The 72,089-nt window shown below is 36.1% G+C and overlaps 1 protein-coding gene across 1 annotated transcript; it reads right to left on the bottom strand.

Annotated features, from left to right (window-relative positions):
* Window positions 1–12,949: 12,949 nt before the first annotated feature.
* On the bottom strand, window positions 12,950–58,075 carry LOC138818355 (E3 ubiquitin-protein ligase TRIM48-like). The gene is made up of 3 exons (XM_070009353.1): window positions 57,566–58,075; window positions 56,914–57,415; window positions 12,950–13,068 (listed from the first exon to the last, which is right to left on the bottom strand). Exons 1-3 carry the CDS (start codon window positions 58,073–58,075, stop codon window positions 12,950–12,952), a joined length of 1,131 nt encoding a protein of 376 aa, XP_069865454.1.
* Window positions 58,076–72,089: the final 14,014 nt, after the last annotated feature.

Here is a 72,089-nt window from a genome sequence, read left to right as displayed (position 1 = left end):
TGTTTTTCACGCTCCGTGTGTTACAGAACTTTCTTTTGTGGCTTATGGTGTTGCGTTCTAATTTTATTTCCTTGTGGTCTGAGAGAATACAAGGCATAACTTCAATGTTTCTGAATTTGGACGTTTGCTTTGTGACCTAAAATGTGGTCTATTTCGGAAAATGTTCTGTGTGCTGCTGAGAAAAACGTGTATTCAGATGCTGCTGGTTGAAATATTCAGTAGGTGTCTGTTGATCTATGCAGTTGTTTAGATCTGCGGTTTCTCTGTTGAGTTTTTGCTGAGTTGATCTATGTAGTGGGGATAGTGGTGTGTGAAATTTCACAACAACTAATGTCTTTGGATCTATGTGCGATTTGAAGAAAAGTAGTGTTTCTTGGATGAATGTGGGTGCTCCGTTTTTCAGTGAATAGATATTTAAAATTGTAATATCCCCCTGAAGGAGAGATCCCTGAATTAGTATGTAGCAACCTTCTTTATCACTTCTCACGAATTTTAATTTTCAGTCTATTTTATCTGACATTAGAATTGCAACTCCGGCCTGTTTATGGGGGCTGTTTGCTTGGTCGATTTTATTTCAGCCTTTCACTTTCAGAATATGTTTGTTTTTATGGGCAAGGTGTGATTCTTGAAATCAGCAGATAGAAGGATCTTGCTTTTTAATCCAACTAGACAGTTTATGTTGCTTAATTGGAGAGTTAAGTCCAGTTCCAGTCTGCTTTGAAATTTTTTTTCAAAATGCTTCAGCCTGGGTGGAACACTCAGCTAATAGTATGGAAGAGGGCACCGAGAGGCATGACTCACCTCACGACGGATCACTGCCCACTCCCAAGATCCAACTAGGGGCTTTATAACTCCAGCAACTTTAATATACACTATTGGAGCTGGAGTTACCACAGCTGCTGGCACCAGACTTGCCCTCCAATGGATCCTTATGAAAGGATTTAAAGTGGACTCATTCCAATTACAAGGACTCGAAAGAGTCTTGTAATGTTATTTTTGTCACTACTTTCCCGGGTCAGGAGTGTTAGTATATTATATGAATATAATATAACATAATATAATATAATATAATATAATATATCCCTACTTTCTATCTTGTGTCTTTTGAGAAATTATGCCCTTCTTATATAAGATTTCTAATATTTGTGGGAGTGCAATGAAGTTATATTTAAAAATCTTTCACTGAGTTTTGTATCATTTTCATCGGTGTCAAGAAATTTCAACATTGCAATTTAAAGAAATGAAATTGAAAGGTAAAACTAAATGAATAGTTGATCAAAGATCATATCTTTATTGCAGTTTACAGTTATAATTTTTTGCAAATTAAATCCATGAAAAATTAGACTTCCCTTATCAAAACATATAAACCTTATTTTTGTTGCCTACAATTTTGATGTAGCTCTATACCAACAGTGTGTACAATCGACAGAATTCCCATGCATAAATACTCGAATGCATGTGTATTTAGTATGATGTTTAGGAACAGGAAATAATCTGAACATTTTCCTTTTTATTTTTCCCAGTAAGTTTCTAAGTACCATTCACGATATGAAGAATGAAAAATTATTCAAGCATATTTTTAAAAGAAGATAGAAACAAATAAAAATATTTGATATATCTCTGTTGCTAAAGATAAATTGGAAACCAGGATCTATGCACTTGCAGGTTGGAGAGAACTGGAATACAAACACATATTTCTGTGGTGAATTTAGATAGAAAAAGACATTTCACTTTGGATACACAGAATAGACAAATATGGGGAAGCGGTTAGAATATAATGTTTCTGGAAATGTCCTTACAATTTGACTGGAAATAAAGAAAAACAACAATATTTCCAGTCAATCTATCTACTTAAAGCAATATAGTCTACCCCATTCTGAAATTCTCACTGAGATTATGTGTTTTGATCTTTTAAAAAATGTTCTTTGGCCTGTTGAGGTGGTGAACATTATCAAAGTTCCTTTCTAGCTGGGCTCCCATGGCTCACGCCTTTAATCCTAGCTACTCATGAGGCTGACGTCTGAGGATCATGGTTCCAAGCCAGCCCGGGCAGGAAAGTCCGTGAAACTCATCTCCAATAAAATCACTAGAAAACCAGAAGTGGTGCTGTGGCGCAAGAGGTAGAGCACTCATCTTGAGCTGAAGAGCACAGGGACAGCGCTCAAGCCCAGAGTTCAAGCCCCACCACTGATCAATCAATAAATAAACAAATTTCCTTTCTTTGTATGTATGCAAATGCCATGATGAAATCTCTTATGATATATAATTTAATATTTCTATTTTTATTTTATTTATTTTATTGGCATTAAATAGTTATACAATGGGTTTTCAATTTAATATATCAATTTATGAGTACAATACATTTTGACTGATGTCATCCTGTTCATGATTTTTACAACTAAGAAAATTGTGTTAGTACATTTTTGCTCACAACTCAGTTTAAATTTTATATTCACAAGGGAACTTTATTTTATTTCTTTTCTGTTTTTTCCTCCATCTGGTACCAGGATTTAAAACCAGCTTGTTACCTTACAGCTGTTGCTCTCCCACTTGAGCCATGCCTCGAACCCTGCATGTTGCTTACTATGTTGAAGATGATGTCTTTAGAACTTTTCTGCTTAGGCTAGATTTGAACCTCAGTCCTCAGTTCAGAGACTGCTAGGTAGCGAGCATTACAATTGTGAACCCATTGGTGCCTGGTGATTTCTTCACTTCTTCATCACTCTCCTGTCTCTTTCTTTCACTCTGGATTGACACCCATATTGAAGGAGAAATCTCCAGGACACATTGTGATACTTTGTGCAAGGCCTCAGTCAGTGTGTGCACTTGGTCCATTCCTTCCTAGGAGACTGCTGTCAATGACTTATTTTGTCACCATATTTGTAGACAACCTTCAGTCCTGGGCTGAAAAACCTGCACAGACCTCTAATCATAGTTTGTATTTATCAGCCGCCACTTTAGAATAGGATCTACTGGAGGTTAAGATGTTGTGGCATCCTTTCTTGTATAATAAGGAAGAGTTATACCTTCCATCATTTGACGCTACTATTTCTTTGCCTCAAGTCAAAATGGATTCTCATTTAAATTCTCCAAGACAATTGATACTGTCCTGCATCACCTGCACACTATTGAGGATATAAGAAAATCAGGTAGTTTAGTGAATGCTGCAGTCAGCTTCATGGGAAGCTCACTGTTGCTGCAAGTTAAACTTTCAGGAAGGAAGTTTTATTTTATTTCTAGGTTGGCTTCTTTGTTTTGGAGCCAGAGATGTGGTACATGGTGGGCGCGATCAGAATTGGAATATATTGGCCAAATGGAAAAAGAGAAATGGGAAGAGGTAATGATCCCATCCTCCCTTCAACTGCAATTCTCCAGTGACACTGCTCTCTCCCATTAGGTCCTCATTCCCATCTACTGTTTGGTTCCTTCTTCCCCTTCATAACTGAGAATGTGACTCCCTCTCTCTCTGAATCCACCTAAAAAGAAAGACATTTTGCTCTTCACTTCCCTAAAATATAAAAATGTCTTCTGAGAATGTCTTCCCAATTCCTAGGAGGGAATTTTTTGACAAAAAAAGAAAGCTCCTTTTATGTACAATTCATTTCTGCAATTGTTTTCATCTGGCTAGGTATAGAAAAGAATTACAACCAAGTGGCATATTTCAATTGATATTTAATGAAAGTAATTTATCACTGTTTTATAGTGTTCTACCATTGAGGTGAAATGACAGCAATAATCCTTTGTATACTTTCGAGAATTGTGTATTTGCTAGAATATCATTTTCTCTCCATTGGTATTCTGATTAGGTGCTCTAATTCCCTTCTATTACACAAAATTGTGAGATGATCAGGGGACATCTTGTTCTTTAGAGTGTGAGTGGTTACTCACTCCAGCTTACGAAATTTGAGATTTCAATGATCTATAAGGACCTTGGAGATAGTGCAGACTTGCTAATGCTTAACCATCCATTCATAGATTTATATGGCAAGTGTTTATTTTCACAGTACCTGAGTTTTATTTAGTCCTGACTCATTGAGCCTGAAATGCTTAGAGACACTTCAGAGAACTTAGCTCCCTGCTGTTCAAATGGCAAGGTTCTGTAAATGAATTCCTCAGGTAAATGACAGCACATGCTGCTGGAGTTTGCATGAGTACATTTAAAACCTGACCCTTTTTTATCACAAGATTTAAAATTACAAGTATTAGTAGATACCTGGAAGACCTAATAAATTATGGGGCCTTATGATAAATACAAATAAGATTGTTAACCCATCCAAGTTTTTATACTATGATTTTTTTGTTTATATCCCAATACTTGCATAGCAAAAAAAGCCAATTTCTTTAGAATTCACAGAAATAATTAAATTTTACAAAAAGATTAGCATAATGATAACAAGCCAGACTTCTGTAACAAAATAATCAATATTCATGTTTTATTCCAACAGAGTTTAAATGAAGATGAGCCAGGCACCAGTGGCTCATGCTAGTAATCAGGAGGCTGAGATGTGAGGATCATGGTACAAAGCCAGCCCAGAGAAGGAAAGTCCATGAGACTCTTACCTCCAATAAACCACTAAAAAACCAGAAGTGGTGCTGTGGCTCAAGCAGTAGTGCTTGCCTTGAGCTGAAGAGCATAGGGACAGCACACAAGCCCAGAGTTCAAGCCCCATGACTGACAAAAAAATTGATAAAGGTTACATAATTATAATTAACAATCAACATAAACATTCAAGAAATATTATGGTATATGCATTGAAAAATCCAATTGAAACACTCCCTCAATAAAAAATAGTAAGTTTCAGGCACATGTTTTGTTAATCTACATCATTTATTTTAATTGAAAGAAAAAGTAAGAAGAGGTTTAATAAATCTGAGGTTTTAGAAATTAGAGATTTTAAAAATTACATGAATCACCGGGTGCTCGTGGTTCATGCCTGTAAGCCTGCTACTCAGTAGGCTGAGATCTGAGGATCACTGTTCAAAGCCAGCTCCAGGCAGGAAACTCTGTGAGACTCTTATCTCCAATTAACGACAAGAAAACCAGAAGTGGTGCTCTGGCTCAAGTGGCAGAGTGCCAACCTTGAGCTGAATAGCTGGGAAACAGCACCCAGGCCCAGAGTTCAAGCCCCATAATGAAAAACAAATTACATGAATCACTGTGATTTTATTTGTTATTTTCTCAATAGATAGTATTATAAAGTATTACTGATACATAGTAATATGTATATGGTTGACTTTTACAACTTGATATTTTTGAATGTATATTTTGGAATATATCTATATATATACAAATATCTGTATGTGTCTTAATAGATAGGTATATATACATAATTAATAGATACATATATAAACATATCTCCATTTTGATAGAGATATATGTATGAACATGTATGTATGCAAAGTATACCACAGAGTATTTTTGTTTTCTATCTTTACTATGTATCCTTTCTCATGTTTTGTCTTATACTATGTATGTATTCATTCTCTCCCTCTGATCCCCAACCTAGAAAACACTCATTATTCTAATTTTTCATTTCTTATAATTCTTCTAAGTGGAATCCTACAGTATGCATTTTTTGTTCTGAATCCCATCATTCAACATAATTACAAATGTCATAGTCAAAATGTTTTTGCATTTATCTATCTCATTTATCTTAAAAATGTAGTTTTTTTGTTTCCATTTGTATTATTTCTCTAATGACTAATGATGTTAGCTACTTTGATGTTGCCTGTGAATTTAATATCTTCTTGGGTGAACCACATGCGCAAACTCTTTAGCAATTTTTAAGTTAAAGCACTTGTTTCCTTATTGATGAGAAGTGATTTATTGATTGATTTTCAATTTTTAGTTTTTGGTGCCAGTACTGGAACTTGAACTCAGGACCTAATTGCAGTCTATTAGTTTTTTCATTTAAGGTTCTTTATCATTAGAGCCACAGCTTCACTGTCAGCTTTTTTTAAATGAATAATTGGAGATAAAGTCTCATGATCTGTTCTCTGAAGACTGGTTTTAAACCATAATCCTCAGATATCAGCAACATGTCTAGCTAGGATTTGCAAGTGTGAGCCACCAGTTAAAAATCATCAGTGATTTTTAATTCTTCTTTGTATATTCTGTATTACTTTACTTCCCACAAAATTGGTATTTGTATTCCAGGGATATTTATTATCTATTATTATAGATATACATTTTGATGAAATTCAACATTTTATGTTATTGGCCTAATGTGATCTAAAGTGTTTCATTCATTGCCTGTTTTTTCTCTTCTTGGGGATATATGGTATTCCATTGTAGTAATTGGCATCCCACATCATTTTTTTCTGTAGAGAAATATTTAATTACTTCAGAATTAAACCATAGCAGACTTTAGGCTACTTAGCACTATATTAACACTACATAGTGACATTACTAAGTTCTTTTTTTTTAATTTAATTTTATTTTATTTGTGAACATACTGTACAGAGGAGTTACAATTACATGGGCAGGATAATGCGAACATTTCTTACCAAGCATTGCAGCCTCCTCCTTTGTTTACCCTTCACATCCCTTCCCAGCCTGCTCCCTCCCCCCCAATCCCAATCCTTCTCCTTCCCCCCTTCCTCCCCCCCCACACCGAAGTTGTAAAACTCATTTTGGACATGACAACTTGTACTTCTCATTGTTGCAACAGGACCACCTGTATCCTTAAACAACTGGTTTTTCCCCATCTCCTCCACAAGTTATGCTGACATCAAATATAGTGAAAGCAGGGGTTATACTGTGGGGGAGGTACATACAAAGCAACAAAGAGATAATCTTATAAATGCGTTAGAAACACATGCATGAAAGAAAAAAAAAACATTAAAATACACAGCTAAGGGTTCATTTTCCTGACATCACATTATCTGACCTTTTCCGCTTGACTCATACATATACTAGATATTACAAATAAAGGAAACCATGGGACCTATGTTTCTTTGGGCCTGGCTTACTTCACTTAATATAATTTTTTCCAAGTTTTTCCATTTCCTAACAAATGGGGCAATGTCATTCTTTCTGATGGAGGCATAGAATTCCATTGTGTATATATACCACACATTACCAAGTTCTTAATGACTGTAAGGTAATGAATAAGGGAGTTGAAACTTCTTCAGCTTTCCAAAATAGAACTCATATGTGAAGTCAATATAAAATATAGCCTAGATTTCTTAACACCATTCAAGAAACATCCATTGCCTTAATTTGTACAGATGTCTATGTTTCAAAAATATTTGTGTGTGTCCAAGGGTAAGTATGCATGAACCAAGATTCCTTAACATGTCCTTTGAAAAATACAGTAGAAAAAACACTTACTACAAGTTACTAAGGGAGCTGAAACAAGCATTTGCTTTACAAAGAGAACAAAAACTATCTGTATTCTGAAAATGCAGGTTCAATTGCGTTAGCTCAATCATTGCTTTGGTTAGAAGTTCAATATGAGGAGCCATAAATAAGAAAGATGAAGGAGATACCTGCTAGCACAAGTGGGGTGAGGGGTCTATGACATGTGTCCAACTGAGATAAGGATGAAAAAATTAAGAACTGAGTAGAATTCCAGCCCAGAGGCATTTAAATCAAACAGTGGTTGAAGGAAAAAGAATGTCAACTCAGATTGAAAGTTGAAATTAGGCACTAGAAAATAGCCAAAAAGTTAGCAGGATTCTAACTGGTCTTATTAGTGTTCATCCTGAAATACTGTAACTTATTCTGGAATATGATATTTGTTTTCCATTTTGAGTTCAATGCTTTCCTGTAGTAAGTAAAGCAGTGATGAATGTATTTCATATTTATTTTGCATAGACATCAAATTTGAAGAAGACATGAGATTTTGGACAAAAATTAAATTTGACAAAATTTTTCTCTAATGTGCCTGCATTTAATTCTCAGGTATTATCTTTTAAAAATGAAGAAATGATGCTTTAAATATGCTATTGTATTGTTACTGTATTGTTTACTGTATATTTTCATGAGTAAGACTTTATACTATATCTTCTATTACTCATATTGAATCAAAAATGCTATAAAGAAAAAAAATAAGACTCTATACTTGATAGTATATATATATATATATATATATATATATATATATATATATATATATATGTCTTAGATATAACAATAACCTGGTAATTTATTGTCATTTACATCTCTACATGTTTCAATATGTCTTCATTAATAGAATGAGATGTATTCAGATGAGACCAATCAGTGTGAATTTCACCATATGGTGATATAGTCCTTAGATTTTTCTACAATTTAACTTCTACATAGATATATCTAGGTTTAGTAACAACTATACCCAATTTGCAATGGAATCTGCAAATAATCACTGTAAATCTGTTCAGATAGCTAGCTGTATTTACTGGTTTGGGTATTACAAGTTCACTCCCCCCTAACCCCAATGGATTGCTTGTCTTAAACTATAGATAGCAACAGATTTTAACTCTATCTATTCTCTATCATATGTACCTTAAATATATAAATATATATATATATATTGTTTTAAATACATACATAGTTTTCTCTATGCATGAATACTTATAAAACATAAAATAGCCACAGTTAGTAATTAATAACCATTAAGTATTAAGAAAATAGAATAATTATGATATGCTGTAATAAAAGTTTTATAAATATTGTTACTTTTGTCATATTTTCACAAAGTGTGTGTGTGTGTGTGTGTGTGTGTGTGTGTGTGTGTGTGTGTGTGTGGCTTGAAATGAGACCTAGCTCCTTGTACATGCTAGCCAAATTCATCACCACATAAGGTAGTCCTTCAGACTTCAAAGTAACAGGTCTTCTTATGGGGATGGTGTGATACAGGAAATATGCCATCACACAGCTCTCAAGTGAGAAAAGAAGGTGAAGAGAATGACATAGGACAGAGTAGGCAGTGGTAGGCTAATATAAGGGTTATCATTCACAACAGTGGGACCTCACTACAGTTGATCAGATGCCTGAGACAGACATTCAGTACCTTATGAGTGGGTTGCATATTTACAGAAGACAAACTGGGCCCAGAAGACACAGTGAGCAAACGATGATTTACTTTCCCAGCCAGTGAGAATGGGATGGTAGGAGATTTCATTGTGCTTCTCAGAATGGCATGACATTTACAATCTATGAAGTGTTCTTTTGTTCAATATTCTATTGGATATTTGTAGACAGTAGTTTAGTGTAGGTAAATAAAGCTTGGAACATGAAATTGTAGATAAAAGGAGACTTTGTTAGGTGAATGTATTCTTTTTCATGAGATATGATAATTTAACTATTTCATTTATTTTACTCATGAGAAATAATAATTTAACTTTCCAAACCCCTTTACAATTTCTCATTTATAACCGCTATAGTTTTTCTTTGTATTGTTACACAAACATGAAAAAGATGTACAATTTCCTTAAAATTATTGTAATTAATTTGTATGTGATGTTTAATATATTGTTTCTATAAACATTTTTGTTTAGGAGCTATGAATGTGAAACTTCATTGAAATTATTAAATAATGTCACTATTGTCATTTTCTGATCCTACTGGTTTTGATCAAGATTAAATATTTTTTTCATGCCCCTCTTTGTATATAAGTGATGGTTTTGGTGTTATTGAAATTAATTACCTAATTTAGACAGTCTCTCTTTTTGTAGCGCAGACTGGCCTCAAGCTCATAATGATCCTGCCTCAGCCTCCTAATACTTTGATTTATAAAGTATTTTCCTATTCTCTACTGAGCAATAGCTTGAAATCTGTGCTTTGAACCCCATCACTTTTAATAATCCAGGCTAGTCAAGAAAGGATCACACTTTTGATGGTAAAATCTTTGGCTCTGTTATTTCTTTATAACTTTGTTTCATATGTATAGGGATATAATCTCAAAGTAGGTGGTATATTCTTTTAGGGAAAGTCTAATCTCAGCCTTCAGGAAGAAGGTTGTTTAAGCACAGGCATATTTACTTTTCATCCCTTTGCTAAACGTTACAACAGGAAAGACATAGACTGACATGTTTATTCTCCAGAACTTTACATTCAGTTTGCCCTGCTATGTAGTGATGTTATCATCTCATAACTTTCTAGATTGAGACTAATCAAGAAAACAGTTAACTATTTTTTCCTATTCAGCTACTTTCCCCATAGAATGTGTATGGAAACTATCTACACGTTTAAATTGAATGTAATGCCACCTGAGAAAATTAGTTGCTAAATATAGACAGAGTTTGCCTGCCACTGGTGGCTCACACCTCTAATCCTAGCTACTCCGGAGGCTGAGATCTGAGGATTGCAGTTCCAAGCCAGCCCAGGCAGGAAACTCCATGAGACTCATATCTCCAATAGACTACTTCAAAAATCTGGTTCTGTGGCTCAATTGTTAGAGTGCTCTTGAGGGAAAGGAAGCTACGGACAGTGGCCAGGCCCAGAGTTCAAGCCCCAGGACCAACAAAAGAAAACAAGAATGGGTAACAATGTCCAATAAGAAATGTACTCACTACCTTATGGTATATAACTGTATATAACCTTGACAAAAAATTAAATTTAAAAAATAAAATGTACTTGCGTAACTAAAAAAAAAAATGGAATCTTGCCACCACAATATTATAGTGATAAAAAAAAAATCTACAGAATTGCCTAGTCATCAATTTGTGGATACTTATTCAAAACCTTGTTTCCATCTTTATATTCATAACCCTTCTTGATGCTTACTTCCGGTAACCTCATTCTCTCGTTGTATATAAAGTTTAGCAGCACTTATTTAAACTTCTTAGCTTTTATATAATAAAATTTCATTAACTTCATATAAATGCATCTGGTTTCTGCCATTCTTACTGTCTCGATTGCCATTAGGTCTCACTCATTTCCTACATACAGAATTACCAAATTTTTACTTTCCTATAGGCTAACCCATTTTCAGACTATTATCAAGACACTAAAATTGGACTTGTAAAGATGGAAATTAAAGACTCATTCAGTGCTGGGAAGGTGGCTCCGTTGTAGAGTGCTTGCCTTGTATGCATGAGGCCCTGGGTTCGATTCCTCAGCACCACATAAGCAAAAAAGAAAAAAGCGGAAGTGGTACTGTGGCTCAAGTGGTAGAGCGCTAGCCTTGACCTGAAGAGCTAAGGGACAGTGCCAAGTCCCAGAGTTCAGGCCTCATGACCGGACCGCCAAAAACAACAAAGACTCATTCACTTCTTTTCAGTTGAAACAGTGCTCAGCCGATAAATATTGTAAACAAGTCCCTATAAAATGTATTTTTCCAGAGTAGTTGAACTGGAAACTCTATGGAGGTTCCTTAAAAGATTAAACATAGCTGGGTGCCGGTGGCTCACGCCGGTAATCCTAGCTACTGAAAGACTGAGATCTGAGAATCATGGTTCAAAGCCAGCCCAGAAGAAAAGTCCGTGAGACCCTTATCTCGAATTAACCACCAGAAAACAGGAAGTGGTGCTGTGACTCAAGTGGTAGAGAGCTCGCCTTGAGCTGAAGAGCTGAGGGATAGCGCCCAAGCCCAGAGTTCAAGCCCCATGACTGACAAAAAAAAAAAAGTTTAAACATAGAGTTTCCCTATGACCCAGCAATCCCACTCCTGGTCTTTTACCCAATAGACTACAAACCAGGCCACACTAGAGCTACCATCAAAACCATGTTCATTTCAGCATTGCTTACCATGGCCAAGATATGGAATCAACACAGATGCCCCTTAGTAAATGAATGGATCAAGAAAATGTGGTAAATATACACCATGGAATTCTATGCATCCATCAGAAATAATGATATTGCCCCATTTGTAAGAAATGGAAAGACTTGGAAAGTAAGCCAGTCGATATGCTTGAAAGAAAATAGTATCATGAATAAAATAATAATTTTCTGAATATTAGCTGGAGAATTTCTCTACATTTGTTTTGACTCTGCTAGACTTAATATGACTTAGGAACTTAGGAACTTCGAATGTATAAAGAATTTTATGGTAGAAAATCATTTATAACATATTTCTATTTTAATAATGATCAGTATTCATACAGAACTATATGACATTTAACATTGTTGTGCAGATCTACACACTAAAGTTACTGGGAATAAATTATTTTTCTTTGGTTCTTTCATGTTTCACATACAGAGAGCTAGATAGGAACAATCTTGCTCAGAATGGTCACAAATAAATTAAAGTGGCTATTAAAGAAGTGCTTGTTAAACTAGCTCAGCTTCTAAGTTTAAGGTATCAAGAAATCCCTTAGAATATTTCCTGCATTAATCTCAATATCTAAACTTAAAAGTAATCACAAATTTAATGCAAAGTTTAATTTTCTCCTTTCCTCCATAAAAAAGATGGAACAGTAGATATTGAGTTGACTGGACAGAGGTGGGAAATGACACTGCAAGCTTGAATAATATTCAGATGGCTTCAATCAGTCCCACCCACACCAATTGGGATGGAAGTGAGAAAGAGGAGGCAGGAATAGAGTTCCACTGCAGGGTGACCTCCTGAGCACAGTAGGAAATTGGGCTAAGCCATGCCTACACCCAGGTGATGAACCCCTACAGTGACAGCTCTGCATAGCATTTATTTCCCATCCTCTCTCTGGGTCTTAAATTTTTCCCAGTTCATTTTCTTTTTACAGCATTCACAGGTGCTAAAATTATTGCAAATGGTAGTGTTTCCCATTATTAGGGAATAAATCTTAGCCATACTTGGAGAATATTAGCCAATCATACATATTAGCATATGAATGCAATCAGAGTGTTTTTAAAGAAATTCTACAGGGGGTTCCGGGGAGATGGCAGAGGAGAAGCTGGAATCTGAACAAGCTCTCACATAGAAAGCAGTTTTAGAGTTCCAGTGAACAGTCCTAAGCCAGAGAATCACACCAAGTGTGCCATCACAGGACAGAGAGTTAGATAAGAGAGGGAAAGCCAAGGAAAGAAAACACATCTGAGTGCTTGTCAGCAGCTGCCGTGGCAGCGGCGGCAGGGTCCCGGGGGAGACTGCAGCCAGGAACATACCTGAGTGCTCACACGGAGAGTCCAGGACGAAGGAGCCAGACGCAGCAGGCGAGCAGATTCTACTCAACACCAGCAAGAACCGACAAGGAGCGGACATCTTCATCCTGCAGTTTGCAGACCAGAGACGACCCAGGATCCAAGACTCGGCGTGAGTACAAGCCCGACGTCCTCACTCCTTCTCAGGGAGCAGAGGAGGTAAGGCCACGCCTCCCCCCCTCCCCCAGCACCAGTGATCTCCATCTTGGATAGCGACAAAGCTCAGAGGAGCTTCCAGCTCTGACTCAGGCCTTGGAATAAAACGAGTCATTTAGCAGATCACAAGAACTTAACGGCGAAGTGACCTGCCAGACTCAGCTCCATCCAGGGAAAGGTCACCCAGCTCAGGCGCCAGCCATTGGAGTGCATTGCCTCACTGGGTAACCAGAGCCAGAGGCTGCCCCTCCCTCTAGCAGCCACCAAAATCAATTGAAAAACAGAAACCCTGAGAATGGCTCCAGGCTGGGCTCTATGAGATTTTTCACAAAATAGCCCCAGGAAAAAGCTACTGATTGTTGAAAGGCCTCAACTCTACCCAGAACCTAGCCTCACCACTGCATCCCCCTCTTTTGTGATTCTCAAAGCAGATCACCCTCCCATTAAACTAATCTGGGAGGGGGATCTCAAAATCTTGGGTAAATCAAAGCATTTTTCTGCCTGTTCAAACAAACTGACTGAACAAACCAATCAAGCCACAGGACCTCAAGCTGACCAGAGACTCCAACAAGAGGCTGGTTACAGACAAAAGGGAGATACAATATTCTTCCCACCCCTCCCAAAAAAATTCAAAAAAAAATCAAAGAACTTTTTTTTTCTTCTTCTTCTTTTCTTTTCTTTTTTTTTTCTTTTTTTTTGGTACTTTATATATATAAAAAGAATTTTTTCCTTTACTAAAAATTTTATTAATCTTTAATTTTTGCCTTTTTTGAAAAAATAATTGTTTTCTAGTAACTTTTTTTTCCTCTTATAATTTTTATTTTAGGAATACGTGAATGTGGGTTTTCCTTTCTTGTCTTCTTTCTCTTTTTTTTTCTTAACTATCTTTTTGTTTTTCGTCTAGATATACTGAACTTCTGATCTTTTTTCTCCCTTTCTCATCCTTCTCAACTTTTCCTCTCCTTTGATTTTCTTTATGTGAGTTAACTCTTGTCCTGCACATCCTCAGATAAACCCTTAGTTAACTAGTAGACCCTATCCCCCATTGTGTACACAATTAATCCACAAATTTATTACTCAATTAAAAACCTCTGAGAATTAAATTCCTTAATAGCAGTACTACCTCTTTATACCTATATAATATTTTAAGCATTTTTTTAAAGTTTTTCAATTCTCCTCTATGTCCCTTAGCTTCTCTTTATATACTCACATTCCTCTCTAAATAGATGGTCTTTTAATCATCATAATAATATTAATTTTTACGTTTCTATTTTTTTCTGGTCTCATTTCATTTCCCTTTCCCTTTCTTCTATCTCTCTCTCTCTCTAATTGCATCCTACACAACCTATTTCCTGCATTGTGATTAGGACATAGTTAACTCTCCCTGTGCCTCCCCACACCAATCTATTCCTATTTTTTACCCACATCTCTCCCTCACCCTAATAATTTCTGGTTTTCCAAATTCTTCTCTGAGTTTCGAAGCCCATTAACATATAGCTGTTAGATATTGAATAGATGTATCTGTTGAACTAGATTGTATCTGTAGACTATTGACTGTACGAATGCAAACTTTGATTGATGGTTGCCTTAAGATAGTGTTCTAGCACAAAACTGGTGCTATTTTCATCTCAAATGGGCAGAGTAAGCCGGAAAAACACAAGAAAAATGGCAAATCCGGATATCTCAATTCCCAATCTTGATAATCAGGGGTCAGAACAGATAATGAATAATCCATAGGAGATTTCCCAATTAGCTCTGCAAACACTGCTGGCAAACATGATAAATGAGAAGTTTGACAACTTACAAAGGACGCTGTATGAGCATGAAAAAGAGAGAGAGGAGGCATCTGAAAAGCTTATACAGGAATATCATAAGCGTGAGGAAGCCACTCAAAAACTGATACAGGATTTGTGTGAACAACTTGAGAATACTCAAAGAGAAAGGGAGGAATGGTGTGAGCAGGCTGAGAACACTCAAAGAGAACTGCAGGAATCCCATGAACGGGAGGAAAGAGAACTACAGGAATCCCACAAACGGGAGGAAGCTAATCAAAGAGTAATACAGGAAAAGAGAGACCAGGTAGAGAATACACAAAGATCACTAAAGGCATTCATGGAATCCATTAACATAGAGCTGAAGGCAGTCAGGGAGACCACAAAGGGAATGCTGAATGGAACCCAACAGAAGGAATGGGAGTCCAAAGAAACCATAACCAATCAACTAAGTGATTTGAAAACAAACACTGAACACCAAATTAAGGAAGTAAAGAAATTCATACAAGACCTAAAACAAAGTTTCAACAAAGAAATTGAAGCCATCAAAGCTGACCAAGGAGAAGGAAAAGAGATAAAAAAACAATGTAGAGAGTCTTGACAGCAGGTTAGACCATGCAGAAGATCAAATCTCAGGGATTGAAGACAGCATAGATATTATAGAGAAAGAACATACAAACATCCAAGACAAGTCCAAGAAATATGATAGGTCTATCCAACACCTGGAAGACACCATCAGAAGGCCTAATCTAAGGATAATGGGTGTAGAGGAGCACCTAGAAACAGAAGTTAATGTTTAACAGGATCCTAGCAGAGAACTTCCCAAAAATACAGAAAGATAGGCCTATTCAGATACAAGAAGCTTTTAGAACCCCAAATAAACCAGAACAGAATAGGACATCCCACCGTCACATTATAATCCACACAGGATCAACTCAGACCAAGGAAAAGATCCTTAAAGCTGACAAGGAGCAAAGATTAAGGACCTATAAAGGAAAACCAATTAGAATCACCTGAGATTTCTCAGCAGAGACAATCAAAGCAAGAAGAGCCTGGAATGATGTATGCCATACCCTAATAACAAACAACTATCAACCAAGAATACTGTACCCAGCTGAACTCTCCTTCATAACTGAAGGTCAAATGAAAACCTTCCATAGCAAAGAAAAATTGAAACAATACATCTCCACCAAACCAGCCATACAAAAGATTCTTAAAGATGTCCTACACATAGAAAACCAACAAACCGCAATAAAGGCCAAGAAACTGCACCCAAACTGAGAATCCAAGAACCATAGGAAGAACCCAGTTTTTGCAGCCCCCAAGAAGGTGGATAACATGGCAAGAACTCCCAAATACCTCTCAGTCTTATCTCTTAACGTTAACGGACTGAACTCTCCAATTAAGCCACATAGACTGTCTAGTTGGATTAAAAAACAAGACCCTTCTATCTGCTGCCTGCAGGAGTCACATCTTGCCCATAAAAACAAACACATTTTCAAGGTTAAAGGCTGGAACAAAACCTACCAAGCAAACGGCCCTCATAAACAGGCGGGAGTTGCAATCCTAATATCAGATAAAATAGACTTCAAATTAAAATTCGTTGGAAGAGATAAAGAAGGTCGCTGCATACTAATTAAAGGATCTCTCCTTCAGGAGGATATTACAATTCTAAATATCTATTCGCCAAACAATGGAGCACCCAAATTTATCAAAGAAACACTACTTTCCCTCAAATCCCATATAGATCCAAAGACATTAATTTTTGGGGATTTTAACACACACTCTCCCCACTAGATAGATCAAATCGGCAAAAGCTCAACAGAGAAAACGCAGATCTAAACAGCAGCATAGATCAACTAGTCTTAACAGAAATCTACCGAATATTTTACCCAGCAGCATCAGAATACACGTTTTTCTCAGCAGCACATGCAACAATTTCTAAAATAGACCACATTTTAGGCCACAAAGCAAACTTGTCTAAGTTCAGAAACATTGAAGTTACACCTTGAATTCTCTCTGAGGACAAGGGAATAAAATTAGAACTCAACACCAAAAGCCACCAAAGAAAGTCTGGTATCACATGGAGGCTGAACAACACACTGCTGAATCATGAGTGGGTCATGGAAGAGATTAGAAAGGAAATTCAAATGTTCATGCTATTCAACAAAAATGAACATACAAATTACCAGCTCCTCTGGGACACAGCAAAGGCAGTACTCAGAGACAAGTTTATAGCTCTGAGCTCCTACATCAAGAAATTGGAGAGATCGGAAACCAACAATATAATGACACTTCTAAACCTCTTTGGAAAAGAGCAGCAAGATGAACCCCAATCCAGTAGACAGAAAGAAATAATCAAAAATAAATCAGAATTAAATGAATTAGAACCCAAAAAAACTATAAAAAGGATCAACAAAACAAAGAGTTGGTTCTTCGAAAAACTTAACAAAATGGACAGACCCTTAGCAAATCTTATCAGAAAAAGAAAAGAACACACCCAATTTAATGAACACAGAGATTAGAATGGAAAAATCAACACGGAAACGACCAAGATTCAGAACATTACAAGGGAATACTTCTCAAAACTTTATGCTAATAAGTTTGAGAACTTGACAGAAATCTACCTTTTCCTAGCAAATATTGACAGGCCAAAACTAAAACAAGATGAGTTATACTATCTTAACAGGCCCATATCTAGCACTGAAATAGAAAAAGCAATAAGAGACTTCCCAGCTAAGAAATGTTCAGGACCAGATGTTTTTACAGCGGAATTTTACAAGGCCTTCAAAGCAGAGCTCACACCAATACTCCTCCAACTTTTCAATGAAATTGAAAGAGAAAGCTCACTACTGAACACATTCTATGAAGCCATCATAACCCTCATCCCAAAACCAGGCAGGGACTCATCAAAGAATGAGAACTATAGACCCATTTCTTTGATGAATATTGATGCAAAACTTCTCAACAAAATTTTGGCCAATTGACTTGAACAATTCATCCAAAAAATCATACACCACGATCAAAGAGGATTCATTTCAGGGATGCAAAGCTGGTCCAATATACACAAATCAATTAATGCTATTCATCACATAAACAGGAGCAAGGATAAGAACCACATGGTTATCTCAATAGATGCAGAAAAAGCATTCGACAAGATCGAACACCCCTTCATGATGAAGGTTTTGGAAAAATTAGGAATCCATGGAACAGTCCTCAATACAATAAAGGCTGTATATGACAAACCTACAGCCAGCATTATACTCAATGGTGAAAAACTAAAGCCATTTCCTCTTAATTCAGGAACAAGACAAGGATGCCCACTCTCTCCACTTCACTTCAATCTAGTATTAGAATGCCTAGCTACAGCAATAAAACAAGATGCAGACATAAAGGGGATCCAAATAGGGAAAGAAGAAATAAAACTCTCCCTCTTTGCAGATGACATGATCTTGTATTTAAAGAATCCCATAGACTACACTCCCAAATTAGTCAAGCTGATTCAAAACTTTGGCAAAGTAGCAGGTTACAAAATTAACCCCCCCAAATCAATGGCTTTTCTGTATGCCAACAATGAGAAAAGTGTGGCTGAAATTAGGAAAGCAACTCCATTTATAATAGCCCCACAAAAAATAAAATACCTAGGAATTAACTTAACTAAAGAAGTGAAGGACTTTTATGATGAAAACTCTAAAATCTTGAAAAAGGAAATCAACTCAGAACCAAGAAAATGGCAAAACCTCCCATGCTCCTGGATTGGCAAGATTAACATCGTGAAAATGGCAATATTTCCCAAGGCTATCTACAATTTCAACGCAATACCTATCAAAATTCCAAACTCATTTTTCAAGGAAATAGAAGAGGCAATCCAAAAATTCATAAGGAACAATAAAAGACCCGAATAGCAAAAACGCTCCTCAATGGAAAGAACACTGCTGGAGGAATATCAATACCAAATTTCGAACTCTACTTTAAAGCCATAGTAATCAAAACAGCTTGGTATTGGCATAAGAACAGACCTCAGGACCAATGGAATAGAATTGAAAATCCAGAAATGAACTTACAGACCTATAGCCATCTAGTCTTCGATAAGGGAGCTAAAACAATAGAATGGAACAAAGACATCCTCTTCAGTAAATGGTGCTGGCAAAACTGGTTAACTACTTGTAGAAAACTAAAGCTAGATCCTTATATATCACCCTGCACCAGAATCAACTCCAGATGGATCAAAGACCTTGAACTCAAAGCAGACACTCTGAAAACATTACAGGATGGAATAGGAGAAACCCTAGGTCTCCTTGGCTCAGGCCGAAATTTTTTGAATAGAGACCCGGAAACACAACAAATCAAAGAAAGGTTGGACAAATGGGATTGCATAAAGTTGCAGAGCTTCTGCATGGCAAATGACATAGCTGGCAAGATCAATAGAAAGCCCACCGATTGGGAGAAGATCTTTACTAGCCATACAACGGACAAGGGTCTCATATCTAAAATATACTTGGACCTCAAAAAATTAAACCACCCAACAACAAATCCTCAAAGAAACAACTGCCCAATAAATAATTGGGTGAAAGACTTAAAGAGAAACTTCTTTGAAGAAGAAAGAAGGATGGCCAATAGACACATGAAGAAATGTTCAACATCCCTAGCCATAAAAGAAATGTAAATCCAAACAACATTGAGATATCACCTCACCCCAGTTAGAACAACAAGAATCAAGAACTCTAACAACAGATGCTGGAGGGGATGTGGACAGAAAGGAACCTTACTTCATTGTTGGTGGGAATTTAAACTTGTTCAACCACTTTGGAAAGCTGCATGGAGGTTCCTCAAAAGACTTCACATAGAACTCCCCTATGACCCAGCAATCCCGCTTTTGGGCATTTACCCAAATGTTTACAAACAAGACCACAGTAAAGCTACCAGCACAACAATGATTATTGTAGCATTATTTACCATAGCTAAGATATGGAACCAATCCAGATTCCCCTCAGTAGATGAATGGATGAAGAAAATGTGGTATATATACACAATGGAATTCTATGCCTCCATCAGAAAGAACGACATTGCCCCATTTGTTAGGAAATGGAAAAAATTATATTAAGTGAAGTATGCCAGGCCCAAAGAAACATAGGTCCCATGGTTTCCCTTATCTGCAATATCTAGTATATATATGAGTCAAGTGGAAAAGGTCAGATAATGTGATGTCAGGGAAATGAACCCATATATATGTATTTTAATGTTTTTCTCTTTCAAGCATGTGTTTCTAACGCATTTATAAGATTATCTCTTTGTTGCTTTGTATGTCCCTCCCCCACAGTATAACCCCTGCTTTCACTATATTTGATGTCAGTATAACTTGTGGACGAGATGGAGAAAAACCAGTTGTTTAAGGATACAGGTGGACCTGTTGCAACAATGATAAGAACCAGTTGTCATGTCCAAAACGAGCTTTACAACGTCGGTGCGGGGGGGGGAGGATGGGGAAGGTGAAGGATTGGGATTGGGGTGGAGGGGGGAGGCTGGGAAGGGATGTGAAGGGTAAACAAAGGAGGAGGCTGCAATGCTTGGTAAGAAATGTACGCATTATCCTGCCCATGTAATTGTAGCCCCTCTGTACAGTATGTTCACAAATAAAATTAAATTAAATTAAAAAAATAAGTTCTAGAAAGCCAAATTGCATTTGATATGATAAGGTTGTGAGACAACCATATTTTGAAAATATTTTTGAGACTGGTGACGTGTCATTTCTACTACCAGAAAAGTTCAAAGAAAAATTGTATTTTTTACTTTGCTATGAATGATTCCAACTTGGAAAAGTTTTGTGTAGACCAAAATTCATTTATGTATTTGTTTATATTCACAGGTGCAGTACTGAGATTGAGGTAAATTTAACCTGAAATTTGAGTGAAGCATTCTTAACCTATGTAGATGTTCTTTTAAATTACTTATTACTGGAATTAATTTACCCTTTTACATGTGTAAATTTATATATATGAAAAATTATGTAGAAATAGGTAAATATGTATTGTATATTATCTATTTTTCTTTCTATTCAGTTATCATCTACATACTTGCATATGAACACACACACACACACAAACACACAAATAGCATTGTGGAATATAAGCCCCAGACCTAGATTTTATCAATATTTTCACATGTAAATTTTCTAGTTTCTATTTAATTTATATGTTACCACTTTTCAAAATTTTAAAGGTGTTCTAAAATTCATTATGAACTTTCTTTTGTCAGGCGCAGTGGTTCATACCTATAATCCTAGCTATACTGGAGGCTGAGATTTGGTGATCTTGGTTAGAAGTCAGTCTGGGTGGGAAAATCTGTGAGAATCCTCACTGGCCCAAAAAAGATAGAAGTGTCATTTTGGTTCATGTGTTTATATTTTAGGATAATATACTGGTTAAATATTGAAGTATGCATCCAGATTTACATATTTTGACAGATTTATGTTTTTTCATTTTATACCCATGCATAATTCAGATTCAAACAAATAAGAAAAAAGTAGTATTTAATATTAGATTTTTTTGTATGTGAAAATCTCATAAATTATTATGTAGAATGCCAAAGAGTGCCGGAAGGTTGGTAACTTCTCACTATTTGGAAACAGAAGCTAGATATCAATGAAGGTTTAATTTCTAAATGTGTAGACAACCCTATTCTGCCTCAAGTAAATTCTCCTTTTTGTTTTCTAAATGAAGTTTATTAAGCTTAGTGGCTAGTGGGTCACACCTGCAGTCCTGACAACTCAGATGGCTAAGATCTGTTCAAAATAAGCTGGAGCAGAAACAGCTATGAGAGTATTATATTCCAAGTAACTACCACTGGAAAGAAAGGAAGAAAGGAAGAAAGGAAGAAAGGAAGAAAGGAAGAAAGAAAGAAAGAAAGAAAGAAAGAAAGAAAGAAAGAAAGAAAGAAAGAAAGAAAGAAAGAATGAAAGAAAGAAAGAAAGAAAGAAAGAAAGAAAGAAAGACAGAAAGAAAGAAAGAAAGAAAGAAAGAAAGAAAGGAAGAAAGAAAGAAAGAAAGGAAGGAAGGAAGGAAGGAAGGAAGGAAGGAAGGAAGGAAGGAAGGAAGGAAGGAAGGAAGGAAGAAAGAAGAAGGAAGAAGGAAATAAGGAAGGAAAATGAAGGAGGGGAGAGAAAAAGAAAGGAAGATATAGAAGAAACAAAGGAAAGAAGGAAGGATAGAATGAAACAAAGAGAAATAGTGAGAGAAAGAACAGAAGAGAAGAGAAAAGAAAAGGAAAATGAAAAGAAAAGAAAAGAAGCCACAAATGTCTGAAAGATAGGCCCTGAATTCAAGCCTCAGTACTGGAATGAGACAGAGGAGAGAGAGAGAGAGAGAGACAGCGACAGAGAGAGAGACAGAGACAGAGAGAGACAGAGACAGAGACAGAGAGACAGAGACAGAGACAGAGAAAGAGAGAGAGAGGAAAGAGAGGAGAGATAAAGAGGAGAATAGAAAGGAGACAAGAGATAGAGGGGAAGAGAGGAACTTAAAAAATTAAATCCACCAAAAACAAATCTTCAAAGAAACAACTGCCCAATAAATAAGTAGGCTAAAGAATAAAAGAGAAAATTCTCTGAAGAGGAAAGAAGGATGGCCAATAGACACATGAAGATATGTTCAACCTCTGTAGCCATAAAAGAAATGCAAATCAAAACAACATTGAGATGCCACCTCACCCCAGTTAGAATGGTTATAAACAAGAACTCTAATAACAACAGATGCTGGAGGGGATGTGGACAGAAGGAAACCTTATGGCATTGTTGCTGGGAGTGTAAACTTGTTCAACAACTTTGGAAAGTAGTATGGAGGTTCCTCAAAAGACACAACATAGAGCTCCCCTATGACCCGGCAATCCCACTTTTGGGCATTTACCCAAATGTTCACAAACAAGACCACACCAAAGCTACCAGAACGACTATGTTTATTGCAGCATTATTTACCATATCTAAGATATGGAACCAATCCAGATTCCCCTCAGTAGATGAATGGATCAAGAAAATGTGGTATATATACACAAGGGAATTCTATGCCTCCATCAGGAAGAATGGCATTGCCCCATTTGTTAGGAAATGGAAAGACTTGGAAAAATTTATAAGAAGTGAAGTAAGCCAGGGTCCAAGAAACATAGGTCCCATGATTTCCCTTATTTGCAATAACTAGTATATGTCTGAGTCAAGCAGAAAAGGTGAGATAAGTTGTTGTGAAGCCATGATTCTGGAGTACCAGAGAAAAGTAATGAACACATTTTAAGTTTTAGCACATTTTTTATATTGTTAAAATACCATACAGAGGGATTACAATTACATGGGCAAGGTAATGAGTACATTTCTTTTTGGGGAGGGGGCTTTATATATATTTTTTTACATTTAAACTGATATATATATTTCCCCTTCCCATCCTCCCCTCTCTGCCTCCTCACCCAATCCTCCCTGCCCCGCCACCAAAATTGTAAAGTTCGCTTTTGACATAACGATTTATACATCTCATTGTTGCAATGGGTCCACCTGTGTCCCTATTTAAACAATTGGTTTTTCCCCTTCCCCTCCACCAATTATACCGACATCAAATACAGTGAAAGCAGGGCTAATACTGTGGGGGAGGGACATATAAAGCAACAAAGAAATAATCCTATAAATGTGTTAGAAACAATCTCATGAAAGAGAAAAAATACATTTGAATACATATCTTAGGATTCATTTCCCTAACATCACCTTATCTGACCTTTTGTGTACATTACATTTCTTCTTAAGCATTATTGCCTCCTCCTTTGTTTCTCCTTCCCATCCCTTCTCATCTCCCCTCCTCTGCCAAATTTGTGAAGTTTAATTTTCTTCATCACATCTTGTACATTTCATTGTTGCAATGGGCCACCTGTAACCCTATTTAAACAATTGTTTTTTTTTTCCTTCCCCTCCACAAATTATACCAACATCAACTATAGTGAAAACAGGGGTTATAACGGGGGGGAGGGACATACAAAGCAACAAAACATCATCTTATAACTATGTTAGAAACTATAGAAAGAAAGAAAAAACATTTGCTTCCTTATCCTGGTGTTCATTTTGCCTAACATCAACATGTCTGACTGTTTCTGTTTGTCTCAGACATATACTAGTAATTGCAAATAAGGGAAACCATGGGACCTATGTTTCTTTGGGGCTGGTTTACTTCACTTAATATATTTTTTTCCAAGTCTTTCCATTTCCTAATAAATGGGGCAATGTCATTCTTTCTGATAGAGGCATAGAATTCCATTGTTTATATATACCACATTTTCTTGACACATTTTAACCCATTTTAAATCCTTTCTCTTATGAGCTGAATTGTGTCTTCAAAGATGAGTTGATTCTCCAATTGTCCATATCTCAGATATTGACTACATTTTTACATTATATTTTATACACTATACACATTGTATATTAAATACATTTATGGGATTGTGTATGTGAGATGAAAGTAGTTAAGATGAGGTGAGATTGGAATATTGTGGGCTTTAAAATTAATGGAATGCACTTTCTTTGTCTCTCTCTTTACCCCTCTCCCTCTCTTCCTTTAGGACTGACATCTTTATCAAAAGAGAAACACAAGGATAAAGGCAGACATAGGTGTACTGCAATTTCAAGCCAAGATATAAACATTGCTAACAGCCACCACAAGCTTTGAGTGAGGAATAATAGGATTCTTTCTTACCGGACTGAATGGGGCACGACATTGACAGCATCTTGACCTTTTACTTCTAACCTGCAGAACTGATTGACAAGTACCTCGGTTATTTTAACCACCTACTTGGTGGTGCCTTGTTACAGCAAGACTAGAAAAGTCAAACAAGCTTTGTGTGATAGGTTGCCATTTACATTTTTATAACTGAATATTCAAGGTTTCAGAAAGGTTAAGTAAATTATTCAACTTTAGTATATTGATAAATAATAGTGCTGTATCATGCCAAATCCAATATTCTTTTCATTGTAAGTATGCCTCATTTAAAAAATAGGTGGCGTAACTTTTATATAACTCATGCAATCTATTGTGATATAATATTTCACACAGTTTCTGAGTGCAATGTTATATACATATTCTTCTCTCAAAAATAAATAGCTTTAAAGTGTTTTTTCCTAAGAACAAGAGAAAAAATACTGATATTGTCCAGTGTCTTTAATTGGGTAGCATCTTCTGAACTTTGTCAACTTGTCCTTTTTCTGCACTTTGTGACAAACCTTGAAATCAAAGTGAATGTGAAAATTATATCAGACTCTATATGTTGGGAAAATAATAAAAACTACATAATCCAGATACTCAGTTTAAAGGTTGAATACACAAAAGGTACAGAAGACCTCTATAAAAATCAATCATGTATACAGGTAGATGTTAATATGTTGTCTGTTAACTTTAACATCAGGTTCTAGGACATGTTTTATGCATCAGTTTTAGAAACACTCATTAGCTCAGGTTTAGAGTAGATATTGAAACAGTGGTGGGATTGTTCTACTGTGAATAAAGGAAGTCGTAGCATATTTGGAAAGGAAAATAACGAGCGTATCATTTAACAAAACAGTTTTAGGGAACATTTTATTTTACTAATTTCATAGAATTGTACAACCTTTATAGTGAGATTACTTTAGGTTTTCAATGAATGTTATCATGTTTATACAATTTTCAAAGGCATTTGCCTTTGTATGAAAAGTGGCCAATACAGTTATCTATGGCACTATTATAGTCTATGTGATTCCATTTTAATCATTCAATCTTCAGTATACTTGATTGAATCTGTCAGGTATATAATTTAGCAAAGTCAGTAACATGTATTCTGGACGGTTTAGTGAATATTGAAAGTTATCTAAAATTGAAGGGATATATTTATAGTTTTAAAACCTATCATCTGAAAGAAAACTAAATCCCATTGCTAATATAATAATCAAAAGAATATTTGAGATACCATTGCATCATTTAAATTTCAATTCTTGTTATATCTCTAAGTCTTTTTAGCAAAAGCTTTACATCTTCTGTTTTTGTTTGTTTGTTTGTTTGTTTTTTGTCGGTTGTAGACCTGAACTCTGGGCCTGGGCACTGTCCCTCAGTTCTTCAGCTCAAGGTTAGCCCTCTACAACTTGAGCCACAGCGCCACTTCCGGCTTTCTCTGCTTATTTGGTGCTGAAGGATGGAACCCAGGGCCTAATGCATCCAAGGCAAGCACTCTACCAATAGAGCCACCTTCCCAGCCCAAAAGCTTTACATCTTCTAAAGATGAATCCTATCAATTTTTATTCAGCCAATTCCAGAATGAAAAAATGAAAAGTGGTTAGACAAACTAAAATTAAAGCCTGAAATGGCTAAGTTGATGAAGTTTTTTAAAAGCCAATTGGCATAACCTCATGCAGTCGGTGAATATTAGTCAAGGTAAATTTTCATCCTCATTTTGCTATTGGTTAGGAGAATGCTATCATCTAAGGCTATCATACTATTGGCTATGAGAATGCTGTCATCTTTGAATTAAAGCTAACCCGAATAAAGCTAGAGCACAAACGAAAGCTAAAGAACAATTTATACTCTTTTTCTTGAAAGAGAGAAGAGAGTGGAAAATGAAAGAGGGTGAATAACGTAAGATATACCAAGTGTAACTAAGAAATGTTCAGTGAACATCAGCAGACTGATGATCAATAAGAAGATGGAGTGGTAGGAGATTAAGAATCTTTAATACTGTTACAATGAGATGTACAAGTCGTTATGTCAAAAACGAACTTTACACCTTTGGTGGGGGGGCAGGGAGGATTGGGTGGGGAGGGCGGGGGAGGGGAGTCTGGGAAGGGATGGGAAGGGGAAACAAAGGAGGAAGCTAAAATGCTTGATAAGAAATGTACTCATTATCTTGCCCATGTAATTATAATCCCTTTGTACAGTATTTTCACAATAAAAAATAAATAAAAATTTTAAAAAAGAATCTTTAATACTGTTAGAATAGGTTATTTGCAAGTATGTAAACAGGAAAAATAAACTTACCATTTCTTAGGGGAAAGGGGGAAGAGAGTATGATACAGTAGGAAAAATAGATTGCCATACAATGTTAACATGTATGGTCATGTAATAGTAACTTCTTTTTGGACTTCTCCATGTGGGTTTACTTTGCAAACTCAATTTATAGATAATACCAGAAGAGTGACTGATGATCAGTTTTATCAAGTACATTAATTTGATTAGGACAGGAGTAAAAGTTTTAAGTTTTTTATATATGTCAAATAAGAAAAATGACCTTTCTCTAAATATTTTCTGCATTTTTTCAGTGTTTCATTCTGCAATTTACTTACAATGTCTTGGCTTTGATTCCATTTCAGTTATTTCTTTTATTTCTCTGAGTGGCCATCCATGTGCACAAATGTATCTGGATTTATCTTTGGTTTCTCAGCTGTATTTCTAATCAGATCCTTGTTACAAGCCCGAAGTCCTCACTCCTTCTCAGGGAGCAGAGGAGGGAAGGCCACCCCTCCCCCCCCCAACACCGGTGATCTCCATCTTGGATACCGACAAAGCTCGGAGGAGCTGCTAGCTCCAGCTCAGGCCTTGGAATAAAACGAGTCAGTTAGCAGGTCACAAGAACTTAAAGGCAAAGTGACCTGCCAGACTCAGCTCCATCCAGGGAAAAGTCACCCAGCTCAGGCGCCAGCCATTGGAGTGCATTGCCTCACTGGGTAACCAGAGCCAGAGGCTGCCCCTCCCTGTAGCAGCCACCACAATCAATTGAACAAGAGAAACCCTGAGAATGGCTCCAGGCTGGGCGCTGTGAGCTTTATCACAAAATAGCCCCAGGGTAAAGCTACTGTTTGTTGAAAGGCCTCAACTCTACCCAGAACCTAGCCTCATCACCACATCCCCCTCTTTTGTGATTCTCAAAGCAGATCACCCTCCCAGAAAACTAACCTGGGAGGGGGATCTCAAAATCTTGGGTAAAGCAGAGCATTTTTCTGCCTCTTCCAACCAACCGACTTAAGAAACCAATCAAGCCACAGGACCTCAAGCTGACCAGAGACTCCAACAAGAGACTGGTTACAGACAAAAGGGAGATACAGGATTCTTCCCACTCCTCCCACCCCCCCAAAAAATTCAAAAGACTTTTTTTTCTTTTTCTTTTTTTTTTTTTCTTCTTCTTCTTTTCTTTTTTTGCTTGTTTTTTGTTTTTGGTTACCATATATATATATATATATATATATATATATATATATATATATATATATATATATATATATATATAAATTTTTTTCCCTTCTAAAACTTTTATTAATCTTTAATTTTTGCCTCTTCTGAAAAAATAATTGTTTTCCAGTAACTTTTTTTTTTCTCATCTTATAATTTTTATTTTAGGAATATGTGAATGAGCGTTTTCCTTTCTTTTCTTGTTTTCTTTCTCTTTTTCTTTCTTTCTTAATTATCTTTTTGTTTTTTGACTAGCTCTACTGAACTTCTGATCTTTTTTTCTCCCTTTCCCATCCTTAAAGTTTTTCACATCTCCTCTATGTCCCTCCCCTTCTCGGAACATATTCACATTCCTCTCTAAATAGACGGTCTTTTAACCTCTATAATAACATTAATTTTTACGTTTCTATTTTTGTTCTGGTCTCTCTTCATTCCCCTTTCTGTCTTTTCTTTTTCTTTCTCTCTCTACTTGCATCCTACCCAACCCATTTCCTGCATTGTGATTAGGACATAGTTAACTCTCCCTGTGCCTCCCCACACCAATCTATTCCTATTTTTTACCCACATCTCTCCCTAATCCTAATAATTTCTGGTTTTCCAAATTCTTTTCTGCAGTTCGAAGTCCTTTAACATATAGTTGTTTGATGTTGAATAGATGTATCTGTTGAACTAGATTGTATCTGTAGACTATTGACTGTACAAACGCAAACTTGGGTTGATGGTTGCCTTAAGATAGTGTTCTAGCACAAAACTGTTGCAATCTTCATCTCAAATAGCGGAGTAAGCCGGAAAAACACAAGAAAAATGGCAAATTCGGGTATCTCAATTCCCAATCTTGATAATCAGGGATTAGAACAGATAAAGAATAATCCAGAGGAGAGTTCCCAAATAGCTCTACAAACACTAATAGCAAACATGATAAATGAGAAGTTTGACAATGTACAAAGGACTCTGTATGAGATTGATAGGGAGAGAGAGGAGGCATCCCAGAAGTTTATACAGGAATATCATAAGCGTGAGGAAGCTACTCAAAAACTGATACATGATTTGCATGAACAACTTGAGAATACTCAAAGACAAAAGGAGGAATGACGTGAGGAGGCAGAGAACACTCAAAGAGAACTACAGGAATCCCACGAACGGGAAGAAAGAGAACTGCAGGAATCCCACAGACGGGAGGAAGCTAATCAAAGATTAATTCAGGAATTGAGAGACCAGGTAGAGAATACACAAAGATCACTAAAGGCATTCATGGAATCCATTAACAAAGAGCTGAAGGAAGTCAGGGAGACCACAAAGGGAATGCTGAATGGAACCCAACAGAAGGAATGGAAGTCCAAAGAAACCATAACCAATCAACTAAGTGATTTGAGAACAAACATTGAACACCAAATTAAGGAAGTAAAGAAATTCATACAAGACCTAAAACAGAGCTTCAACAAAGAACTTGAAGCCATCAAAGCTGACCAATTAGAAGGAAAAGAGATAAAAAACAAAGTAGAGAGTCTTGACAGCAGGTTAGACCATGCAGAAGATCGAATCTCAGGGATTGAAGACAGCCTAGATATTATAGAGAAAAAACATACAACCATCCAAGACAAGTCCAAGAAATATGATAGGTCTATCCAACACCTGGAAGACACCATCAGGAGGCCCATTCTAAGGATAATGGGTGTAGAGGAGCACCTAGAAACAGAAGTTAATGGTCTAGGAAATTTGTTTAACAGGATCCTAGCAGAGAACTTCCCAAACATACAGAAAGATAGGCCTATTCAGATACAAGAAGCTTTTAGAACCCCAAATAGACCAAACCACAATAGGACATCCCACTGTCACATTATAATCCACACAGGATCAACCCAGACCAAGGAAAAGATCCTTAAAGCTGTCAAGGAGAAAAGGGTAATCACCTATAAAGGGAAACCAATTAGAATTACCTCAGATTTCTCAGCAGAGACAATCAAAGCAAGAAGAGCCTGGAATGACGTATGCCATGCCCTAAAAACAAACAACTATCAACCAAGAATACTGTACCCAGCTAAACTCTCCTTCATAACTGAAGGCCAAATAAAAACCTTCCATAGCAAAGAAAAATTGAAACGATACATCTCCACCAAACCAGCCATACAAAAGATTCTTAAAGATGTCCTACACATAGAAAACCAACATGACCGCAACAAAGGCCAAGAAACCGCACTCAAACTGAGAATCCAAGAATCTTAGGAAGAACCCAGTTTTCGCAGCCCCCAAGAAGATGGATAACATGGCAAGAACTCCCAAATACCTCTCAGTCCTATCTCTTAACGATATCGGACTGAACTCTCCAATTAAGCGACATAGACTGTCTACTTGGATTAAAAAACAAGACCCTTCTATCTGCTGCCTGCAGGAGTCACATCTTGCCCGTAAAAACAAACACATTTTCAAGGTTAAAGGCTGGAACAAAATCTACCTCATAAACAGGCGGGAGTTGCAATCCTAATATCAGATAAAATAGACTTCAAATTAAAATTCGTTGGAAGAGATAAAGAAGGTCGCTGCATACTAATTAAAGGATCTCTCCTTCAGGAGGATATTAGAATTCTAAATATCTATTCGCCAAACAATGGAGCACCCAAATTTATCAAAGAAACACTACTTTCCCTCAAATCCCATATAGATCCAAAGACATTAATTTTTGGGGATTTTAACACACCACTCTTCCCACTAGATAGATCAACTCGGCAAAAACTCAATAGAGAAACCGCAGATCTAAACAGCAGCATAGATCAACTAGACTTAACAGACATTTACCGAACATTTCACCCAGCAGCATCGGAATACACGTTCTTCTCAGCAGCACATGGAACGTTTTCTAAAATAGACCACATTTTAGGCCACAAAGCAAACTTGTCTAAATTCAGAAACATTGAAGTTATACCTTGCATTCTCTCTGACCACAAGGGAATAAAATTAGAACTCAACACCAAAAGCCACCAAAGAAAGTCCGGTATCACATGGAGGCTGAACAACACACTGCTGAATCATGAGTGGGTCATGGAAGAGATTAGAAAGGAAATTCAAATGTTCATGCTATTCAACAAAAATGAACATACAAATTACCAGCTCCTCTGGGACACAGCAAAGGCAGTACTCAGAGGCAAGTTTATAGCTCTGAGCTCCTACATCAACAAATTGGAGAGATCGGAAACTAACAATTTAATGACACATCTAAACCTCCTTGAAAAAGAGCAGCAAGATAAACCCCAATCCATTAGACGGAAAGAAATAATCAAAATTAAATCAGAATTAAATGAATTAGAATTAAAAAAAGCTATAGAAAGAATCACCAAAACAAAGAGTTGGTTCTTCGAAAAACTTAACAAAATTGACAAACCCTTAGCAAATCTTATCAAAAAAAGAAGAGAACACACCCAAATTAATAAACTCAGAGATGAGAATGGAAAAATCAACACGGAAACGACCAAGATTCAGAACATTATAAGGGAATACTTCTCAAAATCTACTTTTCCTAGCAAATATTGACATGCCAAAACTAAACCAAGATGAGTTAAACCAGCTTAACAGGCCCATATCAAGCATTGAAATAGAAAAAGCAATAAGAGACCTCCCAGCTAAGAAAAGTCCAGGACCAGATGGTTTTACAGCAGAATTTTACAAGGCCTTCAAAGCAGAGCTCACACCAATACTCCTCCAACTCTTCAATGAAATTGAAAGAGAAAGCTCACTACCGAACACATTCTATGAAGCCATCATAACACTCATCCCAAAACCAGGCAGGGACTCATCAAAGAAAGAGAACTATAGACCCATTTCTTTGATGAACATTGATGCAAAACTTCTCAACAAAATTTTGGCCAATCAACTTCAACAATTCATCCAAAAAATCATACAACACGATCAAACAGGATTCATTTCAGGGAGGCAAAGCTGGTTCAATATACGCAAATCAATTAATATTATTCATCACATCAACAGGAGCAAGAATAAGAACCACATGGTTATCTCAATAGATGCAGAAAAAGCATTTGACAAGATCCAACACCCCTTTATGATGAAGGTTCTGGAAATATTAGGAATCCATGAAACATTCCTCAATACAATAAAGGCTATATATGACAAACCTACGGCCAGCATTATATTCAATGGTGAAAAACTAAAGCCATTTCCTCTTTTTTTTTTTTTGTTGGTCGTGGGGCTTGAACTCTGGGCCTGGGCGCTGTCCCTCAGCTCTTCAGCTCAAGGCGAGCGCTCTACCACTTGAGCTACAGCGCCACTTCCGGTTTTCTGGTGGTTTATTGGAGATAGGAGTCTCATGGTCTTTCTTGCCCGGGCTGGCTTTGAACCGCGATCCTCAGATCTCAGCCTCCTGAGTAGCTAGGATTACAGGCGTGAGCCACCAGCGCCCGGCTGCCATTTCCTCTTAATTCAGGAACAAGACAAGGATGCCCACTCTCTCCACTTCTCTTCAATCTAGTATTAGAATGCCTAGCTACAGCAATAAGAAAAGATGCAACATAAAGGGGATCCAAATAGGGAAAGAAGAAATAAAACTCTCCCTCTTTGCAGACGACATGATCTCGTATTTAAAGAATCCCATAGACTCCACTACCAAATTACTCAAGCTGATTCAAAACTTTGGCAAAGTAGCAGGTTATAAAATTAACCCCCAAAATCAATGGCTTTTCTATATGCCAACAATGAGAAAAGTGTGGCTCAAATTAGGAAAGCAACTCCATTTGTAATAGCCCCACAAAAAATAAAATACCTAGGAATTAACTTAACCAAAGAAGTGAAGGACCTCTATGATGAAAACTTTAAAATCTTGAAAAAGGAAATCAACACAGAACTTAAAAAATGGCAAAACCTCCCATGCTCCTGGATTGGCAAGATTAACATCATGAAAATGGCAGAACTTCCCAAAGCTATCTACAAATTCAACGCGATACCTATCAAAATTCCACCCTCATTCTTCAAGGAAATAGAAGAGGCAATCCAAAAATTCATATGGAACAATAAAAGACCCTGAATAGCAAAAACGCTCCTCAACGGAAAGAACACTGCTGGAGGAATATCAATACCAAATTTCAAACTCTACTATAAAGCCATAGTAATCAAAACAGCTTGGTATTGGCATAAGAACAGACCTCAGGACCAATGGAATAGAATTGAAAACCCAGAAATGAACCTACAGACCTATAGCCATCTAATCTTCGATAAGGAAGCTAAAACAATACAATGGAAGAAAGACAGCCTCTTCAGTAAATGGTGCTGGCAAAATTGGTTAACTACATGTAGAAAACTAAAGCTAGATCCTTATATATCACCCTGCACCAGAATCAACTCCAGATGGATCAAAAACCTTGAACTCAGAGCAGACACTCTGAAAACATTACAGGATGGAATAGGAGAAACCCTAGGTCTCCTTGGCTCAGGCTGAAATTTTCTGAATAGAGACCCGGAAGCACAACAAATCAAAGAAAGGTTGGACAAATGGGATTGCATAAGGTTGCAGAGCTTCTGCAGGGCATATGACATAGCTAGCAAGATCAATAGAAAGCCCACCGATTAGGAGAAAATCTTTACTAGCCATACAACGGACAAGGGTCTCATATCTAAAATATACTTGGACCTCAGAAAATTAAACCACCCAACAACAAATCCTCAAAGAAACAACTGCCCAATAAATAAGTGGGCGAAAGACTTAAAGAGAAGCTTCTCTGAAGAAGAAAGAAGGATGGCCAATAGACACATGAAGAAATGTTCAACATCCCTAGCCATTTAAGAAATGCAAATCAAAACAATGTTGAGATATCACCTCACTCCAGTTAGAACAGCAAAAATCAAGAACTCTAACAACAACAGATGCTGGAGGGGATGTGGACAGAAAGTAACCTTACTTCATTGTTGGTGGGAATGTAAACTTGTTCAACCACTTTGGAAAGCAGTATGGAGGTTCCTTAAAAGACTTCACATAGATCTCCCCTATGATCCAGCAATCCCACTTTTGGGCATTTACCCAAATGTTTACAAACAAGTCCACACTAAACCTACCAGCACTACTATGTTTATTGCAGCATTATTTACCATAGCTAAGATATGGAACCAACCCAGATGCCCCTCAGTAGATTAATGGATCAAGAAAATGTGGTATATATACACAATGGAATTCTATGCCTCCATCAGAAAGAATGACATTTCCCCATTTGTTAGGAAATGGAAAGGTTTGGAAAAAATTATATTAAGTGAAGTAAGCCAGGCCCAAAGAAACATAGGTCCCATGGTTTCCCTTATTTGCAATATCTAGTATAGGTATGAGTCAAGCGGAAAAGGTCAGATAATGTGATGTTAGGAAAATTAACCCTTAAATATGTATTTTAATGTTTTCGTTTCTTTCATGCATGTGTTTCTAATGCATTTATAAGATTATTTCTTTGTTGCTTTGTATGTCCCTCCCCCACAGGGTAACCCTCGCTTTCACTATATTTGATGTCAGTATAACATGTGGAGGAGATGGGGACAAACAAGTCGTTTAAGGATTCAGGTGGACCTGTTGCAACAATGAGAAGTACAAAATGTCAGGTCAAAACCAGCTTTACAATGTCGGTGTGGGGGGGGAGGGGGGTATAATTGGGTGGGGGGAGGGGGGAGGCTGGGAAGGGATGTGAAGGGTAAACAAAGGAGGAGGCTGCAATGCTTGGTAAGAAATGTATGCATTATCCTGCCCATGTAATTGTAGCCCCTCTGTACAGTATGTTCTCAAATAAAATAAAATAAAATTTAAAAAAAAGAACCTGTACAATTTTTATTTTGATGAATATGTTGTCATAACAAATATGTAACTGTTATAATGATGTTCTAAATATTTTTGCTTATTGATTTTTTTGGACAGATTAATTTATGTGAGGTTTTATAATCATAACAATCATATTTTTTAATTGAAAGCATATTATATATTCTTTTTCATATATAAATTTACCTGAGATATTATTGACATTTTAACATAAGAATTGAGGCCATGGATCATAATTATTTTAATTTTTTGAATAACAGTGTTTAAACATATTTTAATAATTATAGTGATAAGTTCAACATATTGTATTTAGACATTCACAATGTTTTTAAATTGTTATCCTTATTACTATTTTCCAGACTCATACGTAGTACATTTTTCAAATAATATTTTGTTACTCTTTTAAGTATCTCACAAACTACCATCAATTTTTAATTTTTTGATGATTTTCTTATCTTACCTCTATATTTCTTCTATTGCTTTCCCCCCGTAAAAGTTTCTGTAATTCTTTATTTACAGCAGATATCACTTTCATGCGTTCTTTTCTATTTATGTCTGGTTTGGCTGATTTTTGAAAGTTATGTTATGACTTAAATAAGACTCTTAATAAGCTATAATGGCTCATACATAGAATAACACATATATCAATCAAAGAAATCAATACTAGTGTAAACTCATAACAAATAATTGCAATAGAAACTTCTCAGTGTATTTGTAAGTATAATTAAATAAAACTGAAATAGTTCTTTCAAGCTCTGTGTTATTGAGTAGATATGAGTTATTATTGACCCATAATGACACAATCACTAAACAAATGTCCATTTCATATATATGGTGTTCCCTATGTTATTTTTTGTTTTGTTTCTTAATTTTATTATTGTAAAGGTCATATACAGAGAGCTTAAAATTACAAAAATCAGATAACAATTACATTTCCGTTCAAACAGTATTATCCTCTCCCTTGTTTTCTCCCAGGTTTTCCCTCCCGACTATCTGATCTGACCCTCCAAGTTGTATAGTTCAATTCCAAAATAGTGTCTAGTGAGTATCGTTGCTAAATTAGTTCACTCCTTGTCCCACTATTTCTGTGTTTCTTCTTATCCTCCCCAAATCAGATTAATTTAGCTATTTTTAGTTTCTTTCATCAGTGTTATTCTTATAATACAGCTAAATGAAAACTTATGTATTCAAAGGGTATCTATTAGAACTTAAACTGAACAGTTCTATAAAATACAAATCCATTTTCTTTTTTTGAGGGGGGTCCAGTTGTGGAGCCTGAATTTTGAGCCTGGATGCTGTCCCTCAGCTCTTCAGCTCAAGGTTAGCGCTCTACCACTTGAGCCATAGCGCAACTTGCGGCTTTTTTTCTTTTTGCTTATGTGGTGCTGAGGAATCAAACCCAGGGTCTCATGCATGCAAGGCAAACGCTCTATCACTGCGCCACCTTCCGAGCCCCTACAAATCCATTTTCTACATATATAAATAATATTAACATAGGTACCATAGTCCATTTTGTGCTGCTGTAACAGAATTCCTGAGACTGGGCCCATTATACTGAACAAAATTATACTGGTCCATATCTCTGGAAAATTTGTGATCGGTATAAAATGATTCTTTACATGTTCTTTCATCCTATGGCAGACAAGTAAAGAGAAGTAAACAAAGGACAAGAAGTCAAACTCACAACCTCAAGCAGATTTTAATTGCCATTAATCCATTCATATAGGGGAACCCTTCTCATCTAAACACCTCACATTGAGTCTAATATATATAGTCAGCCCAGGTATATATGCTGTTTCATATAAGAAGTTTGCAAATGAACTGTAGAGATACAATGCTTTGTAAACAGGAAAGTGTGTGTGTGTGTCATTTCCTTGATCCAAGAAATGTTATCTCAAAATAATTTTTCCAAGTATCCATTTCCTTACGAATGATCAATATCATTCCTTCTGATGGATGAGTAGAATTCTATTGTGTATATATACCATATTTTTTTTTTACCTATTAGGCCACTGAAGGGCATCTGGGCTGATTGGATGTTTTGGCTATGGTAAATAATGCTGTTTTGAACATGGTTGTGCTGGTGACTTTAGTGTGGCCTTAAAGAGGGGAATGTGGGGAGAAAGCAGCCAAGAATTCATTGTATATACCATAGAATTGAGAAAAAAATAGGGAAATGGTGGGTCAAAGGGTGTTGAAGAGGTTGAAGGGATGACATGGATCAACATGCATCATACACATCAATTGCTTTATGGCAAAAAATCAATACATAAAAAGAAAAATGAATGAAGGGTTAGATTAAGATGGGTGGTTAAGAACATTGAAAGGGGCAACATTGAACAAGATTCACTGTATTCATAAACTGCTTTGTGAATAGCAAATCCTTTGTAATGTTATTAAAGATAATAAAAAAAACAATTAAAAAGAACTGTAGGTCAAAAGCCAAAAAAAAAAAAAAAGAAAAGAAAAGAAAGAAAAAGAAAAATTGCCTCATTTTAAGCGTAGACATACTTTTTTTTCTTTTATCAAGCACAAAGTTTAGACTTTACATGTTATTTTCATCTATCAGAGGTGAGATGATCCGGCAATTTAGCCCTTTAAGGGCCCTCAAATAATTTGGAATATGACTCTAAAAACACATATGTTTCTTGTGTGCTTCTTGTCCACTACTCTTGGCCATCTGGCTGTATTGGTCATTTTTAATTGCCATTGAATAACTTATTTAAAAAAAGCCAGATGGCTTTGGTAGAATTAAAGGTGCCATCTCATGTTAAATATATTATATTTGGTTCATAAACATTTTGTTAACTAGTATTTTTCTGGTATTTGGATTACAAACTATATAGTGCATTGCTCCTATGCTTAAGCTGATGATATACTGAAGAAAATAACCAAACAATGCTAATATATTTATATGTATATGTATATAAAATACACTTACACATAAAGAATGGAATTCGTCTGTTTGCAATCATTTCAATGCTATGGGAAATTTGTACTCAATGACAGAAAAATTATCAGTGCTTTCTCTTCTTTTAAATGATATGCTATCTTCAGTTTCAATAATGTGGAAAAACACTTGCTGTAATATTCGTAAAAATGAGTACTGTTCTAAAGATGTGAACTCGATAGTATAGCAAGTAAATTTTTTATAAAGATTAAAGAATTCTATAAAATTGGTATTGACCCACAAGTTAACCTGCTGACATTTAACTTAAAAATTAGCTTTATAAGCTGAAGAACAGAGGACAAGCCCTGACTTCAAGCTCCAGAACCAACACACTCTATCACATACACAAAAGATAATCAAATCAAGCCAAAAATTGTCTTGTATATAACTTTATCTGATGTGGGGTGGGGAAGGGTTAAGCACAGAAATGGTGGGACAAAGGGTCAACCAATTTAGCAGAAATTGCTAGATACTACGTTGGAACTATACAATTTTGGGGGAGGGAAGTAGGGAGAGGAAAAACTGGGAAAGAATGAGGGAGGTAATGACACGTTTCAAAAGGAAATACACTCATTACTTGACTCATATAACTGACACCTCTCTGCATATCACTTTTACAAAAATATTTAAAATAAGTAAATAAAACAAAAAGAAAAAATTAGCTTTATAGTAATTTTTATCAGAGCTTTAATTAATAATGATAATTTTCTAGATCTGAAAACTATGAATATATTTCAGAAAAAAAATCAAGTAGCTTTCATACTTTCATGTAATGCGTTATATTTGCTAACTTGATAAAAAACAGCATACTATATCACCACTTTTTAGTAGAAAATCATATTGGCATTTAAATAAATACCAGTATTATCAATTGGCTAGTTCAATGATGACATTGACATATATTTAAGAAATTTCAGTTTATATATTTAGTAACAATAAACAAAAAAATCTGAACATATGTTCCCACAAGTTTAATTTTTGTCCTAATTTTAAAAATGTATAGTTAGGGTCAAACTTTAGTAGCAATGTATTTATAGCAACTTCAAAATTTGCAAGATAACATCTTTCTTAATCTAGTCAGAATACTGACAAATCTCCCTTATCTCTTTGTATTATGACATTTTTGTTGACACTGTTGTATTGAAGAACTTATTATTAGCTAAAGCCTTTCCCAAAATAATCCTACTGAAAGATGGAACATCCTGATAAACTATATAATAACATTCCTAAGAAGCTATTAAAAATTGATACATCAGTCCAACAAAATCATTTTAATTATGTACTTTTGTGTACAATAAAACTTTTGAGTAAAAAATGCTGTTACATTTTGTGTAAAACAAAAGTAAAATATGAAAAATAATTTTCAGCTGTGGACATTGGCAAAATATGCATTGTAATATGTTTGGCTAAACTATTATTTCTGACTAATATTTTGTTGTTTGTGCCCATAATTGAAATCAAGAATAACCTGCAGAATTTGTTAGTAACTAAATGTTAATAATTCATAATATTACTCATTTTTGGTGATGTATTTCAGAGAAAATTTAAAGAACAACTTAGCCATATTATGACGCTGTTAATAATCTGAAACAGACTTGAAGGGAGTCTGAGAGCTTGTCAATGGTCAATTTTGTTTCTTTTTTGTTATTTTTTATTAGTTATCTTTAAGGAGTTGTACCAAGTTTGTTGCAATTTAACAAAGAAATTTAAGAATACAACGCATCTTGATCTACGTCACCCTTTTCAACATTCTGATCCATCCCTTTTCTTCCTGTCCCTTCCTATACTCTTCTTAATTTTGTAGGATACACAATGGATTCTTGACTGCATTCTTCCCATCTTTCCTTTTCACTTATCCACTGCTTTGCCCTGACACTTCCCATTTGAATACCTGCCTCTGGGTGGTGAACTATAATTTCACCTTTCTGAGGAATTACACTATAGTTTTCCACACAGAAATATAGTTTTATTTATTTAAATTCTTTCCTGGTTGCACACAAACACATAAACTCATTACCCTGGACATAATTACAAGTGAATAGATTATTTGGTACCTGGCTTTAAAAATTTAGAAACATTATTAGATTTCATCGTTACTTAGTGACCAAAGGAAAACATTAAAAAATGAATGAATTCATTAGTAACTTCCTTATAGTTTTCCTACTCCTTCACTCATCTCACTTTTCTAAGCTTCTTACCTACCTATAATGGTGCACACCCATAATATTCAGGCAGCAGGAGGCTGAAGCAGCAGGATCAGCAATGCTTCCACAGACTCTAGGGCTGTGAACTGGGTTTCTTCTTTCTACACTTTTTCCTTCTGTGTATATTCTGATGCCCAGTAAAATGTGAGCTCTGGGTGACACATAGGGGTTCTCCCAGTATGAGTTCTCTGATGTTCAATGAGATGAGAGCTCTTGTGGAATGCTTTTAGACAGTTCTGATATGGGTAGGCTTTGGCTTCAGTGTGAGTACTCAGGTGCTGCAAGAGGGCTGAGCAGACATTGAAAGTCTTCTCACACTCCCACACTCAAATGTTCTGTCCACCATGAAATCTGGTGTTATTTAAGGGAGGAGATCTGTACAAACACCTTCCTACAGTTCTGATATACATTGGCGCTTTCTCCAGTGTGGATCTAACTTTGAGATGATTTCAAAAGATGAGTTAATATTTTGCTTGCACAATGTCCACAAGTTCACGAAGTCCATTCTGGTAGGACCAGGTTATGAATCTTTAGTGTGGGTCATTTTATGGACTGAAAACTACCTTGGGTTCCGGAACATTTGACTCTCTTCGTTGCATCGTCAAAGTTGGCTCACATAGTGAACCCTTCTAAAGAAGAATCTGCTGCTCTCAATGGTGAAATGCTTTTCTTAAAACCACTGTTTCCCTTGCTTCCTTCAGAGCCCTTTTGGAGTCTGCTGCTCTCAATGGTGAAATGCTTTTCTTAAAACCACTGTTTCCCTTGCTTCCTTCAGAGCCCTTTTGGTGAATGTTCACAGGGGACCTGCTTGCCACAGAACCACTGCTCTCCTTGACTCTGCCCACTTCACAGTCCTTCTGGTAGAAGTTTTACATGTGAACCACGAATTATGTTTTAACTCTCAAGCTACGTTTGCTCACGAACGTTCTAGAAGGAATGTCTGGGCTCCAGCCTCCATCTTCAGCACAGAGGGCATGAACCTGAGCATTCCCGGGACTAAGCCACTTCTTGGTTCAGGGTAAGAACTTCCACCACGTTATTTTTCATCAATGGATTCATGGCAGGAAGAAAATCCAGTTGAAGTACTCCTATAGCCCCAGTTCATTCTAGAAAGGAGTCTTGAAGAATTTCTCTCTCCACTGGTCAGCAGTCTTTTGCTTTCTGTAATGGAGATATCAGATCTGCTTTGGAAAGATAGAGTTCCACTGAGACCAGCTTTCTGTAGTTTCCCAGTGTCACTTTCCTGTACAAGGAATTCTCTGGAGGCTCAGCAGGCCCTGCTCCTCCAGAGTGAAAGTCAGTGCTGTTTCTTCAAAGTTCACTGGTTCATGTGACCAGGATACATTAGTCTATAAGACCATATTTATGTTCTCTTCTACATCACTTTCATGAGTGAGCAGAGTTCAGGCTCAGGCTGTTGGCACCAGTGGACCCATGATTGGGAATTACACTCTTGGAGTTCTCCCCTGAATCAACTCTATTTCAGTTAATACTTTTGTATGTAATTCTATACCACCCAACAAATTTACTTACAAATTTATACATAAAATCTAGCTTTCAAATGTATGTGAAAGCATGCAACATTTGTCACTATGGCCTAGCTTCACATAATGTAATATTTTCCCCAGGTCTTTCCATTTCTTGACAAATGGTACTTAATAGCAGTATAAATAGTTATAAATTCAAATCCCATGTTATTCATTTTGCCATTTAAATGTCTTCCATTACCTTATTTCCTTTGAATTCTACACACAACTACAAGCATTTGTTTTACTGTTAACTTGATCCTGTATTTATTTTTCCTTTCTTTTTTCCTTCTTTCCTTGTTTCCTTGTTTCTTTCTTTCTTTCTTTCTTTCTTTCTTTCTTTCTTTCTTTCTTTCTTTCTTTCTTTCTTTCTTTCTTTCTTTCATTCTTTCTTTCTTTCTTTCTTTCTTTCTTCTTTTATTGTGAAAATACTGTACGGAGGGGTTACACTTACATGTGCAAGGGAATGAGTACATTTCTTATCAAGCATTGTTGCCTCCTCCTTTGTTGCCCCTTCCCAACCCTTCCCATCCCCACCATTCCTTTCTTTTTATAAATTGATTTTCCACTTATTTTGGTGGTTCACTTCAAATAGCAGCCTCTGTGTAGTTGCAATTGACTTTCAATCAATTACATTATTTTTCATTTGATTCAAATTTTTCAGAAATAAAAACACATCTCTACTCACAGGATATGTGCTAAATTTCATTCAATCACATATGTCCTTGTCATAGGTAAGCTTGAACCAAAAAGTTGGCAATAATGCACAATAAATACTGGATGTATATTGTGATTAAATCAAACCAGTACTTGTATTTTACAGAAGAGCTCAATTCTAAAGCACTCAATTGGTTGGAAACTTAACTAAAAATAATGATAGTACTTAAGAATATTAGCCTATTTCTATTCTGCTTTGAAAGAGAAATGTGTTTGTATTACTATTCATTCACCATGCGTCTAAATCTGAAATTTTATATGAAATGATATATTTCAAAATATATTAAAATTTTATTTTTAAAGTAGAGAAACTATATATTATCAGGTCTAAAAGCATAAAGTGGATTAATATTAAAAAATAAATGGCCAATGAAGAAAGAATTTGTGACTTAAACTCGGTTTAGATTCATTTGCCTCTTGTGGGTAATAGTGTCGTAAACATTGAAAATTCAGATTTTTAGAAAAGGCCTGTTTTGCCTTCAGACTTGCCTTATTGAACCACCATTTACATCTCTGATGATAGTTGTTTAGAACAAGTATGAAGTCAGATCAAATGGTGGAACCAATAATTAATTAATCAATGTTGATTTAAAAATATTAGTTGGCTTTGATTTTCCTTATATTTTGTCTTTTGGTCTGCACTATCTTTGTTAATATATCTTTTCTCCTGGCCAGTTTGAAAGGGTAATTTTTTCATCATACTAGTACAGATTAATACAGAATTACTCTTTTCATTCAGCTTTTTTTGGTATGGTGTTATATTGGTCATTAGTTTGGGATAATTAACAATTTAAACCTTTGGATAATTATTTGTGTGGAAAAACATAATCATACTTTTCACCATTCGTAATAATTCAGCTTTATTTTTGTCTCTTTTATATTTATTTCTTTAGTTTGCCTGTTCAGTTCATTATTCCAAAGTTTGTTGTATCATTCTCTTATATTTAATGTCTCATTTTTTTCTTGGTAGCTTGAATATCTCACAAGTATCCATGCTCTAATTTTTCTCCATTTCCTCATGTGCCTGTACTTTTTGATCGAGTTTTAGACAAAGTTTATTTTATAGTCAACAAACCCATACCCACACATACACAAACTAAACTTCTTAAGTATTACTACACCTTAACCAAGGTTGTCTTACTTCCATACTAACAATTAACATTCTCAAAATTTACTAATAAACAAAACTAAAGGATTTGGTTTAGTCCCTAAGTAGTTCACTCTTCAGAGAGATGTTGCTTCAATATTTAACCTCTCATTTTCTCACCTTCTAGAAACTCACGTCACCTTGACTTTTCATATTTTGTGTCTTCTCTAACCCTCATTTCTTTACTCCCCTGGATTTTCATTTGATGGTCTTTCACTGCACCACAAGCCTTTCCTAGTCAGCACTTGTTCTCCTTTCCATAATACTCTTATTCACATTTCTGGACACAACCACTGTACAAACTCTCCTACCCCAATTTTCAGACTTGAATTCCAACAGTGTAACATCTATGTATCTATGCATGTACGTATCTATCTATCATCTGTATATTATTTCAGAATACTTACAGTTACACAAAAGATACTCTATAGAAACTCTTCTTTCTTACACTCAAATTTTCAAATAATTAATTAACTTCATTTTTATAATGAATCCTCAGTGAAGTATTTATGAATTCTTTTCCTTAAATTTCCTAATTAGCCTTGTCCAAAATGAGCCTACCAAAATCTTGCCTGGTATTCAACAACTACATTTTATATTTTAGAATCTGGGACTAGATGTTCAGACGTAAGCTAACATACATGTTGAAATAATTTCTAGCTAAAGAAAGTCTACAGGATAATTTTCTTTTTTTCTAATCTTCCTTTGGACTACTACTGGTTGCTACTATTTTATGGGTTTTTTTGAATAAATATTACATTATTTCAATTAAGTAATTGTGAATAGTATTTCTTTTCATTGCACAGAAATGAGACAAGCAAATAAAATGTCTTAAATAAAAAAGATATTTTGTTGAGAATTTATCTCTGCTCTCAAAACCAATATATGTATTATTATAAACATTGTTACATAATTTTGCAGCTACTGACTCTAGACTAATATACTTAAATTACAAGCTTATCCTTTAGTAATATTGAAGCAATGTATAATATGTACATTTGCTGGTGTGACAGAAGCTAGAACACTTTTAAACAAATTTAGGGTGAAACAAGTTGAAGGTGACCAGAGTAGGAGTAATGTAGTAATATACAAGATGCTCAGACTAAGTAAAATTTCTGCTTGTATTGATGGGGACAGCTAGATTATCTTTTCCAATACTATTTCAGCATTCTGTGCTCAAATATTAAGCAATAACTTCTAGCTGTTGGTTGAAATATAAATTAGTTTCTCCTAAGAGAAATAATCTTTTAGTCTCTTTCTTTTAAATTTGGACTAGACATGCCAAAGACATATGAGCCCACACAATAACTTTAGAGTGAAAGATAGCTTCAGTACTTCAAAGTCATAGCCACATCCCTGCAGAGAATATTGAAGGAAAGCTTCTCATACAATTCAACTCACAACCATGGTGCACAAATACTAAACTGTGAGCTTGAGAATGTGGGAAGACTAGGATTTATTATCAATGTCCCTCAGGTAGGTAGCAGACCTTCCAATACAGAATAAATCTAGGAATAAGTGGAACCAAAGAAGAGAGGCAATGAATTTCCTTCCTTGTTTTTATTTTTAATGTGTTAATCATCTCCTTATTTCTCAAGGATAATATTTCTAACAGCAATAGACTCTATGTTCTAAAATGTGTTAGCAACTTTGGCGGGGGTTTGGGTGGGTAGTTGTGGAGGTGGGAGGGAAGGGATGGCAGGGGTAAAACAAATGAGGAGGCAACAATGCTCTGTAGGAAATATACTCACTACCTTGCTCATGTAATTGTAACCCCTCTGTACAGTATGTAAATAAAAAATATACAAAACTGAATAAAAAAGAAACAAAAATAAAATGTGTTAGCGTAATTTAATTAAGGTTTATAGACAGTGTATATTTTATAGACAGTGTATATCCTTTAATTTCCTTAAGTCTCAACTTTAAAAATCTCAGTTTGTATATTGTCATGTCCCTGAGCCGAGGAGATAGCTTATTGTTGATAGTACCTTGATAAAGTAAAATCAGTTAAAAATACTTCCAATTCTGATTTCAACAGGAATCTTTATAAGTGTAGTAACTAGTGTTCTGAAAGTAGGAAGAAATGGTGCACTATTGAAATGGATTTTGGGAGAAAAGACTAAATGGCTTTTCTCTCATGGTATACATGTCATATTACATGATATATAACAATATAGTAAAAGTACTGCACATTTTAAATATACATGCAAAAATGTGAACAACGCTATAGAGATGACAATTTGGGCAAAAAACCAAAGGTAATTCACAAGATCTGAAGGAAATAGCATCCCCAGCATTCCTAGAATGGCATGATGAAGATATCTCAATGGGGGTATGGGTTGTGAACAGTTTTATTAGCCTTCTTTGGAGCGTTAATTAGCTGGAGATCTAAATCAAAATTGACAGCTAGCAGAATCTTTTTCTCTTGAGTTAAAGTCAAACTAATTAAATTCCAGAAGGAAAACATTTTCCTTCTAGCATCCTTGATCTGTCATCCTTGTATAGTGTAAAAAAAGAGTACTATGGCCTGACAATAATGTAATCAGCTGCTAGACTTTCACTACTTATGTGTTCAGATAAATATAAAATAGACCATTAATACTGTTAAAGATTATGCTTAAAATAATGCATGCACAAATCACAAATCTTTTTTAAAATATCAGTATGAAAGATGAGTCCTATTACTGTCAGTCAATATCTAAGAAATATAGCAAATATTTGATAAAATATTTTCAATTTTATGTATTTCATAAATTGACACAATTCATTAAGTGAAAACCATATATTCTCAACTACATACCTTGCTGTGTCTTTATTATTAAAAAAAAAAAAAAGAACTGTGTTATTTAACGTTTGGAGCCACAGAAGTTCAACTGTAAGGTTACAAGCCACTATTTTGCTGTGAGATTCAGTTGGTAATCATTTCCTTCCTACATTCACATTTTCTTTTGGTCAGATTGCCTATGTCTTTATGGGATTGTAGTTTATGTAGTATTCCACAGGAACAGGGTACTGTTTGTCATACGTGGCAAAATACTATATCAATAACAAAAATGTAGTTTTCTATAGTTTATCTTATTCTGTACATACATTTTCCTTGTTGTAAATGTTAATGATATTTATTTTTAGATTTTTTTATTATTTCATCAAGATATACCTATAATTATTTACTTTGTTTTTCTTGTTTGGTGGACTAGTGAATTCCTTTAATCACTGGATATTTACTTTTTAATCAAATTTCTAATAAGATATTGACTTCTCTTTTTTTATATTGTCCATACTATTGTTTATGTTACTCTATTACACAAGCATTGGTCATCTTATGATGTCTCATTACTCACTGATACATGAGTCATTTTATTTCATTTTCTCTTTACATAGTTCATGTTGGATGGTACTATGGCAATGTCAGTGAGGTCAACATTTGTTATTTCCTTAATTGACAATATGGCCAATAATTTTTTCAGTGAAATGATTACCTTTTCGTTGAATTTTATAACTACAAGTTTGATTCAGGTCTTTTTACTAAATTAACTTAACCAACGAAGTGAAGGACTACTATGATGAAAACTTTAAAAACCTGAAAAAGGAAATCAAAAGAGTACTTAGAACATGGAAAAACCTCCCTGCTCCTGGATTGGAAGGATCAACATCATGAAAATGGCAATACTTCCCAAGGCTATCTTCAAATTCAATGCCATACTTATCAATATTCCAACCTCATTCTTCAAGGAAATAGAAGAGGCAATCCAAAAATTCATAGGGTACAATGAAGGACCCCGAAAGCAAGAATGATCCTTAACAGAAAGAACAGTGCTGGAGGAATATCAATACCAAATTTTAAACTCTACTACAAAGCCATAGTAATAAAAACAGCTTGGTACTGGCACAAGAACAGACCTTAAGACCAATGGAATAGAACTGAAAACCCAGAAATGAACCCACATCCCTATAGCCATCTAATTTTCCACAAGGGAGCAAGAAAAGAAAATAGAATGGAAGAAAGCAGCCTCTTCAGTAAATGATGCTGGCAAAATTGGTTAACCCCCTTTAGAAAACTAAAGCTAGATCCTTATATACCACCCTGTACCAGACTCAACTCCAAATGGATCAAAGAACTCAGAGTCAAAGCAGGCACTCGGAAAACATTACAGGACAGAATAGGAGAAATCCTACCTCTCTTTGGCATAGGCCTATTATTTTTTTATTGTGAGAATACCATACAGAGGAGTTACAATTATAAGGGCAAGATAACGAGTACATTTCTTATCAAGCATTGTTCCCTCCTTTTTGTTTCCCCTTCCTATTCCTTCCCATATTCCACCCATCTCCCCCATCTGATCCTCCCCCCTCCCCCGACCAAAGTTGTTAAGTTTGTTTTTCCAAATAATGACTTGTACATCTCATTGTTGCAATGTGTCCACCTGTATCCCTACTTAAATGATTTGTTTTTGCCCTTCCCCTCCACAAATTATACCAACATCAAATTCAGTGAAAGCATGGGTTATAACATAGAGACCCAGAAACACAACAAATCAAGGAAAGGTTGGACAAATGGGATTGCATGAAATTGCAGAGCTTCTGCATGACCAAGGACATAGCTAGCAAGATCAATAGAAAGCCCACGGATTGGGAGAAGATCTTCACTAGCCATACAACAGACATGGAACTCATACCTAAAATATACCTGGAACTCAAAATATTAAATCCCCCAACAACAAATCCTCAAAGAAACAACTGCCCAATAAATAAATGGGCTAAAGACTTAAAGATAAACTTCTCTGAAGAGGAAAGAAGGATGGCCAATAGACACATGAAGAAATGCTCAACCTCCCTAGCCATAAAAGAAATGCAAATCGAAGCAACACTGAGATACCACCTCACCCCAGTTAGAATAGCTATACTTAAGAACTCTCATAACAACAGATGCTGAAGGGGACGTGGCCAGAATGGAACCCTACTGCACTATTGATAGGAATGTAAACTTGTTCAGCTACTTTCAAAGTACTATGGAGGTTCCTCGAAAGACTCCACATAGAGCTCCCCTATGACCCAGCAATCCCACTTATGGGTATTTCCCCAAATGATCACAAACAAGACCACACTAAAGCTACCAGCACAACTATGTTTATTGCAGCATTATTTACCATAGCTAAAATATGGAACCAAACCTGATACCCCTCAGTAGATGAATGGATCAAGAAAATGTGGTACATATACACAATGTATTCTATGCTTCTATCAGAAAGAATGACATTGCCCCATTTGTTAGGAAATGGAAATACTTAGAAAAACTTATATTAAGTGATATAAGCCAGGTCCAAAGAAACCTAGGTCCCACGGTTTCCCTTATTTGAAATGTCTGAAACAAGCAGAAAAGATCAGATAGCTTAATGTTAGACAAAAGAAACCCCAAGATAAGGACTCAAGTGGTTTTTCTTTCTTCCTATTGTTTCTAACATATTTATAGGGTAATTTTTTTGTTGATTTGTTTGTCCTTCCCCCATGGTATAATCCCTATTTTCACTCTATTTGATGTTGGTATAATTTATGGAGAGGAAGGAAAAAAACAAACTCTTTTTTGTGGAGGGGGGAATGGTAATGAGCAGGGGGTAGAGAGTAGGGGGAAATGTAGTTGTGGAGATGTGAGGGAAAGGATGATAGAGGAAACACCAACAAAGGAGGAGGCAATAGTGCTTGATAAGAAATGTACTCATTACCTTGCTCATGTGATTGTAACCCCTTTGTACAGTATTTTCACGATAAAAATTTATTTTAAAACTTACATATGTAAACACACACACACAAACACACACACAAACACACACTCGGTAATATATGTTTAACTTCTTACTGGTTTGATTGTGTGCACCTTATATTCTTGATCACACAATATTGCATTTGTGCAACAGAGTTGCCTTCTTTGTAGTGACTTTATTATAGGTTATTTTTAATTATATGACCACAAAACTCATTTGAATAAAATGTAGTGAATTATACCATATTTGTAACAAACTAAAAAAACATACAACATACAGAGAATAGTTATTTGAATATGTAGAAAGCTTTGCTGATAATCTAAATCCATGATTAGATAGTAATCTATAACATTAAAGGATAGAAACATGATTTGAATAATCTGATTCAACATGCAACAAATTACTTAAAATGTGAAGTATTTCATCTTAAGAAATGTGATTATATAAAGAAATTTTCAAAATAAATTTAAGATTTTTACTGCAATACTTTACCACTCTACCATTTAATATTTTTACTAATTGAAATTGAATGCCAGGTGCTGCTTGCACATGCCTGTAATTCTAGCTATCTCAGGAGGCTGAGACTTGAGAATAGAGTTTCAAAACCAGCCTTTGCAAGAAAGTCTATTGTGATACTCTTATCTCGAAGGAACCATCAAAAAAGCCGGAAATGGAGCTGTGTCTCAAGTAGTAGAGCTCAGAGACAGAGCCCAGGCCCAGACTTCCAGCCCTAAGACATGTCAATAAATAAACATACAATAAACAAACAATAAATAAGAAAAAGAAAGAAAATAAATTGAAATGGAGCCATTCCTACATAGTCCAGTATTGTGTAGGTTTATAAAATTCTAACCTCAAAATTTCAACTCATTTATTAAAATACCAACTAGCCGTAACAAATGATTGCTTACAGAATTTAGAGAAGTAATATCAATTGTCAGCCTTTCTCATAAAAAATGCAAATTTATCCGTAAATATTTTGTCTAAATAAATTTTTACTTAAGTGTTACATGGGGGGAGCAGCCCCAGGGTTTGAACTCAGGACCTCATACTCTCTCTTGGCTTTTCCACTTGATACTGGTGGTCAAAGACTTAGGCCAAAACTCCACTTGCAGCTTTATACTGGTTAATTGGAGATAATCATCTTAAGGACTTTCCTACAAGGACTGGCTTCGAAATATCAGCTTCCTGATTAGCTAGATTTACAGTTGTGAGCCACAGGTAACTGGCTAAAAGTTGTAATTTATTGTGATTTTTTTAGTCTTATCATTAAGTCATTGGACAAAGGCATTGGCAGATAAAAAAGCAGCTTACAAACACAATATGCCTTGATCAGTGTTACCTCTTTCAACATTGTCACCAGTCTTTCTTCTACCATCCCCTTCTGTTTGGTAGGCTATACACTAGACTCTTGCCTGCATTTTCTTCCCCTTTTCCTCTTCATTTGTCTAGTCTTTCCCTTGACCCCACCACGCCACTTTTGATATCTGAATTTGTGTTTTTTTTCACTATATTCCTCATGTTTTTTTTGTTGGTTGGATTTTTTTGTCACTCATGAGGCTTGTGAATGCATATATATATATATATATATATATATATATATATATATATATATATATATATGTACATATACACACATATAGATGTTAATATAGAATATATAGTACATAAATATAAAAAAAAGATTTTGATAAAGATGAAAATAAAAATTTTTTTATTCCTTAAGTGTTCTTCATATCAATTTATCATCTCTTCCTATTTATACTAACTTAGTCCTAATTATCTCATACTTGTATGAATAGTAAAGCTCTTAATTGGTTCCTCTTGATCTGAGATCCTATTTACATGAATTTCTTTTAAAAAAGCTTTTGATATAGCTTTAATAGATAACACACTTTTTCTAATTAAAATAGCTTTGTGTTTGTTTTTTCAAAGTTCAAAAAGTGGACTTAAATTATATTCTCAAAATTATTCCTACTTTTTCTGATTAAAAAAATTGCAATGATTTTATTCCCAGAAGATTCCTCTGAGTAATGTATTATACATTTCTATGCTCAGAAAGTTTTGATGCACAACTGTGGCAGTCATTCTTCTCTAAAAATGCATGTCAATTTTCATCACTGTAACTAAGTCAATTCTAATCACTTAATTCAAATTGTTTATTAATCAATTTTTAAATTCAGCAATGTGTTAGACTCTCATCACTGAGAAATAACCTATGCAAAACCAGTTAAAGAAGGGAAGGCTATGTTGCTTTATGGTTCCGTTTTAGTTGATCTTGGCTGAGAGAAAATGGCCAAGACAAGGAAATAAGTAACACATTATGGTGATTTGTAAGCAGAGAGAGAACTCCTGAATAAGTGTGTTTCTCATTTTCCCTCCCTTGATTCTAAGTTCTTAGACTTGAGGATAGTACACAATCAGTATGTGTTTTTCCACTTTGCTAAACTTCTCTGGGAACTCAGTCCCCCATACACCTAGTTGTGTATGTTATTGCTCTCCTGCATATTTTTCAATCCAATCAAAGTGACAATATGACTTAACCATTTCATTTGAACACAGCAACCAAACACATCTCCTTATCCAAAAACGTTCCACTTTTGTCTCCAAAAGGTGTACATTCATCTTCTGACACTAGCATAAAAGGAGAGGTAACAGAATGCATTGCCTCTCTCCAAAATTCTTTGTAGCCTTGACTTCCAACATCATTCAAAATTCCAGGTTCAAAATGTCCACAGAGACTCAAAGAAAATTTTTAGCTGAGAGTTGCCATGAAAATAAAGCAAAATAGGGCTGGAAAGGTGGCTCAGTGGTAGAGTGTTTGCCTTGTATGCATGAGGCCCTGGGTTCAATTCCTCAGCACCACATAAGCAGAAAAAGCTGGAATGGACACTGTGGCTCAAGTGGTAAAGTGATAGCTTGAAGTGAAATGCTGAGGGACTGTGCCCAAGTTCAGGCCCCATGACCAAAACAAAAAAAGGAAATAATTTTTTTAAAAAAAAGCAAAACCAATTATATGCCAAGTATATAGACACATGCCTTTAATTAAAGCTACTCATAGTGAAGACAGGAGGATCACAATTCTAGGGAAGCCTGAGTAAAAGCACTAGACCCTATGTGAAAAACAAACTAGGATTGTCCAGTTTTAAGTGGTAGAGTGCTTACTAGGACAATATGAAGCTTTGGTCCAAGAAAGAAGAAGAGGGGCAGAGAAGAAGAAGAAGAGGAACCAGAGAGGTAGAGTAAGAGGAAGGAAGAAGAGGAAGAGGAGGAAAAAGAAGTAGAGAAAGAGGAACAAGGAGGAGAAAGAAGAGAAAAGAAGAAGAAGAGGAAGAGGATGACAGAGAGGATGAGGAGCACCATACTTTCAATATATAATAACATGGTGTAAACATTCCTATTCCAAAAGAAAAGAATTGGAGAGCAAGGAAAAAATGGACCAGTAACTAAATTAATGGACAAAGAATTTGACTTGAAATTTCTTAATCGAACAATGTGTAAACAGAGGAAAGGAGGTTAATAGCATTAGCACATGTAAAATCACTTATAAAATAGAAATGATATGTCATTTGATACTCACCAGAATGGGTAAAAGAAGATGTGCATTAGTAGGTTTGGCAAGGATGTAAAGAAATTGAAGCTCTCATACACTGTAAAATAGCACATTCATCTTGGAAATTAGTGTGTAAAAGTTCCTCACGAAGTTAGTTACAGAAACACCAAACAGCCTAGAAACTTTGTACAGCCTAGAAAGTTTGCCTATAGTTTTTATACACTTAAGTTCAAAACTTGTGCATCATCACAGCAATATTATCTATGACAGCCAAAGAATTGAAAAAAAATTTCAGGCTGACCAATAGGAAAACAGATCACAAAACATATTATACTCATGAAATAGCCCATTATCAAGTAAAAAAGAGAAATGGAGAATTGATATTAGTGGAAACACTGACAACAGGCTAGATAGAAAGAACTAGACACAAAATAACACATAAAATGATTTGATTTTCATGAAATTTTTGAATTATCAAAATGAGGCATAACATTAGTTTCTTTGGCGTTGGAAGTCTAAGGAGAATTCAGAATAGCTGCAGACAGGTATAAGATGTCCTTCTGAATGACGAATATTTGAGAATATTCCAAGGTGATAATGATCAAATATACTTTCAAAATACAAAGAATTCCTAAATTTTATAGAATTAATTTAACAAATATAACATTTTTCAATTACACATAAAATGATTTTTAAATGGAATAATAGATAATCTTTAACAAAAGTAAAAATAAATAAATGTTCTGGAATTTGGGAGTTGCACAGTCTCTCCTGCTAGGCATAAAATTAAAGTGTTCTACTATGAAAGTAGACATAGAATATAGCAAATTGGTGGAAAACAGGAGCAAGTAAAAAAAAATCAATGCATATTCCACAAAATTAAGAAAAAATCAGAGAATAAGCAGTTGGGAGAGATGAGTGGAAATGTTAAAAAGGGATTAAAGTGATCAAGATGTATTGTATTCAAAAACTACTTTGTTGAATTGCAACTCCTTTCTCCAACTATTCAAATAAAATATTTTAAAAACTAGCAAATAAAATAAATTAATTAAACAAAAATAAATAATGAATAGATAAATAAAATACAATAAAAAATAAACTATAGATCCATAACAATATATGCCACAAATTTATAACCCAAACAAGAATAAAGTAGTTTTGTTCTTGCTTCTAGATATATAAGGTAGAAAATTTTGACTACATCTAATTTATTGAGTTCTTTTGTCAATGGCATTAATTATGCCGGTAGTAAAAATAATCATGAAGTTCTGAAATGAACAATACAGTATCCAGGATATTACTAATTACTAATGCAAAGATATTATTGCAGAAAGATGGAATAGTATATGTTTGTATGATTAGATAAAATATCAAAATGATGTCAGAATGTATCATAGATTTCACAGAAATAAACAATAGAAATTTAAATGTATAAGCCAGGGAAATACAGCATGATTACAGCAAGTAATTTATCTTTTTTCTCGGAAATGAGAGAAAAATAAAAACAACAGTGCACAGGACAACAGTCAAATGTGGTCAAAGTCACAAACACTACTTTTAATCCTATAATAGGAAGGTGAGGTCACCCTAAAAAATCACGTGTGGGAAGGTAAAGACTGCACTGAATTCTTTATACTCACATTTATACAGTGAAACATGACCACACAAACATTCTTCTAATAAACTCAGCACCACCTTATGTTTATTAACACCTGCCTATGGTTTTCTAAATTGAAAAACTGGACCAACATCATTGCATTGTTATTAACATTTAGAGTTAAGTAAATTGGTTAGCAGAGTTTAAGCAAATGGTATGAATTCAACAGTACAGTACCAGAACTGTATACAACATACCATTTTTTAGTTTATTTTTGTAATATGATCTTGTGTTAATGCTTAGGCTTTCCTGGACTGAGATCTTCCTATTGAGACTTTGTATATAGCTGAGATGGCAGACATATGCTAACTTGACTAGCTATTGGATGGGATGTGATCATTGTTAGGTCTGCAGGAAGCCTACCCCCTACACCCATCTCCTTCACCAGCCTGAACCCAGTAATCACCTGACTGTCCATCACCTAACTGTGAGTCAGAAAAGGATCCTTGAATCTGAGGTTACTTTCTCCATGTCTATTTTCTATTGTGACTTATCCATTTTATTTTTTTTCCCCGAAACAGACCAGGAGCTTAAACTAAGGATCTATGCACTGTCCTTGAGTTTTATGTTGGAGCAAAAGGCTAATAAACACCATATATGACTAAGCTTATATTAAAATGAAATGGTAAATTAATATATATGATAAACTGATAAGAGAACCTACTAATGCTCATGTGTGTATGTGTGTGTGTGTGTGTGTGTGTGTGTGTGTGTGTTTTATAAGAGCACATTATTAATACTCTATTTGCTATAAACTTTAGAAAATTATCTAGGATATTATTTTTAGGGTAGTAAGGTCTATAGTATCGATGACATAAGCTTTCACCTTCCAGGATTTATTACTATGAATCAATCTTGAACCTTATCTGTTCTTGTTTGTTGAACCATGAGCTTTAAAAGCAAATTCTCCTATATCTGAATTTCCAACAGGGAAGTAGAAGTCTAACCCTACATTCATATCATTGAATCTCAAGTTAGTAGCTTTTGCCCATCAATAAGATAATTACAGAAGGGATGAACACACAACAATTAAATATATAGGGTGAAAGGGAAACAAAAAAGTAAGCATTTTTAACTCCATATGATAATGCCACAGGGGATCAAAGAACTACAATTAATTATCCAAAAAAGAGCCATCACACCTGCAAAGCATCCTGTTATATTGTTACAAGTGGTGGCTCTCAGTATGCCTAATATATAAATTAAGGTTTGCCATAGTTATGGTTTGGGTTTATTTATTTATTTATTTATTTTGGGTCCGGTAATGGGGCCTGAACTGTGGGCCTGGACGCTGTCCCTTGGCTCTTCAGCTCAAGGCTAGTGCTCTATCACTTGAGCCACAGCGCCACTTCTGGCTGTTTCTTTTTTCTTATGTGTTGCTGAGGAATCAAACCCAGGGTCTCAGGCATGCAAGGCAAGCGCTCTACCACTGAGCCACCTTCGCAGCCCTGCTATAGTTATTATTATGAATCTCTCTGCTCATTTTTACCCCCCAAAAGGATGACTTATTTCTTCTATTTAAAGACAGGCCTTCATCTTTAGTGTTCAACCATTTAGTCTCTTCTCCATTATTACCAGCTCTTTGTCTGAGTATACATTTTTCCCCCTTGTTTAGGAATTGGTACCGAAAGTTAAAGAATCCAATCTAATAGAAAGTGTAAAGACCCCTATGCTCTAGGAGAGAGGTGTTTGTTTTTTTTCCTCCCAGGATGGATAACAGGACCTATTAATAGAAAGGCTGCTCTAGAACTTTGTGTCACTGAAACTAGTACTGTATTTTTGTACTAGCGTTTCCTGGGGCTTTAACTTAGGGCATGAGCCTTGTTCTCGTGGGAATTTTTTTCTTGTACCATGTGAACACAACTCCACTTTGGTGGTTATTTGGAGATAAGAGTCACTTGGATTTATCTGTTTTTCCTGGCTATGTATTGCCACTCAGAACTCAGCCTGCTGATTAGCAAGTTTTACTGGTAAAACAACAGTGCCCACTGCATTCAATGTTGTTTTTTGTTGTTATTCTGGACTCCAACTGCTTTCAGGGTGAAAAGCCATCACTGGGGACTCAGTTTTGCATGGGTTTATTTTTATAACAATTTTAAAATATTTATTTGCTCTCTTGTTGCATTGTTGCTACTTTATCTTATCTTCATTTAATACTGGTTTTTACATTTTATAGTTACCACCATATTTCATGAAAAAATTTAAATTAGTACAGTATTAGTGGTTTGCTTCATTTGAGAAAGGTTCTCTGCCATAGAGTTCCCAACACATAGAGAGTCTCTTCACTTAAGACACCGGGATACCACTGGAATAAAGGGGCCTGACAGGAAATCAGAGAGAATCATTGGGGTATCTCCAGATAAGGGAACACTTAGCCACATTCCAAAAACTCAGACTGCCATGCTCAAGATCAAGAAACAAACCAACCCGGCCCAGAGGCTTCTCTACATATTGAGACAGCAATGGGAAGGTGGTAAAAAGGGTGTAAAGTGTGTTCTCTTTCACAAACAAAAGGAGGAAAACGTCCTCAGATTCACTGAGGTTGCTCCCTATGACAGAATCAGTAACAACTCCCAAGGCCCAGGTCGAAGACTCATCCACACTAACTTCCCAGTAATGTTTCCCAGAGCTGAAGACTTGGCATCCAAAAGCAGTGAAGTGGAGGGAGTCTTCAGAATTCAAAACCGCATATTGATGGTCATGTCTAACACTGCTCCCAGGACCTTGATTCCCCATAGTTTCATTGAAGGCAATCTCTACCCGGTACTGATTGAGCTTCTCTTTCATTCCAGGCATGGGAGGGGCACTGAGCTGTGGCCTCAGAGGAAGTGGCATGAAGACCAACACTGACACACAGCTTTCTAGGGTCAACTCTACACCCTGAAGCAGTTCCACATCTGGCTTCTGGTATGTTTCGATCAGCTCCTGAAACATATTCCTGAGCTGATGCTTCTTCTGAAGCATTTAGGTTTCCCTTTCTCTGAGTTGCTGTAACATGGCTCTTCCTTCATTGATCAGTAGCTGGGAATGATATCTTTCCTCCTCCTGGACAAAAAGCTGCAGCATTCTAAAAACATCCTTAGTCATGTCTCGGTAGAGGTTCACATAATAAATCCATTGGTTGGTGGGTCTCTTCTTCTCCTGTAAATTGTGCTGGTTTTCTTGAGTCTTTTCCCATACAGCATGCATCTGCTTTGAAATCATCTTCCTCTGCACATCAGCAGCCCTGTGCTCCTGAGACATGGAGCAGCTCCTACAGAGCAGGGCCCTGTCTACCTCACAGAACATCTGCTTGGTCTCCCTGTGTGTCCCACACATGTATTCCTCAGAGCTCAGGAACTGCCTGAGTCTGGCTCTTCTGGCAATGGCCACCAGGCTCCTCAGAACCACGTTGGTTTTCAGGTTTGTCTGCTGGCAGGGTCCCTTGCATCCTGGGCACCTGGCTGGAGTCTCTTCCCAGCAAAGGAAGAGACAAGGTCGACAAAAACTGTGCCCGCACTCTAGGGTGACTGGCCCTATGAAAGTATTCATACAGATGCCACAGCTCAGTTCCTTCTGGAAGGCCTGGACAATGTCAGGATCCATCATTCCTAGAATCTAATGAGGTGCTGGTGACTCACCCCTAAAAGCCTAGCTACCCAAGAGATTGGGATATGAGGATCAAGCTTTGAAGCAGGCCTGGGCACCAAAGTCCCCCTGACACAGACTCTTATCTCCTATTTACCACTCCAAAATCACAAGTGGGCTGTGATTCAAGTGGTAAAGCACTAAACTTGTCCACAAAGTGACCTAGGGATAATGCCCAGTCTTGAGCACAAAGAGGCCCAGCAACACTGCCCTACCACTGGGTTCAATCCCCACAACCGACAAAACACCACCACCAACAACAACACCAAACCAAGGAAAGAAGAATTAAAAGAGGAGTAGATTCTCCCACTCTGATCCTCACCTGGAGTATCCAAGCTCCAAACAGCCTCCTCCTGCTGAGGGATCTTCAGCAATGCCTGAGTCTCAGACTTCCACTCTATTTATACTGAAAGAGGGTGGGCCCAGGAAAGGAAGTGTCTCTGATTGGTTGTTTAGGGAAGCTGATTTACATATCAATAGAAGTTGGAATTTACATCCTGACAACCCCACCTTTTACTTCCTCTTTCAATGACTTGCAATTTGGTTAGGTGATTTGGGTTAGGTGAAACTTAGGTTTGTCCAGGGTTGGAAAAGTTTATTGTGTTTGTTTTGTTTTGTTTTGTTTTGTTTTTTACTTCTGTGTATGCTTTATATTTGGACTATGAGTTTATTACTTTTCCACCGGACTGTAGGACACATTCGTGGCATCATCCATTGTATCTTGTGGGTCTTCATTAATTTGTAATTTGTCAGGCCTGATGCTGGGTTGGTACTTTACCACTTAAGCCATGTCCTCTTCTGTTTGCTTTTGCTTTTGGAATAGAAAATTGAGTTTATGCTTAGGTTCCCTGGACTGAGATCTTCTGATTCACACTTTGCACAAAGCTGAGAGGACAAGAATTATCTCTTGCTTGAGTTGTGATCAGGGTTAAGTCTGCCCACAGAGCAGCCCCTTCCAGCTTTCCCATCACCTGCTTTAATCAGACCAGTAATCACCTGACTGTCGATGATCACCTGACTGTGAGTCAACAAACATCCTAGGCTCCTAGGTCACTTCCTCCCAAGTCCATTTTCCATACAAATTCATCCTTCCGATGTTGTTGTTCTTGTGGTTTGTCTGTCAGTGCTGGACTTGAACTCAGGGTAGAAGATCTGTCCCTGAGCTCTTCTTCCACTCTATTTCTCTTATCTTTATTTTAAATATCATTTATGCCTTTTATTATAAAATGATGTGGTATTCTGATATATAATTTAATAACTCCTTTTCGTTTTTGAGAATGATCTAAAAATTATCATAGACATAAACATATATATATATATATTATATACATTGGATTTCAAGAACACATTATTAATATTCAATTTGCAATAAGTTTTATCCTATCAGAATATTCTCTTTAGGGTTATAGGTTCTGTAGTATCCTTGGCATAACCTTTCCCATTTGTGGTTTTGTTACTATAATCAATCTTGTACCTTTCTTGGTGTTGATCCATTAGCTTTGAAAGCATAATCCCCTATCTGAATTGCCAGCAGCTAAATAGTAGCCTAACACTATGTTTGCATCATTGACTTTCAGGCATTGATTATCAAACAATCTTGTTAATTTTTCTTTTTAAAAAATTTTTGTCATTAGTGCTGCGGAACTCTGGGTCTGGTGCTTTCGCTCATCTCTTCAGCTCAAGGTGAGCCCTCTACCACTTGAGCCATAGCACCACTTCCAGTTTTCTAGTGGTTTATTGGAGATGAGTGTCTATGACTTTCCTGCCTGGGCCGGGTTTGAACCGAGATCCTCAGATCTGTTTCCTGAGTAGCTAGGATTACAGGGAGTGCACCACTGGAGCTGGCTAAGCATTATTTTTTATCTTCATATGATAATGACAGCAGGGATGATGGCACGATAATTGGGTACATAGAGTGAAAGACAGACACCAACAAAGAGCCATCACAACTGGACAGCAAACTGTTGTATTGATACAATTGTTGGCTATTGTTAATCTCTCAGTATGCCTAATGTATAAATTGAGCTTTGCCATTGTTATTATTAATCTCTTAGCCTGAGTTAATGTTCTCTTCATTTTTACCCTAAAACATTATGACTTATTTTTTCTAAATCCATTCCTTCATCTTTAGTGTTCAACCATTCACTTTCTTTCTTCTCCATTATTACCAGCAATTTCTCTAAGTATTCCAGTTCATTTTATTTTATTTTATTTTATTTTTAGGAATTAGTAATACAACTTAAAGAATCCAATCTAATAGAAAGTTTAAACACCCCAATGGTCTAGTATAGAGGTGTTTCTTTTTTTTTCTTCCCAGGATGGATAACAGGATCTAGTCATCAAAAGCCTGCTTTAGAACGTTGAGTCACCGAAACTAATACTGCTTTTTTGTTCTAGGATGTACCTGGGGCTTGAACTTAGGGCATGAGCAGTATTCGTGAGGGTTTTTTTTTTGGTTGTTGTTTGCTTTGCTTTTTTTTTCTCCTACTACTTGGACCACAGCTCCACTTTGGTGGTTAATTGAAGATGAGTCTTTTGGACTTTCCTATATGAACTGGCTATGAACTGCCATCCTGCTCAGCCTGCTGAGTAGCAAGGATTACTGGGAAAACAAAAATGCCCACTGAATTAAATGGTTTTTGTTTTGTTTTGTTTGGTTTTTTGCTGTTATTCTGAGATTCACCTTCTTTCATGGTGAAAAGCAATCACTGGGGACTCATTTTTGCATGGGTTTATTTTTATAGCAATTTTTAAATAGTTTTTTGCTCTCTTGTTGCATTGTTGCTACTTTATCTTATCTTCATTATTTTTTACATTTTATATTTTATTATATGTTACCTCCATATTTCATAACAAAATGGGATTACTGTGCAAAGAAATTCAAATTAGTACAGTATTAATGGTTTGCTTCATTTGAGGAAGGTTCTCTGCTACAGAGTTCCCAACATATAGAATCTTCACTAATAATGGTTTATCATTGGAGAAAAAGGGTCTGAGAGCAAATTGGAAATAGCCAATGGGATATCTCCAGAGAAGGGAACTCTTAAACACATTCCAAAAACTCACACTGCCATGGTCAAGATAAAGAAACACCACACCCTGGCCCAGTGACTCCTCTATATAATGTGTCAGCAATCGGCAGGTGGTAAAAAAAAAGTGTAAAGAAAGTTCCCTTTCACAAAAGGAGGAGTAAAAGGTCCTTTGATTCAGGGCAGTGGGCCTAGAAAAGGGTGTGTACCTGAGTTCTCATTTAGGGAGGTTGATTTACATATCATTTGGAGTTGGAATTTCCATCCTGGCAACCACACCTTTAACTTCCTCTTTCAAGGAAATGCCTCTTACAATTTTCTTAGACAGTGACAAGTGCTGTGTATTTTGGTTAGGTGCAGGTTAAATTTATACAGGATTGGAAAACCTTTTTTTTCCTTACCTTTTTGTATCTTTTATTTTCGTACTATGCATTAAATACTTTTCCACCAGAATGTAGGTGACTTTGTATCTTGTGGTTTTGAAAATTAGCTGAGCTTACATTGTGGAGTTATTAGATTATCACCCAAGTTTTTTATTTGGAAATTGTCATGCCTCCTGCTTGTCAGGTGCTTCACCACTTGAGCCATTTCAATCTTTCTATTCTCATTGGCCTTCTAATCTCATAAAAAATACTGTATTCATTTTCTATTGGTAATGTAGTTCTCCAATTTTAATTTATGCAAGAATTCTGAACTGATTTCAAAAATGAAGGACATTTTAAAGTAATTCATTAAAATTTCATAAAAGCTATGAATATGGAGCTATATATAATTCATTACTTTTGTTTAATTTTTCACACCAGAGTTGTAGAGTATGCTCAAAGGTGATTTTTACACTAACCTTTTTCTTGTGGGAATTTTTTTAATTAAGAAAATACTTTAGAGACATTAATATTAGTTCAGCTATTTATTCTGCTTCATAAGGAATGTGATTTTAAGTTAATACACAGATCTAAGACAGATGATACATTTGGCATTTAAATCAATTTGTGTAATTACTTTTTTATTTAAATACTGAATACATGTTTCTGAATTTTCAATTTATTACCTGAATCAAAGGTATATCATTACACCTGCAGAATCTAATCCACTTTACAAAGACTAAGTAACATACTAGTTTGAATTTTATTTTTTAGTTCAAAAATAATATTCAACATATATCATTTCAATAGGTTCCACTGAAAATTTATTAAGATATGCAATATCCATAGATATTTCATAATTCTATATTCTTATTTTTGGATTACATTTCTGTAATCCATGTGTCTTGTGTTAGACTTCCAATTGTTCATCTCACATCTCTGTTTGTTCCAGGATTTCAGCATTAATGTTTTCTTTTTTCCGTGGTTTTTATTATTTTTTCATCTCACTATCACCATTGTAACTTTTTAACATACAAAAAAGAAAATTCACTATTGCCCAACTCAGCATTCTTTACATTTTCAAAAATCCAAGTAATGCTAGTGACATACAACATACATCATGAAATGATTGATATAATGTATACAATAAAGTAATATCAAAATATTGCATAAAAATTAAGAATATGTAATGTCATAAAATTAAAATACACTATTATTAAACTGTGACATCAAACATTTTCCATTATTACTATAATATAGTAATATAAAACCATGCCATCACTCTCCAACTTGCTTTGTAAAGAATTTACACTTTGTCGAAACCTACACCTGAGCCCCTTTCCTGGTAATGAACGGACTGTTAAATGTCTCCAGAATTTGGGCCACCTCCCAGAAGCCACTGGTATGTTTGGCTCCTCCCCTCTCTCATCCCTTATAATTAGGCATGAGAGAATTCCAACTAGTCCTCATGCAACAAAGTAAGTTAGAGGACAAGAGCCCTGTTCCCCAGCTGGACGCCTCCAGGTATTCATGCAGAAATCATCTCAAAGTTGTCATTTGCCTCAGTCCTGCAGCCTTCATTGCCCTAGCCTGCAAGCTCATGTAGGTGCTTGAATAGCAAGCTGTTGTAGCACAATCTACTCTGTAGTAGAGGTCCTTGAGATGCGAAGGTACCCCAGCCTCTCCTTGGGCAGGCTCCACATAGTCTTCAAGCTTTAACTCTTCAAAATCATGTTGCTCCTTGATAACTTCCCTCTTCTTGGAGCCTGATAGGTCTGAGGGGCCCTCATCAGCAGGGGTTTGGATGGCTGCCAGGAACTTGTCCTGAATCTCAGGTGCCTTCATTTGCAAGAAGCAGTAGTAGCTCCTGCAGCTCCTTCTTCTTCTCCCTCTCCTCCTGGGAGAGCTGGTTGACACACTCATCTTTCTTCTGATATAGCTCATCCAGTACTTCTGTCTGTTCTTTATAGAATTCTAGGGACTATTCAATGGTGCTTTTTGACAGCTGGCTGCATCGATGTTGGAGTTTATCCACTTGCTTCTGGAAGCCCACCTTTTTTAGGCAGCTTGTGGATGAAGCAGAATTTCAGGGTCTTCTTGGGCATTTGTGTGTCCTGCTTTCTATCCCATGGTTTCAACTCCTGAAGAAGAAACCCTACTGCTTCAGCTTTCTGTGGCTCTTGACTACCAGATTGGTCAGGCACCCACAGTAGGTATGTTGCTCCTGCAGCTGCTGGCTGAGCTTCGCCTTCTTTAATTCACCAATGGATAAAGATAAAAATCCCACCTGGTCTTTGGGTTGTCTGTCTTCTAGGACAGTCACAACAAGTAGAGTCTCCCCTTTTCTTTTTGCTCACTCTTCCTTCTCTAGTGAAAGCCAAAAAGCTCAGCTGGGGCCCACAGCTGGTCCTGTTTCTGTCTGGTGTTTTAAGGCATATCAAAATTGTTGTGTAATTTTTGATGGACCTTCTTGGTCCTCCAACTTAGTCCAGCAGTTGTGTGTACTTCTGCAGGTACTGTGGCAAGGCCTCATTCTTTAAGGTCAGCTGCAGTTTGTAGGCCCTGTGCTGTTCACAGGTAGCTCTGAGCTCCTGCAGCTGTTCATGTTGAGCCACTTGGCTCCTTAATTCAGCCATCTTTTTCCATTCTTCTAACTTCTCCTCTTGCTGGTCCAGCTTCTTCTTTCACCTGCAGCTGTGAGTGCAGCAAAGTAGAGACCTTCTCCTCTTTCTTAGCCTATGTAAGGCATCCTATACCTGGCCCAGCTGCTCTTTGATCTCTAGGTTATGCAAAATTGTGCATCTCATGGCCTCATGTTTGTGTAATCTTCCCATTGTCTTGAAGAACTCATGCAGATCCCAGGTCTTTCCCTGCTGCTCCAGTTACCACAGCCACTCCTGCTGCTAAAGATTCTGGAGACTGAGGCTCTAGTTTTCCCACCTTTGAATGTAACACTTCTTCTCCCATTTCTGTTGTTACTTCTGCGACTAATAGGTCTTGGCTGGCAGCTGTAGCTTGGTCTGAGTTGGTCCTCCATGCTGCTGCTTGGAGGGAAGCTCTGCCAACTGCCTTTGAAATTCCACCATGTTGGTCTCTAGGTCAAACACTTATCGCACCATTGCTCTTTCTCATCTCTCAGTTGGTTCATCTGTTGAGCTTTTTGTCTTTCCTCATGGACTTCTCCAACTTCAAGTCCCCTGCAACATATCTCTCTCTAGCCTTAATTTGGTCATTAATTCTTTCATGGTCTCTAGCTTTTTCTCCACCCATGCCTTCTCTCCTATTACCTTTGTTTATATTTTGGTTACTCTCTTGTGGTGAATTAGGCTTTCTGACATATTGTTAGTGATTCCAGTGTTAGTGGAAAGTACACTAGCAGGAAAGGAACCAGAGGAAAATTCCAGGTATGCATGGTCTTTGGTCTCACCCTTAGCTGATTTACAGTCCCCAGTAATGTTTGTTTTGAGGTTACCTCTGTTTTTAGTTTTCTTTTTTTTGGTTTCAGTTGGTCCACCAGGAAAATTTCTCTCCAGATACTCTTTCTGTAGTTTCTTGCCTAAAGAAAATTTTATTGTGCATGTGTGTCTGGTTTGGATAGATATCCCAGCACTGGGATAGGGATGGTGGAAGGACCATATTCCCAGGCTTTCTGAAATCACCTCTATTCTTGCAATCACCCACTTCCTACAGGATCTCTGAAATTCACTCAGTCACCACCTTCCTTCACCTGCCGGTAGTGGTATGAGCCAATAGAGGGAAATGCCAGTGGTACTAGGAAGCACATAATGTGGGTGTGGCCTTGATTCTTGTATCTTATTGGTCAGCTAGAAACAGATTTGCATTGTGGGATCATTGTAATCCAGACACAGTGGATAGAGTCACCTTGAGACCTGCTCCTACAGTCCTCCCCCATCCACATACCTATTTGGGGAGCAGGGCAGCACCAGCTCCTGTTTGCCCTCCCCATCTAACCTGCTCACTTGGGCTGATTAACTAGGATTAACTCTAGTTGTACTGGAGACTGCTCAAGACAATGTCTTTCATCCCATAATTACAATCACCAAGTTATCCTGAGTGGTTGCTCTCAGACCACTGTCATAGTCCCTCTTATGCTGGGACTATGGAGGGATTAGACCCCAGAGCTTAGGGGATGAGTGAGTGACAGACAGTAGGGATGCTGGATACTGCATCATTTTATGATCTGTTTCCTCATATAACAACTTGGTCCACATATTTTACATCGCAGAAATACCGTTCAAATAATTTCCATCCAGTCCTCCAGACTGCCAGATTGTGCAAGTGCCACAATTCACTCACTCCTTGCTGCAAGTTTCTAATCTGGTTCTGAATGTGTTCCCCCTACCTCCCAGGTCTCTATCCCACACGTAGTGTACCATGTTCCCCATTTGACTTATTTTTAAAATTTTTTATTGTGAAAATACCGTACAGAGGGGTTACAATTACATGTACAAGGTAATGAGTACATTTCTTATCAAGCATTGTGGCCTCCTCCTTTATTTCCCCTTCCAATCCCTTCCCATCTTCCCACACCCCCATCCTGCCCGGCCAAAGTTGTAAAGTTCGTTTTTCAACATAACGACTTATACATCTCATTGTTGCAATGGGTCCACCTGTATTCCTATTTAAACGGTTTGTTTTTGCCCTTCCCCTCCACAAATTATACCAACATCAATTACAATCAAAGCAGGGGTTATACCGTGGGGGAGGGACATATAAACCAATAAAGAAATCATCTTATAAATATGTTACAATCAATCACAAGAAAGAAAAAAACATTTCAATAATTATCTTGGGGTTCATTTCACCTAACATCAACTTATCTGATCTTTTCTGCTTGTCTTAGAAATATACTAGTTATTGCAAATAAAGCAAAACATGGGACCTATGTTTCTTTGGGCCTGGCTTACTTCACTTCATATAATTGTTTCCAAGTCTTTCCATTTCCTAACAAATGAGGAAATGTCATTCTTTCTGATGGAGACATAGAATTCCATTGTGTATATATACCACATTTTCTTGATCCATTCATCTACTGAGGGGCATTTGGGTTCGTTCGATATCTTAGCTATGGTAAATAATGCTGCAATAAACATAGTTGTGCTGGGAACGTTAATATGGTCTTGTTTGTGATCATTTGGGTAAATGCCCTATATTTGGATTGCTGGGTCATAGGAGAGCTCTAACTGGAGTCTTTTGAAGAACCTTAATACTACTTTCCAAAGTTGTTGAACAAGTTTACACTCCCACCAAAAATTCTGTAGGGTACCCTTCTGTCCACATCCCCTCCACAGCTTGGTACTGGCACAAGAACAGACCTCAGGACCAATGGAATAGAATTGAAAACACAGAAATGAACCTACAGACCATAGCCATCTAATCTCTGATAAGTGAGCTAAAAAAGTAGAATGGAAGAAAGACAGTCTCTTCAGTAAGTGGCAAAACTGGTTAATCACTTGTAGAAAAATTAAGTTAGATCTTTATATATTACCCTGCAACAGAATCAACTCCAAATGGATTAAAGACCTTGGAGTCAAAGCAGACACTCTGAAAACATTATAGGATGGAATAGGAGAAACTCTAGGTCTCCTTGGAGTAGGCCAAAATTTTCTTAATAGAGACCCAGAAACACAAGAAATCAAAGAAATGTTGGACAAATGGGATTGCATGAAATTGCAGAGCATCTGCATGGCAAAGGACATAGCTAGCAAGATCAATAGAAAGCCCATGGATTGGGAGAAGATCTTCACTACCCATACAACGGCCAAGGGTTCTCATATCTAAAATATAATTGGAACTCAAAAAATTAAATCCCCCAACAACAAATCCTCAAAGAAACAACTGCCCAATAAATAAGTGGGCTAAAGACTTGAAGAGAAACTTCTCTGAAGTGGAAAGAAGGATGGCTAATAGAAACATGAAGAAATGCTCAAATTCCCTAGCCATAATCGAAATACAAATCAAAACAACATTGAGATTCCACCTCACCCTAGTTAGAATGGCTATAATTAAGAACTCTAATAACAGCCTTTGTCTTGACAACAGAACAGGAAAGTTGCCAGGGACCTTCTCTAATACACAGTATACTTGTGCTCCTCTGTCTCACCTGGCCCCAACTGCAGCCAACTGTCTCAGCTTTCTTCAAGATTTTCTTCTAGTAGTCCTGTGTACTAACCACATTTTTACATGTCTAATAACTATGTATGATTCACTAGTGGCTATCATATAGAGCAGGCTTAGACATTTCATTAATTTCCTACTCCATATAAAAGGATGATTAAGCACAATTAGCTGATACTAAAATGCGTCTTCTTGTTGCAGGTTTGAGTGTAAGTTAGAAAATACAAAAATAAGATGGGTACTGATGGCTCATGCCTAATAATCCTAGCTACTCAGGAGGCTGAATTCTGAGGATCTCCGTTCGAAGCCAGCACAGACAGGAAAGTCCAAGACACTCTTATCTCCAATAACCCACCAGAAAATCACTACTTTGGTTTTAGAGCACCATCCTTGAGCAAAATGAACCCAGGGAGAGTGCCCAGGCTCTAAATTCAAGCCTCACAAGCAAGAACACAACAAAATACAAAAAATAATCTGTGAGTAGTTTGCATAGAATAATATCTCATTTAATCCTGGTCTTTTTTGTTTATGTGTGTTTGATTACCAGAAATAGACTCTCCTAAAATTTTGTGAAATAAAGTTACCCAGTTCTTGAGTTATAGAGCATTTGTAATCTGCTTTTTCTTGATGCTATTTTGACAAAAAGCGATCTATTCTGTCAAACCAAAGTTTCTCCAACTTGCAGCAAGTTACCATCTGTTAACACACACTTACTGGAATAATTCATATCTTAACTTCAAACTGTAACCATCAGCTATATTGTTCATAACCAGCCAGCGGTGTCAAGGCTATGAAGTCCTTACCAATGGAGTTAAAAGAACAGAATGTGCTTCGCACATTCCTTAAATCAGCCCCTGAAAGTCAAGCAAAAAATGTGAGCCCAACAACTACTGTGTCTCAGAGACATCACCACTCCTTGTGTTAAGATAAAAAGCTCAAGGGCCACCCTGCCTGGCATGCCTGCTTGACTCTGGGTAGAATGTCTAGGCTCCCTTCCTCACAGAACTAAACTGCCTTGGTGAGATCTCCTTTACTTCTGTGTGTCTATTCTATCTGGGTTAATATTTTGACTATTTTGTTTTGACACTGGAGCATTCTGGGGGATAGTCTGCAATCTTCATTCTCTCTGGGATGGTGAGGAACTCTATTAGGGGATATGATTGTCCTGCTACTCAGCTGCAACAAGGTGGGGGCTGGGCAGCACTGGTGACATCTCATATCTGTGAATGAACTCCAACTCTTGGACATTACATGTGGATTTAAAAAAATTCCTAAATCTGGGCTCCTATGGCCCTGAACTCTGAAGATTATGGTTTGGATAATGGTTTGAAGCTAAACATTGATCCTCAGATCTCAGCCTCCTGAATAGCTAGGATATGAGGTGTAAGCCACCAGCACCCAGATTTGCTCTTGCTTTCTTTAGTGTAATTGCCTTACAAAGTCTTATCTCATTTAAATGTGATTTCTTTCTGAGTTCTACCCTGGGCAGTACATTACAGATGGAAATTGCTCATCCTGTGCTGTCTTGGTCTTATTAAAACAAAGATTACTCTTCAGTAGATTTTTGCTGCTACTTACCAAGTACACCATTCCCTAGTCCACTTCATGTATGCACTAAGTATTTAAAACCTTCCATAAACTACAGGAACCATTCTAATTTCCTGGGTTAAAGTGTTGAAATATTGTATGTCTCCTTCCTTTGTCTTCTTTTCTTTTCCTTTTTCCTTTTTTCCTTTTTTTGGTCCATCGTGAGTCTTGAACTCTGGGCCTGGGCACTGTCCCTCAGCTCTTCAGCTCAAGGCTAGTGCTCTACCATTTGAGCCACAGTGCCACTTCCTCCCTTATCTGCTTGTTTTCTCTGTCTACATTCAAGGCATTTCAACATCTGTTTTCCAAACAATGGAAAATATATTTACACAGTATAGACTAAAGGGGTAGATAATCAAATATACTTGTAAAATCAAACTAAGCATGAATCTAACAAATGTTCTTGACTGATTCACTTAAAACTCTTGTCTTGGATGAGTAGTTCTAGTTTGCAATTGTGGCATAAATTTCTTTTTTTTTCTGAAATCAAATGATGGAAGAAACATTTCAACAAAGGGAAGTGAGGAATGAGCTCACACCTAAAGAAGAAACAGGGACCTTTCTAAGTTTATGGAGTACAGTAAGAAAAATATTGAAAAAGAAACAGCTAAATTTGAAATTTATGACAGGCATGATATCTAGAACCCATTACACGTTAAAGTAAGCCTGAATTTACAGCATCTATAATTTTTAGCTAGTTTTCAGGGTTTCACACCTGAAATATCTAACCACACTTGAGGCTAAGATCTAGAGAACTGAGGATTGAGGCTAACTTTGGCAGAAATGTCCTGCCTCTCTGCAAAACTATCAGCAAAAATATAAGTAGGTGTGTGGCTCAAGTGGTAAAGCTCCATCCAGTTAAAGTGGAGCAAGGAAGCATGGCTCTGAGTTCAAACCCTAATACGAAAAAATTAAAGAATCACAATGCTGGATTCTTGAAATTCACTTGAATGTAAAATCATTTGGCAGAAAAGACTGTAAAGAAAAAAATTAAAGCAGAAAAAGTGTATTGTTCTATACACACAAAAAAGGTTTTATAGATATATAAATATATCTATATATAAATATATATATATATATATATACATGGATAGATAAAAATATACATACATAGTTGTGCAATATATAGAGAATAATGTCTGTAATTACATATATACATATATATATATAACAACTAAGTGTATACGTTTGTCCATAATCCCTAAATTAAACTAAAAGTCCATATTTTAAACTATGACTCTTAGAAAGCATTGTCTTCACTTTAAATATTTTCTGGATATTAATTTGTGTATGAAAGAGGAAAAGAATTTAAGTACATGTAACAATATTTATATTAACATGACCAAATGTAATGGCTTTACATAATTCTGTTTCATAATTCAAGTCATTATGCATTAGTTATATTGAGATTTTAAATATGAGAATTGTACACATATTAACAATCTATTTCTGAATAAGTTTGCTCTCTCCAACATCTTCCTATGTTCCCTTTCTTCTTTCTAGCTTTTTAAACTGTGCTTAGTGGATATATTTATATTGTTTACACATATATATGTAGATATGTGTATATGTATGTACCCTCATATATACCTAGAAATGTCCATATGCAAATATATACCTATATGTGAATACAATACAAATATATATTATATTAAAATACAATATTGTAATTATATATTTATATATTACCCCCTTTTATATCCATGTCCCATGATAATTATTAATTTTTACTATATTTGTTATTATGATTTTTCTGGTTTCTCATCTGAGAACAAGACTAGTCATTGAGATTTTTTTCACATGAGTAGAAATATCACTGTCATATCATAATTAGAAGTTCTATGAGAAGAACCAGGAAATTTAAGAATATATCTAGAAAAAAGAGTCTACCCTTCTCATTCTCAGTCTTGGCCTTCCTTCACTTGTACCTTTATTCCCCACGATGACCTTTCAACAATAATACTGTTCTGTCATGGCTTACAATGACTAAGATTCTGACAACATCACAAAGAAAATTTTTCTCGATTGAGGATAGATTGCTAGATAAGGGCTTTTAACAAAATAAAAATTAGATCTTTTTTCTTTTCATATTATCTTTTCTTCTTAAAGTGTTTTTGATTGACACATCACAATTCTATATACGCTAGATGAATAATGAGCTGTTTTATTCTAGCTTTGCTTTGCTTTCTGCATTTCTGGTATTGAACTCTGAGCCTCACACTCGCACTGTTGAGGCTCACCAGGATATAATATGTTTTGACTTGTTCCATCATTAGACAATCAAATCTGAGCAATCAGCGTATTGATCTTTAAAGTTAAACATTTCGAAGTCAATGGGGATGTTACAAGTTCTTTTTCTAAATTTGAAATTTCTTAGCAACATAGAAAATAAATAAACAGATAACAATTCAACAGGTTGAAATACAGAGAAATATAGTATGTAAAGTTTTTCACAAATGCCCACGTGAATAGATGAAATTCTAAAGAGAACAGCTTGAATTTACCCTTAAAACGTATTCTATTAGAGGCAACAATGCTTGATAAGAAACGTACTCATTACTTTGCTCATGTAATTGTTACCCCTCTGTATTATATTTTCACAATAAAATAAATAAAATAAAAATATTCTTAAAAAAGAGAGTGAGGGAAGGAGTGATATTGTCAAAAAAGCAATGAACTCTTTACCTGACTTACGTAACTGTAACCCCCGTGTACATCCCCTTATGACAATAAAAACTTAAACCATTCTAGCCATTGTATTCAGTATAAAGCAAACATAAAAACATCTATTCACTAGCTCTTCTTAACCTTCCTGAAATTTAATGTGTCCCTTTTCCATGATATAGCAGTAAATAT

Source organism: Dipodomys merriami, unplaced genomic scaffold, assembly GCF_024711535.1.
Source record: "Dipodomys merriami isolate MVZ:Mamm:240054 unplaced genomic scaffold, mDipMer1.0.p SCAF_74, whole genome shotgun sequence".
NCBI classification, from domain to species: Eukaryota; Metazoa; Chordata; class Mammalia; order Rodentia; family Heteromyidae; genus Dipodomys; species Dipodomys merriami.
This window is presented reverse-complemented; position numbering and strand designations above follow the sequence as displayed.

Bases quoted from the DNA above. Each gene is read 5' to 3' on its own strand.
- LOC138818355 (XM_070009353.1), bottom strand. From the start codon at position 58,075: ATGGATCCTGACATTGTCCAGGCCTTCCAGAAGGAACTGAGCTGTGGC. The intron at 57,416-57,565 runs GTTTTTAGAATG...AATATGTTTCAG, and splicing joins ACCGAGACATGACTAAGGAT to GAGCTGATCGAAACATACCA. The intron at 13,069-56,913 runs GTTTGTTTCTTG...GGTGTTGAGTAG, and splicing joins GAAGCCTCTGGGCCGGGTTG to AATCTGCTCGCCTGCTGCGT.